The 67027-nt window shown below is 42.2% G+C and overlaps 2 protein-coding genes, 1 non-coding gene and 1 pseudogene across 3 annotated transcripts; 1 reads left to right on the forward strand and 3 right to left on the reverse strand.

Moving 5' to 3' along the window:
- Positions 1-33914: 33914 nt before the first annotated feature.
- LOC123463888 lies at positions 33915-34019 on the reverse strand. The gene has a single exon (XR_006639258.1). It is a non-coding gene; the product is annotated as a small nucleolar RNA U13 (small nucleolar RNA).
- Positions 34020-34339: 320 nt separating this feature from the next.
- On the forward strand, positions 34340-43042 carry Tti2 (TELO2 interacting protein 2). Its single transcript, XM_045159456.1, has 7 exons — positions 34340-35282; positions 36580-36766; positions 37669-37761; positions 39375-39562; positions 39637-39780; positions 41721-41883; positions 42861-43042. Exons 1-7 carry the CDS (start codon positions 34660-34662, stop codon positions 42963-42965), a joined length of 1503 nt encoding a protein of 500 aa, XP_045015391.1. The 5' UTR covers positions 34340-34659; the 3' UTR covers positions 42966-43042.
- A 689-nt stretch (positions 43043-43731) lies between these two features.
- Positions 43732-54536, reverse strand: Mak16 (MAK16 homolog). The gene is made up of 10 exons (XM_004663342.2): positions 54481-54536; positions 52087-52136; positions 51894-52003; positions 51732-51796; positions 51411-51562; positions 50098-50152; positions 46749-46823; positions 45143-45241; positions 44408-44473; positions 43732-44322 (listed from the first exon to the last, which is right to left on the reverse strand). The coding sequence occupies exons 1-10, from the start codon at positions 54493-54495 to the stop codon at positions 44131-44133; spliced, it is 879 nt and encodes a 292-aa protein (XP_004663399.1). The 5' UTR covers positions 54496-54536; the 3' UTR covers positions 43732-44130.
- A 2771-nt stretch (positions 54537-57307) lies between these two features.
- LOC101603613 lies at positions 57308-59009 on the reverse strand (annotated as a pseudogene).
- Between the last annotated feature and the right edge of the window lie 8018 nt (positions 59010-67027).

A 67027-nucleotide genomic window follows, 5' to 3' on the forward strand; every position in this document is an offset into this window, starting at 1 on the left:
GTGCTTCCATTCAGGCAGAACAGTAGGAGCCATCCACTGCAGAGAAGGGAAGATGTTAATTAGCTGTGAATTGGTAGCAGCTGAGCACACATGCAATTAGTTCTAAGTCCCAATTCACAGTCATTTGTATGGTCTTGGTACTTCATTCAGTGTTTCTAGAATACCTGCTACCTGGAGCAGCCACTGGAAGACTGGAAGCTTTGCCTTGGATAAGTAGTGTAAGCACTATCCTTTGGCTAGGTAAGCCCACATGAGAGAGACCCTTAGCTCAAAGTGGAGTAAAAGCAATATCAGGGGTGCATTAGGATATGGTCTTGAGTAATAGTGTAGCCAAATTCATGATGATTAGCCAGATTGTTTGAACATGCATGCAAATAATTCTGTATGCAGTTAAGGTGGGAAAGAAAGAAAAATGTTTTGTGGGGTCATGAATGTAGGTCAGGATTTGATACAGTAAGTACCCTGAAATGTAGATAAAGCTTTAAAAAAAAATCTAAGCACCATTTGGGAACTAAGCCAATTGTCTGTGTGCAACTATGTACTCATAGGCAGACACTGTACCTAGTTCTATGCAAATTAACAAAGAAGATTCATTCTGAACCTGTTTGTCAGGGAAAAGGACTAGAGGAAGTTTAGGTTGTAATACATACAGGTTTCAACTTAAGTGATCTTAGATTAGTCAAAAGATAATGAAGGGGCTTGAGGAAATGGCTCAGCAATTAAAGGCAAGCTTGTCAGCCCAAGTTCATTTCCCCAATACCCATGTAAAGCTGGACACAAAGTGGAGCATGCAACTAGTTCCACTGCACCTATGGTGATGGAATCCAGAAGCTCAGGGCCACACAATCTGGTGCACACAAAGCAGCAGAAACAAACACCCTGAGGCCTTCACATGTGTCCTGCAGCATGTGTGCACATGCATTCATTTCTAAAAGGGGTGGGTTGGGAGATGGCTCAATGGTAAAGCACTTGCCATGCAAGCATGAGTACCTGAGCAGATCCCCCAGATAAATGCCACCTGCCAGCACACGCCTGTGACCCCAACATTTGAGGTGAAGACAAGTGAGTTCCCCGAGGGTTTGCTGGCTAGCTAGACTGACTCGATCTGTTGACTGTGGTCCCAGCAAAGACCCTACTTCAGTAAATAAAGTGGAAAGTGGTTGAGGAAGACACTAGCTACTGGCCTCTGGTCATGTGTATATACAACAGTGTACATGTAGTACCCCACCCACATACATTTAAACACACACACATGCAGACCACACAGAGAAACACAAAGATAATGAGCAAGTGCTCACTGAGTTCTTTTATGAACGATTTCACTTCCTTTTCTGAATATACCTCTCTTGGATAAGGGAAAGAAAATTGAGAAAAGCAAATGGTACCTATAACTAATGAGCATCAGGGTTAAGACAAACCCAGGCAGCATGTATCTAAATTCTTTGTTACCTGCTCTGCTCCACATAGCAGAAAGGTATCTTTAGAAGCAGGTGATTCAAGACATTCACAGAGTGACAAGTGCTATTAACTCCCAGCCTAACAGGCAAGACATATCTCTGATAATTAAATGAAGTGTGCCATTCCTATTGTTTAGGGCCATGGATAATATTAGTATTTTTGGGTTTGGGAGTCTACAGTGAATGACTTCTTTTAGAGAACTCTTACATGGAACCAGGATTTACAAATGGATAATTGATGCAGAATTTAAAAATCTCTAACTAATTGGGACAATAGTTATCTTGAAAAATTATGCACCCCATCCCAATCCTGACAGGTGTTTCTCACTCTCCCTGGGGCCTTTTATTTTTCCTCAAAGTGGTCTTTATTCTTCTGCCTCTGCTTTTTTTAAAGTTATTATTTATTAGAGAGGGGCAGAGAGAGAGAGAAAGAGAATGGGTGTGCCAGGGCCTCTAGCCACTGCAAATGAACTCCATAAGCAAGCGCCATCATGTGCATCTGGCTTATGTGGGACCTGGAAAATCAAACCTGGGTCCCTAGGCTTCTCAGGCATGCATGCGCCTTAACCGCTAAGCCATCTCTCCAGCCCTTGCCTCTGCTTTTTATGGGGCCTTTTATACTTTTGTCATGCTGATCTCCCTGTGACCCAACCTCTGCCTTCCTTCCCACCATCTTTTGTTTCTTTGGGTATCAAACTACCATCTTGCCTGTCCCTGACAGGTCAGTCTTCTGAGGAAGCCATTAGTGAAAATTCGAGGGACAGATGTGATTAAAGTGGAGATGAGAACAAAGTAACTAGCTAGAGCTTGTACAAGTCACGAAAGACAAAGCAGTTTACCACTGAACCCAATAGCAGTGGCTTCCTATTGATCCCATTTGGAAACAAACAAAAGCCATGCCCATTTACTTCCTGTCTGAGAAACTGAAAGGTCTCACTCTAGCCCAAGCTGAGCTGGGTTCACTATGTAGTATCAGGGTGGCCTCAAACTCACTGTGATCCACCTATCTCTGCCTCCTGAGATCTGGGATTACAGGTGTGTGCCACCACACCTGGCTAGGAAGACATTTTGTGCTTTGGCGTGGCTTCTTATTCCCTATGTGACAGCAAGAAACCAGGATGTGCCCTCTGTAGAGGACGCCTAGGGCATCAGCAGGGCTAGAGTGCCAGAAGGCACAGGAAGACGTTTGAAGACTGTCTCAGCTGTCTCAGTCTACACCACTAATAAAGCAGCACTTCTTTCTTTTTTAAAACCTTTTTCCTTTTCATTCCAGTCTATTTTGTAAGGATACTGAGAGTACCAAAGCACTACAGAATCTTCCAGATGGGTCACACTACTGTCATAAATGGTTCAAAAACTACACAAATTTCTATGGATTAATATGGACATGATGTTGCAAGTCCTCATAGGAATGGGCTCTTGAGTTTCTAAATGTTTAGTATATAAGTGCTGTGCTTCAAGAAAGTGGCTGATACCCTCAAAGACAAATAAAAATTTTGTTATGACTGATTCATTAGAGAAGTGATGCAATGTGAAGTAAGATTAGAAGAAGGGAGAACTGTATTTCCTTAGTGGGTTTCAGGCTGGGCACAAGTCAGACAAAATTCAAAACCAATCCAAATTGTAATAGCCTGACTACAACATGCCAGGGAGTCATTTTTTCTGCCATCTTCAATGTTGAAATCTCTATTGGGTTATTTTACTCAGATTTTATGTCTACAGAAAAAACAGAAATGATATAAAAAGTCCCATGAAGGGGGGCTGGAGAGATGGCTTAGTGCTTAAGGCACTTGCCTGCAAAGCCAAAGGATCCTGGTTCAACTCTCTAGGACCCACATAAGCCAGATACACAAGGGGCACATGCATCTAAAGTTCATTTGCAGTGACTAGAGGCCCTGGCATGCCCATTCATTCTCTCTCTCTCTCTCTCTCTCTCTCTCTCTCTTTCTCTCTCTCTCAAATAAATAAAATATGTATTTTTAAAAAGTCGCCAGGCATGGTGGTGCATGCCTTGAATCCCAGCACTCGGGAGGCAAATGTAGGTGGATTGCCGTGAGTTCAAAGCCACCCTGAGACTACATAGTTCCAGGTGAGCCTGGACTAGAGTGTGACCCTCCCTACCTCGGAAAAAAAAAAAGTCCCATGAAAGACTGGAGGTGTAATCAGTAGAGGAGTGTTTACTTAGCATGGGGGAGGCCCCTGGGTCTATATCTCCAGCACCTACTCACCCCAAAAGAAACAAACACACCCCATGAAAAAGAAACTAAAATACTTTCAATCTGGAGCAGCAGAGGCCAAGGACCAGTACCAGTCAGCTTACTGGTGGTCTTCAATGCCAACTTGTAAAAATGAACCTCATCACAAATTCAGTCATTCTAGAAATTTTCTCTTTGAATTGCTTTTTATTGTAAGCAACCAACTTTTGGTGGTAATAGGAAATCTATACCCTGTCTTCATTGCTGTCATCCTGTATGTTACTTTTCTCATTGATAATACAAATACAAGAAGCATTTTAAAAGAAGGATTTATCCTGACTCACAGTCTGAGTGGATACAGAAGGCATGGTGGGAGAGGGCTCTGATGGTGGAACTATACGGTAACTGGTTCCACTGAGTCAGCAGTAAGCAAGCAGACCTGGATCAGGAAGCAGAGATGGGTGATAAAACCTCAAGGTTCATCATTCCAATAACCCAATTCCAGCCAAGTCGCCACCTCCTAAAAGTTCTACAACCACCCAAAATAGCACCTCTAGCTGGGATCCAAGTTTTCAAATACACAAGCCTATGGGAGATATTTCATAATTAAACTACAACATGCCCCTTCCAGAAATACCCACGAGTGTGTAAATCAACAGCCCCTTCTCCATCCTTCTGTGGCCATTATTTAACAACTGCCCCAAGGACCTCCCTATCACCTTGCTATCATCTGTGCCAGATTGGAGAGTAGGAAGTTTAATGAAATATTAAAGGCCTAGCACATCTAGCCCCACTCTGAACCACCTTTGTGGTGCTACTGGGATGTAAACTGAGTGTCCACTAATTACTGCACTTGCTGCCTTCAACATTTACAAGTAGACAGGTTGTAGAGTGGGCCTCAATTATTTCAAGAACATTTGCTACATCTACTTTACCATGTATGTATATCTACTTTACCACATATCTATTGTCAGCGTGTTTTTTATACTGTATTTCAAGGCACGTTTCCAGTACTGGAATACTTTCTATTTATTTGTTTAAGAGAGAGAGGCAGAGAGAAAGCATGCCCCAGGGCCTCCAGCCACTGAAAACAAACTCCAAACACATGTGCCACCTTGTGCATCTGGCTTATGTAGGTCCTGGAGAATTGAACGTTGGACCTTTGGCTTTGCAGGCAAGTGCCTTAACCACTAAGCATTCTATCCAGGCCAGGATCTTCTCTTTGTGCAATGTGAGTTGAAGATGACCAGAACAAAGCCTTCAACATCCACATGGTGGTGGTCCATGCCTGTAAATCTAACACTCCAGGAGGCCAAAGCAAGAGGACCAGGAATTTGAAGCCAGCTTGAGCTACAAAGTGAGACCCTGCTTAAAACCACAAGGGCTGGTATAACAGGCAGCTTCACATTGCTGAGATGAACTTCCAGACAAGGCACAGTTATGGAGGAGGGGATTTATTGAAACGTAGAGATACAGGGGAAGTTCCATAATGGCAGAAGAAGCTGGCCTGCTTTCACAGTTCAAGCAGAGAGAGAAAAAACCCCAGCCAAAAAACCCAAAAGCCACACCACACAGCACACTTAGGAGTTCCAGGCAGAACTTAGGCACTATGCATATCTTTAGACTGGAATTCCAAATCTACCACAACACCTTAGGGCTGGACCCTAAGACCTGCCCAGTGAGACCACCTTCAGCTAAGTGGCTGGAAATCCAAGAAGCTTTAATAAAACCTCTAAATCTATTGGAGGGTATCCATTCAAACTACCACAACTGGGAATGAAGTTCAGTGATAGCTGTTAGTCAGAATGGGTTTCCAAAATGGAGTCACCAAGGACAGCAGAATGGTGACATAAGGAATTATCCACATCCCTCAAAAAACCACCTAGCCATTATCCCTTCCTTGCTTAATAATACCCCCAGGTCATGGTTTCCTGCCCCCTTATCTCCTAAGTGCCTAGTCACTGTTCTTGTCTCACACCCTGGCAATCTTATTTTATTATTTATTTATTTGAGAGAGAGAGAGAGAGAGAGAGAAATGGGCACACCAGGGCTTTCAGCCACTGCAAACAAACTCCAGATGCATGCGCCTCCTTGTGCATCTGGCTTACATGGGGCCCGGAGAGTCAAACTGGGATCCTTTGGCTTTGCAAACAAACAACTTAACTGCTCAGCCATCTCTCCTGCCTCACCCTGGCTTTCTTAGATCTCCCCTAAAGAAACCTTTTTTATTCAACTTTCCGTTCCTCACTTCCCTCAACTGAAGAAGCCCAGTATCTGAAAACTCAGGCTGGGTGTTCTCTGCTCTTGTGAGACAGCCCTGGAAGCTTATGTTTTTCCTGAATAAAAGCATTCATCTTTGCCTCAGAGTGGTTTGTATGGTCTTGGCTACTCCCAAACCTTACAGTAGTGTGCTTGCCTAGCATGTCCAAGATAGGGTCTCACTCTAGCTCAGGCTGACCTATAAATCACTACATAGTCTCAGGGTGGCCTCAAATTCACAGTGATCCTCCTACCTCTGCCTCCCAAGGGCTGGGATTAAAGGTGTGTGCCACCATGCCTGGCTTGATTAATTATTTTTTTTAAAATAGCTCTGACTTCATGGTGGTTTTAAGAATAAGTCAGGGGCTGGAGAGATGGCTTAGCAATTAAGGTACTTGCCTGTGAAGCCTAAGGACCCAGGTTTGATTCCCCAGTTCCCATGTAAGCCAGATGCCTAAGGTGACATATACATCTGTAGTTTGTTTGCAGTGGCTAAATGCCCTGGCATGCCCATTCATTCTTTTTCTATATGCCTCTTCCTTCCTCCCTTCCTCCCCCCCCCCCCTCTGTAATCAAAGAATAAGTCAGGACTGGAGAGATAGCTTAGCAGTTAAAATGCTTACTTGCAAAGCCAAAGGATCCTGGTTGGATTCCCCAAGACCCATGTAAGCCAGATGCACATGGCAGTGCTTGCTTCTGGAGTTTGTTTGCAGTGGCTGAAAGCCCTGGTGTGCCCATTCCTTTCTCTATCTGCCTCTTTATCTCTCTTTCTCTCTCTCTCAAATAAATAAAGAATAAGTCAAATATGTAGTTATTTATTTTCTTATCCATTTATAATACTTGGAGTAGAACTCAACACCTTATACATGCTAAGCATGTACTCTACCACTAAGCCATATTTAGATTGAAAGGATCCCTTGCCCTAAGGATGTTCAGTTGGTAGAGGGCTTGCCTAGAATGCATGAAGACTTGGGCTAGAACCCCAACACTGTATAAGCCAAGTGTGATGGTGCAGACCTGTAATTCTAGTACCCGGGAGGTGGGTACAAGAGTTTAAGGTAATTGTTTAACAAATGCTTACTTACATAGGGATTTGACACCAGCCAGGTCTATATGAGACCCTGACTCAAAAAACAAAATGCCTCTCATATTTAAATTTAAAATGCATTGATGATGATAAAGAGCTTTTCTCCACCTCCGCTAATTTACAACCTTGTTAAATTATATACCAAAAAGAGTGGGGGGGAGAGGCATCAGAAGCATGGGGTACCTGTGTCTGGTGTGCATAGTAGCGTTTCTTGCACAATTACCTATAAATTATTCTCACTTTAGACTTTATCCACAATCTAAATTTAGCAAGCTAGAATTATCTTTTTAAAGGCCACTTTAAGCAAGCAACCTTTTTGAAAGGAAACATGGAGGAAATCTGTGTTTCCTCATAATTAGAATGCAATATCCTTCAACTGGGCAGCCAAGAGGGTGACACTACAGCAAGGACAGTACTCCAGGACATTCACCAGGGGCTAGTAAGGGGAAAACTGTATGCATGCAGAGGGAGAAACATGAGATGCACAGGCTCTGCTGCCAGGCAATATAGTCGTCCCTACTTTATGTGTTTGGGAAGTTGTGCACATTGAATTGAATAATGACCTATAATGTGCTGGGATCAATGTGGAAGGCAGGATTTATTACTTAAAAGAATTTTGTACTGAGTCTTTTAATGGCCAAAAGCATTATTTTTTTCCTTTTTTTGAAAAAAACATATTTTTTAATTTATTTGAGGAAGAAAGAGAAAGAATGGGCATGCCAGGGTCTCCAGCCACTGCACACAAACTCCAGATGCATGCACCACCTTATGCATCTGGCTTTACATGGGTACTTGGGAACAGAATCTAGGTCCTTAGGCTTTGTAGGCATGCACCTTAACCTCCTAACCATCTCAATAGCCCTCCTTTTTTGTGAGTGTTAGGAATCAAACTCAGAATCTAGCCCATACAAGGCCAAGTGCTATAACAGTGAGCACCACTCCCAGCTCTAGAGCATTCTTTAAAGTGAGATTTAAGGACATCATCTCCACTTTTTAGTCTATACTCCTTGAAGCTCAAAACTCTTATATTAAATAGTTTATTTTAAAGTGGAGCATGCCTATATAATAAAACAATTAGAAGTAACTTCTTTATAGTCTCTTACTTATGGAAAGTATGACAAGAGACCAGATGAAGAAAGAACAGAGTGAGCTTTGCTCAGTTATTAGTATTCAAAGGGCCCTCGGCCCTATTGCAAACCTTTCTTAGGGCTGCTCCCTTTCTCACCTATTGCATTCAGGTTTGCATTGCTGGCAGAAATCACAAGATCAAGAGAAGCTTGTGGGGACAAAGGGGTTTATTTTGGCTTGCAGACTCAAGGGGAAGCTCTATGAAGACAGGGAAAAATGATGGCAAGAGCAGAGGGTGGGCATCACCTTCTGGTCAACATCAGGTGGACAGCAGGAACAGGAGAGTGTGACAAACACTGGCATGGGGAAACTGGCTATAACACCCATAAGCCCGCCCCCAACAATATACTCCCTCCAGGAGGCATTAATTCCCAAATATCCATCAGCTGGGAATCTAGCATTCAGAATGCCTAATTTTATGGGAGACACCCGAATCAAACCACCACATTCTGTCCCTCGCCCCATAAACTGATAACCATACATGATATAAAATACAATGCATTCAGTACAACATTAAGAGTCCCCATAGTTTTTATCAATCCCAGTGATGTTCAAACATCCCCATAGTCCAAGATCTTCTAACTGAGCCATAATACCAAAAAACCCCTCCAAAACCCATAATGGCACAGAATAAACATTCACACTGCAAAAGATGGCATTGGGCATAGCAAAGAAATATTCAAGCAATACATGATTTCAACAGGGCAAACCCCAAACTCTGTAGCTCCAAGTCCAACAACTCTTTCCAGTGACAAATCTCAAAGTCCACTAATTCTAACCAGCAACTAGACTCTGGCATTCCAATTCTGCCCCTCCAGCTAGGCTACTCAGAGTCCTGGAAAACCTCATCAAATCTGACAGCTTTCTTTAGCAGCCATCTCGTGGTCCCAGCATCTCCACTGAGTCTCCACTGCAACCCACGGTTTATCCTCATGGTCCCATGAGGTCTCCATGCAGGCATCCAGCAAACCTGCCTCACACTGCCCATGGCCATTTCCAAAACACAAGGCCATGTTGCAAACTCAATGACCCTCCTTCCAACAATTCTTATACTCCACAATACGAGTTAGGGTGCCAATTTTTTAACCCGGGGGGAATAAAGCAGACTTTGAAGAACAGGACACTCCTTGAGCACTCAAGCCCCTTCAAAAGAGTCTACATTCTTCCTGTTGCCCCAGTGCTGGTCAACTGGCCCAATCTCAAAGGTTGTAATCTCTCAATTGTAGCTGAACGGGCTACAGTTCACCCCAAAATTTTTCTTTCTGTGCCATATCTCTCTACTTATATCAGTTCATTTCTATGCAAAGAAACACTGCATAACTTCTTAGGACATGGGCATAACAGCAAGCCTCACTCAAACTGTCTCTAGCCCAGTCCAAGCAAAGCTCTTTCTCACCCTCTTAAGCCAAAGCTCACCACAGTCCATAGTTCTTACTGCATTCAGACCTTTCAACTTTGGCAAGAAGAGTCCATCAAGGTGTACTTACAGCACTGCAAGTTATCTCTTAGGCCAAGGTTTCAAATTCCTCTTGAAAATCAGCTCCAAAAAGCCAAAGCCACACAGTCAGGTGTCTGGCAGCAATCCCACTCCTCAGTACCACTTTACTGTTGTAGTCAGGTTTTCATTGCTAGTAGAAATCACCTAATTAAAAGCAGATTCTGGGAAAAAGCGATTTATTTTGGCTTACAGGTTTGAGGGGAAGCATCATGATGGCAAGGGAAAATGATGGTATGAGCAGGGGATGGACATCACTCCCTGGCCAACATAAGGTGGACAATAGCAGGAGAGTGTTACGAACACTGGCATGGGAAAACTGGCTATAACACCCATAAACCCACCCCCAATACACTCCCTCCATGAGGTGTTAGTTCCCAAATCTTTGTCAGCTGGGAATCTAGCATTCAGAATGCTTAGGTTTATGGGGGACACCTGAATCAAACCACCACAGCTGGCAAGGGGAAACTGGCTATACCAATAAACTTGTCCCCAACAATACACTGCCTCCAGAAGGCATTAATTCCCAAATCTCCATGAACTGGGAACCTAGCATTCAGAATACCTAAGTTTATGGGGGACACCTGAATCAAACCACCACATTCTGGCCTTGGCCCCCATAAACTCATAACCATGCATGACATAAAATGCAAAGCATTCATGCCACTTTAAAAGTCTCCATAGTTTATAATCAATCCCAATTATGTCCCATAGTCTGAGGTCTTTTAACTGAGCCATAATGCCCAAAAAAAAAAATCCCCCCAAAACCTATAATGGCACAGAATAAACATTCACACTGCAAAAGGCAGCATTGGGCATAGCAAAGAAATATTCAACCAATACAAAATTTAAACAGGTCAAACATCAAAGTCTGTAGCTCTAAGTCCAACAACTCTAACCAGTGACAAATCTCCAATTCTGATAATTCTAACCAGCAACACGTCTCTGGAGTTCCAATTCCACCCTTCCAGCTAGGCTATTCACAGTCCTGAAAAACTTCATCTGGGGCCAGCAGCTTTCCTTAGCAGCCATCTCATGGTCCAGGCATCTATACTGAATCTCCACTGAAACCCATGGTCCATCCTCATGGCTGTGTCAGCTCACCATGCAGGCATCCAAAAAACCTGCTTCACACTGCCCATGGCCATTTCCAAACCACAAGGCCATGTTGCAAATTCAATGACCCTCTCTTTCCTGACTTTTTTATACTCCATAATACCAGGTAGGGTGCAAATTTGTTAATCCATGGGGGAATCAAACAGACTTTGAAGAAAGGACGCTCCTTGAGCATTCAGGCCCTTTCAAAAGAGTCTACATTCTTCCTATTGCCCCAGTGCAGGTCAGCTGGCCCAATCTCAAAGGTTGTAATCTCTCATAAAATTGCAGTTGAACAGAGAAGTTTCAGCCCAAAGACTGCAATTCTGTGCTATATCCCTCTGTTCATACCAGTCCATTTCTATGCAGTGTAACCCTGCACAAATTCTCAGGACCTGGGCATAACACAAGCCATCTCACACAAACTGCTTCAAGCCCAGTCCAAGCAAAGATCTTTCTCACCCTCATAAGCCAAACCTTACAGTTCATAGTTCTTACTGCATTCAGGTCTTTCAACTCTGACCAAAATAGTCCATCAAGCTATACTGATAGCACTGCAAGGAATCTCTTAGGCCAAGGTTCCAAATTCTTCCACATTACTCTCGAAAATCAGCTCCAACAGGCCAAACCCATACAGGTATCTAGTAGCAATCCCACTCTTGGTACCAACTTTACTGTTGCAGTCAGGCTCACATTTCTGGCAAAAATCACCCAACCAAGAGACACTTGTGGGACAAAAGGGTTTATTTTGGCTTACACACTTGAGGGGAAGCTCCATGATGATGAGAAAACAATGGCATGAGAAGAGGGGCCTCACCTTACCTCATGGCCAACATCAGGTGGACAACAGAATCAAGAGAGTATGCCCAACAATGGCAAGGGGAAACTGGCTGTAATACCAATAAGCCTGCCCCCAACAATACTCTGCCTCCAGGAGACATTAATTCCCAAATCTCCATCAGCTGGGAACCTAGCATTCTGAATACCTAAGTTTATGGGGGACACCTGAATCAAACCACACCACCCCACCCTAGCAAGGCTGTCATTTGAGCTTACCTTTAAACACTATGGCCCTGACATACTCCATGGGCATCATCTTCATGGTTGCCCCCTTCCCATGCCATGTCTATTGCTGGTGGTAGATGACTGAATTGTCACTCTAGTCCAGTTCTAGTTCCTCCTGGACTCCAGTCCTGGAGGGGCAGCAACCATCAGAAAATGGTCAATCCTATGTTGCTGTAGGTTCTTCTTGCCACACTAGGATCTTAAACTAAAATTTTGTTTGTTTTGAGACAGGGTCTCACTAGGTAGTCTAGGCTGCCCTTGAACTGGTGATTCTCCTGCCTTGGCTTCTCAAGTGCTAGAATTACAGGGTTACATTTTCACATTGGACTTGATGTTCCCTTTTTATACATCATTAAAAAGTAACAATACCAACCACAAGGGGAGGGAATGCTCAGCATTTGAGAAAAGTTCACTGCCAAAAATCAGTGATGGCATATGGCTGTGTTTTAGGAAAACATAGGTACTTTCCTCTTAATCTCCATTATGACATTAATTTATACAATGGAGTAAACAGCGCTAGTAATAGAATCCAAAGAATGAGTCTCAAGTTCAGCCTTGTCGACGAGGAAACCTCAAACCAGTTTTTTACTTCAATCCTCTGTCTCCCGCTCTGCCTTTCTGTTTTTTCTTTTTAAATATAGGATCATATGTAGCCCATGCTGCCCTCAAACCCACTAGGTAGCAAAGGCTAGTCTTAAAGTCCTGATCTTTCTCCCTATACCTACCAAGTGCTGGGATTACAGGTGTGAGCCACTATACCCAACTAGTTCCTCAATCTTTCAAAGCCTAATTTTCCCATTTTATAAAATGGACAGTAACCACCACCTCAGAGTGTGGTTAAGAACACATAAAAGAATGCACACATGACGGGCATGATGGAGGCAGCAGTAGGACGATTGCTGTGAGTTCGAAGCCACCCTGAGACTACATAGTGAATTCCAGGTCAGCCTGGGCCAGAGTGAGACCCTGCCTCAAAAAACCAAAAAAAAAAAAAAAAAAGAATTCACACAGAAAGGTCAATGTCATAATAATTATGGGCTATTTTTGCTTCTCAAGTCACAGGGAGTTATACAACCAAACAAAGAAACTAAATGAAAAGCTGGTAAGAAATACCAAGGCCTGGCTGGGCATGTAATCCCAGTGTGCAAGAAGCAAAGAAAGCAGGATTGCTCCAAGTTCAAGGCCAACATGATCTATGTAGGGAGTAGAGGCCAACTAATGTTACAGTTATGACCTAGTGTCAAAAAAAAAAAAGAAAGAAGCAAAGGAAGAAAGAAAGAGAGAGACTGTATAGATGGTTTAGTGGTTAAGGCACTTGCCTGCAAAGCCTAAAGGACCAGGTTTGATTTCCTAGAACCGAAATAAGCCAAATGCACATGGTGGCACGTGTGTCTGGAATTCGTTTACAGTGGCTAGGGGCCCTGGCACACCTATTCTCCTCTCTCTCTGTCTCTCTCTCTAATAAATAAATAAAAATAAAATATTTCAACAAAAAGAAATGAAAGAAAGCAAGAAAAAAAATAACAAAGCCTGTATATTGTGTGTCTTTTACTATCCAAATGAATCCACCTGCTCTTTATTGAGCATGTGCAACTATGGTACTGCATTCAAGATTTGCTCCACTTCATGGACCATGGCTGGCATCCATAAAATATTCTGTTTGTAGAGAAGTAGGCATGAGTCATCAACTCAGAGCCAAAATTTTCAACAACTAACACATATTGGGTGCCAGCCATGGTGGTGATAAACAAGCCTCAAATGACTCCTACTACAAATACATTTAAGACATTAAGCACACATAGGCATATACATGTACTACCATGGTAAGGTATGCAGTGTGCACTTATATTAAACTGAGATGTGGTACACAGGGAAGGTATTTGAACAAGAGGCATTGAAGCTGAGCTCAGAACAATGACAGGAGGTGAAGACCAAAGTGAAGAGCAGGCATAAGAAATTTGAGGCAGAATAGTGATCAGATAGTGCAGGAATGAATTCCATGTAAGTGAAGCTTCATAAGAGAGAGGGAAGTAAGGTACCAGAGGAGGTACAAGGGACACAGGGAAAGTCATGTAGGGCCTAGTAGCTATATTAAGGAGTTATGATGATTAGACCTCAATAGAGAAGTAATGTCATCTGAGTTTTTCAACATTTAAAATTCTTATTTATTTAATTTACTTGATTTATTTGTGTTTGTTCACATGTATGCATGCACACCATGGCACATGTGTGAAAGCCAGAGGACACCTTCATGGTGTCTGTTGTATCTTCTTTGAAACAGGGTCTATTGCCACTACAAACAAACTGCCAGACTGCAAACGTACATCAGCCTGACTGACCTATGAGCTCTAGAATCTCCTTGCTCTGCCTCCATCATCATAGGCACATTTGGGCCACAGATGCATGTGCTGCTTTGCATCCAACTTTATATGGGTGTAGAGTAATAGAACCTGGGCCACCAAGCTTTGAAAACAAGTGCCTTAACCACTAAACCATTTCTCCAGCTCTGAATTTTTAATATGAATGGAATTGTGGGCAGGAATGCAAGAAATCAATTAGAGGACTACAGAAGTGGTTCTGGTAGGAGGACTTGGAGAGACACAGCTTTAAAAAATGTGCTGGAGCTTTTAGCTCAGTGGTAGAACAGTTATGTAGCATAATGAAGGCCTGGGTTCAATTTCTAGCATTGAAGAAAGAAAATGGCGAGAAAGAAGAGGAAGAACAAAGAAGAGGAGAGTGGGAGAAAGTGAATTCAAAGGTCTGGAGAGAGAGTTCAGGGCTAAAGCATTTGCTTCCAAATCCCAATGGCCTGGATTCAATTCCCCAGTACCCATGTAAAGCCAGATGCACAAAGTTATCCATGCATCTGGAGTTCATTTGCAGGGGCTGGAGGCTCTGGCACACCCATGCCCTCTATCTGTCTCTCTCATATCTCTCACTGCTTGCAAATAGATAAATAAAAATATCAAAAAAAAAAAAAGAGGAAAGTGAGCCAGGTGTGGTGACACACACCTTTAATCTTAGCACTTGGGAGGCAGAGGTAGGAGGATCCCCATGAGTTAAGGGCACCCTTAGACATTGTGAATTCCAGGTCCGTCTGGGCTAGAGCAAGACCCTACCTCAAAAAAAATGAATTAAAGATACATTTTTGAGATAAAAAATGAATAAAATTTGCTGATAAATTGCATGTGGGAAGAGAAGGAATTATACTCAGTTTCCTGAGTGAAGTAAAAAAGATTACCTGGTAGGAATAGGAAGCTAAGAGAAGGATCACTTTATCAGAGAAGATTCAAATTTCAACTAAGAGATGTTAGATTTTCCCCTGTGGCATACAGGAGATAGAGGTAAGCTGTGTTCACAGGCTAAAGGTCTGCAGTAGGGGCTTAACATAAAAAGATAGCCTTGGCGGCTGTGGGAGGCATAAGATACCTCAGAGAAGACTGGGTGGTGAGAAGTGGAACCAGAACCGTCCTGAGGAACTGCCCCAGCAATATCACAGAAAGCAAGTATGTTGGTTTGATGCAGGTGTCCCCCATAAACTTAGGTGTTCTGAATGCCAGGTCTCCAACTGATGGAGATTTGGGAATTAGTGTTTCCTGAAGGCAGTGCATTGTTGGGGGTGGGTTCATGGGTGTTATAGCCAGCTCCCCATTGCCAGTGTTTGGCACACTCTCCTGTTGCTATTGTCCATCTGATGTTGGCCAGGAGGTGTTGTCCACCCTCTGCTCATGCCATCATTTTCCCTGTCATCATGGAGCTTCCCCTCGAGACTATAAGCCAAAATAAACCTTTTTCCCCCACAAGCTGCTCTTGGTCAGGTGTTTTCTGCCAGCAACGCAAACCTGACTGCGCCAGGAGGTGATGTGGAAGAACAAGGGAGACAAGGGGTGAAGAGCAACTGCAGGCAGTGCCTCCTCACAGGCAGGTCTAAGGAGGACAGGTAGGGGTCAGATGTCCCTTGGAGGCTGTGGGTATAGCTCAATGGTAGAGCACTTGCTAGTATGTGTCCACAGTCATGGCTCTTTAATAGAACACTTGTCTAGCTAGATGATGACGCTCTGGACTCAATCCCAAACATGGTGTTCATCAAGATTCTCCACAGAAATAGGACTAATAAAGTATGTAGAGAGTGAGTGTTGACTAAGTTACATAAACCTTTTGTTTGGGACTAGTTTCTACGTGGCCTTCAAATTGAAGATCAAAAATCACAATATGGGCTGAAGGGATGGCTTAGTGGTTAAGATGTTTGCCTGCAAAGCCAAAGGATCCAGGTTCAATTCGTCAGGACCCATGTTAGCCAGATGCACAAGAGGCACACATGTCTGGAGTTCATTTGCAGTGGCTGGAAGCCCTGGCATGCCCATTCTCTCTCTCTCTCTCTCTCTCTATCTATCTCTATCTCTATCTCTCTCTGTGTCATTCTCTGTTAAATAAGTAAAAATTAAAAAATCACAATAGAGTGACTAATGCTAAAGTTCTACATTACCCAGCTGAAACTAAACTACATATCATATTGAGAATTAAAATTGGAAGGATAATAGGCAAATCTCCCCAGTAGGCCAATTTACATTGGCATGAGATTAACATGCCCACTGCCTTGGACTTAAGGCCCATTCCATGGGAGGAAATTCCAGCTTGGTAATGAAAACATAATCAAAAACCTATGGCTGGGAGGTCATAAGCCCTAGCAGGAAAACTACTACTTTTGTCTGTAAATGGATGCATTATGCCCACCAAACTTCCCTTTAAATACTTTTATTTATGCCTATATATTAATGCTATTCTCACTTTTGGTTAGAGAAGCTTCTCTTTCCAGATGATGGTGACCCCTGAGATGACTCAAAACTCATCATAGGCTGAGAAGTGACAGTGGAGTGTTCATCACTGAGACATCTCTATCAGACCCTCCAAGGCTCAGAGTCCATGTGGAAGAGGTGGCAGAAAGAATGTAAGAGCCAGCCAGGTATGGTGGTGCACACCTTTAATTCCAGCACTCAGGAGGCAGAAGTAGGAGGACTGCTGTGAGTTTCAGGCCACCCTAAGACTACACAGTGAATTGTAGGTCAGCCTGGGCTAGAGTGAGACCCTACTTCAAAAAAACAAAAACAAAAAAAGCCCCAAAACAAAAAAAGAATGTAAGAGCCAAAAGAAGGAAAAGACTGCTTATAATACTGTCTTCCAGATACAATATGGCCTGGATATTTATGACCTCATAGTGGCTAATGCTACCTATACTAGCCTGCATAATAGGAGGGAAAAAATGATGGCAGCAAAATAAAAAAGAGGCTATTTGAAAAAAAGTGGATTCAGTGGAGGATAGGTTTGGGAAGTTTATGATCATGGTACATTATTTATATTTATGGAAGTTGTCAACAAAAAGTCTTAAAAGCTGGCATGGTGGCACATACCTTTAATCCCAGCACTTAGAAAGCAGAGGTAGGGGGCTGGAGAGATGGCTTAGCGGTTAAGTGCTTGCCTGTGAAGCCTAAGGATCCCGGTTCGAGGCTCGGTTCCCCAGGTCCCACGTTAGCCAGATGCACAAGGGGGCGCACGCATCTGGAGTTCGTTTGCAGAGGCTGGAGGCCCTGGCGCACCCATTCTCTCTCTCTCCCTCTATCTGTCTTTCTCTCTGTGTCTGTCGCTCTCAAATAAATAAAAATAAATAAATAAATAAATAAAATTAAAAAAAGAAAGCAGAGGTAGGAGGACTGCTGTGAGTTTAAGGCCAGCCTGAGACTACAAAGTAAATTCCAGATCAGCCTGGGCTAGAGGGAGACCCTACCTTGATAAACCAAAAAGAAAAATCCTTTCTTCCCCCTGCCCACCCAGGGTTTCACTCTAGCCCAGACTTGGAATGCACTATGCAATTTCAGGGTGGCCTCAAACCATGGCAAGCCTCCTACCTCTGCCTCCCAAGTGCTAGGATTATAGGTGTGTGCCACCACGCCCAGCTAAGAAAAAACTTTAAAAAAATAACTCACTCCCTTAATACTTACCAATATAACCTGATGTTACCAACAAATCACATTTCTATTGTCTGGCCTACCATACAAGGAAAATTACTTTAAAATGTCTAATCAAAGTCTAATTTGTGTTTCTTTCTTCCTCCTTTCTCTGTCTTTAAAACCAGTCTCTTCTTTCAGCCTATCAAAACATTCTCAGAATGCCCTTTTTGTTTTATGCAAGAAAAGTTTCCTCATTCTAGAAGTGAATAAGTCCATTGTGGGCTAGGGTGTAGCTCCATAGTGCAGTGTGTGCCTCACATTTGTGAGGACCTGGGTTTGATCCCAACAGAAAAAAAATTATTAAATTGCTATAATTCTTGACTTTGGCAGGAGACACATAGAGGGCTTTTGTTACAAGAACTGGCTCACAACAAAATACTAAATGGAGAAAACCTTGAAGCTTTTCCACTAAACACAGGAACAAGACAAGGATGTCCACTGTCCTCACTTTTATTTAATATAGTACTGGAAGTCTTAGCCATAGCAATAAGGCAAGAGACATACATAAAAGGGATTCAAATTGGAAAGGAAGAGATCAAGTTATCATTATTTGCAGATGACATGATTCTATACATAAAGGACCATAAAGACTCTACCAGCAAACTGTTGGATCTGATAAACACTGTAACAGACAGCTTCAGGTTCGCTGAGATGAACTTCCAGACCAGGCACAATTATGCAGGAAGAAATTTATTAAAGCTTACAGATCCAGGGGAAATTCCATAATGGCAGAAGAAGCTGGCCTGCCTTCACAGGTCCAAGCAGGGAAAGAGAAGCATAAACCTAAAAGCCAAAAGCCACATAGCATAGCACACTTCAGGAGCTCCAGCTAAGCACACTTTGCATATCTTTAGATTGAAATCTCAAATCCACCACCACACCTTAAGATCCACTCAGTGAAACTGCCTTCAGCCAGGTGGCTGCAGATTCAAACTACAAACTAATAAAATGCTGAATATACTGGGGGCCATCTATTCAAATACCACAGACACCTACAGCTATGTAGCAGGATACAAAATAAACACACAGAATGAGTAGCCTTCCTATTTGGTAAAAACACACACACAGAGAGGATGAAATCAGAAAATCACTCCCATTCACAATTGCATCAAAATAAATAAATAAATGAATAAACCTAACCAAGGAAGTGAAGGGTCTCTACAATGAAAACTTTAAAACACTCAAGCAAGAAATTTCAGAACACACTAGGAAATGGAAAGACCTCCCTTGTTCTTGGATTATAAAAATCAATATTGTGATATGGCAATCTTACCAAAAACAATCTACACATTTAATGCAATTCCCATCCAAATTCCAATGGCATTCCACATGGAAATAGTAAAACAATCCTAAAATTCAGTTGGAAGCACAAAAAACCTCTAATATCTAAAAAAAAAAAAAAAAAATGAACAAGAGAAGTAAGTCTGGTGGTATCACCATAACTAATTTTAACCTATATTACAGAGCTATAGTAACAAAAACAGCATGTTACTGTCACAAAAACAGAGGTGTAGATGAATGGAACAGAATAGAGGGCCGAGATGTAAGTATGGATAGCTATAGCCACTGGATCTTCTACAAAAATGCCAAAAATATTCACTGGAGAAAAGACAGTCTCTTCAGTGCTGGGAAAACTGGATATGTATCTGTAGAAAGATGAAAATAGATCCTTATCTCTCTCCATGCACAAGAATTAAGTCCAAATAAATCAAAGACTTTAATATCAGACCTGAAACTCTGAAACTGCTAGAGGAAAAAGCAGGGAAAACCCTTCAGCATGTTGGTCTTGGCAAAGACTTTCTAAATATAACCCCAGTTGCTCAGGAAATAAAACCACAGATCAACCACAGGGACCTCATGAAATACAAAACTTTTGTAAGGGAAAGGACACTGTGAATAGAGCAAAGAGGCAACCTACAGAATGGGAGAATATCTTTGCCAGATATACATCTGACAGAGGATTAATATCTAGGAGATACCAAAAAAAAAAAAAATAAACCCCAAAATTAAATAATAAGAAATCACACAACCCAATTAAAAAATGGGCTGTGGAACTAAATAGAGTTCTCAAAAGAAGAAATATAGATCTAAACATCTAAAACAAAGTTCTAAATCTTTTTCCATCAGGGAAATGCAGATTAAAACTATGTTGAAATTCCATCTCACTCCTGTCAGATTGGCTACCATGATGAAAACAAATGACCATAAATGCTGGCAAGGATATTGAAAAAGAAGAAACCTTCTACACTGTTGGTGGGAATACAATCAGCCCAAGCCATTGTGGAAATCAGTGTGGAGGTTCCTGAGACAGCTAAAAATAGATCTAACATAGGACCCAACTGTAGCACTCCTAGGCATACATCCTAAGGACTCGTGTCACTGCCATAGAGATACTTGCTCAACCATGTTTATTGCCACTCTATTCATAATAGCTAGGACATGGAACCAGCCTAAATGTCCCTAAACTGATGAGTGGATAATGAAGATGTTGCACATTTACACAATGAAGCTCTACTCAGCGGTAAAGAAAATTGAAGTTATGAAATTTGCAGGAAAATGGATGGATCTGAAAAGTATTATACTTAGTGAGGTAACCCAGGACCAGAAAATCAAACATCACATGTTCTCTCTCATATGGGGATCCTAACTACAAATGATTGGACTTTTACATAAGTAGGAATAAAACTCAGTATCAGAGGCCAGTAAGCTATAAAGAAGTTATAAAGGGAATATAAAGGGCGCAAGGGGGCCTTAATGGATGGTATTGTATATATGTAAGTAGAAGAACAGATTAATGGGGTGAAAAAGACCTAAGTGAGGTCATGGGAAGAGATGGAGTAAAGAGGGCTAATGAAAATCTAAGAGGACTTCCGGTTAAGATGGTGGCATAGGAACCACAACAAAGCAGCTCTGGGGAGAAAAAGTCAAAGAAAACCCAGCAAAATACACACTTTTACTAAAGAGTGAGGTGTATAAGAAATTAATATGGCAGCAGAGAAGTAGGAGAGATCCAGAGAATCCAGGGCCTGCACAGGCAGGCCAAAGCAGCTCTGGCAGCAGAAGTGGTGGTGGAAGCAGTGGCTCCAGCTCCGGCAGCAACATCAGTGGCTCCGGCACCAGCAACAGCAGCTCCAGCAGTGGTGGATCCAGCAGTGGCAGCAGCAGCTCCAGCAGCAGTGGTTTCAGCAGCAGCAGCTGCAGCAGAAGTGGTAGTTCCAACAACGGCAGCAGCAGCTCCAGCAGCAGCAGAAGTGGTAGCTATAACAGCAGCAGATCCAGCAGCAGCACTTCAGCAACAGCGGTGGTGGATCCAGCAGCAGCAGCTTCAGCAGCTCCAGCGGCAGATACAGCAGCAGCAGTGATGCCAGTCCACAGGGCCACAGTTGCCAGGCTCAGTTTGCCCCAAAGAAAAAGCCAGTGCCCAGCTCCAGAAAACAGAACAACAGTCCAGCGACCCAGCCAGACTACTTGACTGAGACCAAAATCATCCAAAAAGGTAACTGGGATTGCACCAGGGAAGGGTCTCAATTGGTCACAAGCTGATTTGGAACCCTCCACAGACCAGAAATCTTAACCTCTTTGTTGATAGAGGATCTATCTACTCTTGCATAAATACTCAGTACTGTTTTTCAATGAATGTGTACAGTGTTTACTTAAATTTTAGAATCTACCTGTATTTTGTTCCACTCAGCCTACTTGAATACTCCCATAGCAGGCAAACTCAAATCCCAGGAACACTTTTGTAGATACTCTGAGAGTATTAAGAGCCACACCTAACATCTTAATCTCCTACCCTGAAGATATATAATATCAGATCAATTGATACAGCTAAGAATACCCAGCTAAATAGAAAATCCAAGCATTAACTTAATCCAAGATGCAAAAATATATGCATTATAACACAAGAAACACCAAAATTCAAGACAATATAAATCCACCAAAAAATATTAATGCATCAGAAATGACTTGCAGTGAGGCAGAGTTAGAGGAATTGCCTGAGAAAGATTTCAAATGAATGATTGTAAATATGTTCAAGGAAGTCAAAGAGGAAATCAAAGGAAACAAAGAGAAAAATCAAAGGAATCAAAGAAGACACAGGACACCAATTTAACGAAATAAAGAAGTCAATACAAGACATAAATAAGGAAATAGAAATAATAAAGAAAAACCAGTCAGAATTACTAGCAATGAAGAACACAGTTGTTGCAGTCCGGTTCTCATTGCTGGTAGAAATCACCCAACAAGAATGGCTTCTGGGAAAAAGAGATTTATTTTGGCTTACAGGCTCGAGGGGAAGCTTCACAATGGCAGGGGAAAACGATGGCATGAGCAGAGGGTGGACATCACCCCCTGGCCAACATAAGATGGACCACAGCAACAGAAGGGTGTGCCAAACACTGGCATGGGGAAACTGGCTATAAAGCCCATAAGCCCGCCCCCAACAATACACTCCCTCCAGGAGGCCTTAATTCCCAAATCTCCATCAGCTGGGAACCTAGCATTCAGAACACCTAAGTTTATGGGGGACACCTGAATCAAACCACCACATTCTGCCTCTGGCCCCCATAAACTGATAATCATACATGATGTAAAATGCAATGCATTCATCTCACTTTAAAAGTCCCCATAGTTTTTAATCAATCCCAATGATGTTCATACATCCCCATAGTCCAGGATCTTTTAACTGAGCCATAATACCAAAAAATAACCTCAAAAAACCCATAATGGCACAGAATAAATATTCACACTGCAATAGATGGCATTGGGCATAGCAAAGAAACATTCAGCCAATACAAGATTTAAAACAACCAGGGCAAACATCAAACTCTGTAGCTTCAAGTACAGCAACACTAGCCAGTGACAAATCTTCAAGTTCAATCAACAAGTCTCTGGCATTCCAATTCCACCCCTCCAGCTAGGCTACTCACAGTCCTGGAAAACTTCATCCGGGCCAGCAGCTCCTCGGCAGCCATCTCATGGTCCCGGCATCTCCACTGGGTCTCCACTGCAAGCCACGGTTCATCCTCATGGCCCCATGGGTCTCTATGCAGGCAACCAGCAAACCCGCTTCACACTGCCCATGGCCATTTCCAAAACACAAGACTGTGTTGCAAACTCAATGACCCTCTTTCCAGCACTTCTTATACTCCACGATACCAGGTAGGGTGCCAATTTGTTAATCCAGGGGAGAATAAAACAGACTTTGAAGAACAGGGCACTCCTTGAGCATTCAGGCCCCTTCAAAAGAGTCTACATTCTTCTTGTTGCCCCAGCACAGGTCAGCTAGCCCAGTCTCAAAGGTGTAATCCCTCAGTTGCAGCTGAACAGGCAAGAGTTCACCCAAAGATTTTTCTTTCTGTGCCATATCCCTCTGTACACACCAGTTCATTTCTACACAAAGCAACCCTGCACAACTTCTCAGGACATGGGCACAAGAGCAAGCTTCTCACACAAACTGCTAGCCCAGTCCAGGCAAAAGCTCTTTCTCACCCTCATAAGCCAAACCTCACAGTCCATAGTTCTTACTGCCTTCAGGTCTTTCAGCTCTGACCAGGATAGACCATCAAGCTGTACTTACAGCACTGCAAAGCATCTCTTAGGCCAAGGTTTCAAATCCTCCCACAGTCCTCTTGAAAATCAGCTCCAAAAGGCCAAAGCCACACAGTCAGGTGTCTAGCAGCAATCCCACTCCTCAGTACCACTTTACTGTTGCAGTCGGTTCTCATTGCTGTTAGAAATCACCCAACAAGAGTAGCTTCTGGGAAAAAGAGATTTATTTTGGCTTACAGGCTCGAGGGGAAGCTTCACAATGGCAGGGAAAAATGATGGCATGAGCAGAGGGTGGACATCACCCCCTGGCCAACATAAGATGGACCACAGCAACAGAAGGGTGTGCCAAACACTGGTATGGGGAAACTGGCTATAAAGCCCATAAGCCTGCCCCCAACTATACACTCCCTCCAGGAGGCCTTAATTCCCAAATCTCCATCAGCTGGGAACCTAGCATTCAGAACACCTAAGTTTATGGGGGACACCTGAATCAAACCACCACAACAGTTAATGAAATTAAAACTCTGTAGAAAATCTCACCAGTAAAATGGATGAAGGAGAGGACAGGATATCTAAGCTAGAAGACCAGGTGGAAGATCTAATACAGTCCAACAAAGAGAAAGACAAACTTATAGAAAAGTATGAGTGGGAATTTCAAGATATTTCGGACACATGAAAAGATCAAACATAAGAATTCAGGGCATTGATTGATTGATTGCTATTGATTGTAGTTTGAAGGAGTAGAAGGAGAAGAATTTCATTCCAAAGGCATAGTAGGCATCCTCAACAAAATCATAGAAGAAAACTTCCCCCAAATTGAGAAAGAGGTGCCAATGCAGATACAGGAAGCCTTTAGAATACTAGCCAGACAAAACCTGGAAAGAACCTCTCCTTGCCATATTACAATCAAACTACCAAACACACAATCCAAAGAAAAAATATTGAAAGGAGTTGGAGAGAAAAATCAAACTACCTATAAAGGCAAGCCCATCAAGATTACAGCAAATTACTAAACACAAACTTTAAAAGCAAGAAGGGCTTGGAGTGATATATTCCAAATTCTGATAGACAACAATTGTCAACCAAGGTTACTTTAACCTGCAAAGCTATCCATTCAAATAGATGGAGAAATAAGGACATTCCATGACAAAAGCAGGCTAAAGGAGTATTTGAAGACAAAACTAGCTCTACAGAAAATACTTGAAAGAATCCTCCATGCTGAAGAGAAGGAAAAGTACACATATAAGGAACCTGGAAAAAATAAACAATACTCAAATAGTAGTTAACACAAGAGAGCAAAGGTAGAACAGGAACCACAAAAAAAAAATGGCAAACATAAATACACACCTTTCAATAATCTCTCTTTATATCAACGGCCTCAATGCCCCAACCAAAAGACATAGCCTTGGAGACTGGATTAAAAAGCAGGATCGTACAATTTGTTGTCTCCAAGAAACTCACCTTTCTACAAAGGATGGACATTATCTTAGAGTGAAAGGTTGGAAAATGGTGTTTCAAGCAAATGGGCCTAGAAAACAAGCAGGGGTTGCTATCCTAATATCTGATAAGGTAGACTTCAGTCCAACGTTAGTCAAGAAAGATAAGGAAGGTCAATTTATATTGATTAAGGGCACACTCCAACAGGAGGACATTACAATCCAAAACATATATGCACTCAGAGGTAAAGAAAAAATGAATTTATGAAATTTGCAGAACAACGGATGGACCTGGAAAGGATTATACTAAGTGAGGTAACCCAGGCCCAGAAAGCCAAGCACCACATGTTCTCCCTCATATGTGGATGCTAGCTACAGATGACTGGGCTTCTGTGTGAGAAGGAAGAAACTCAGCAGCAAAGGCCAGTAAGTTAAAAAGGAGATATAAAGGAAACAAATAAATACTTATCTTGCCTTTTGTGCACAAACTGTGTTCCACGATGATCAAATGACGAGTTGCTAAGGGAAAGATGCACTAAAAGAGTAGTGCAGGCAAAAAAAAAAAAAAAAAAAAAGCCAAAGAAAATAAAATTAGAAAATTGCTATTTTGTAACTTAAATGAAATAATAAAATTAAGCAATTATTAATGATGTCTCTGCAAAAGCAAGCAGGAAAAGACAGAGAAAGTTTTTTAAAGTTTTAAAGTTTTTTAAAGTTTTATTAACAACCATTCCATGTAGACAGTATATGTGATGATAATGACTTTCCACAATCCTCCCCTTTCCCTCTCCCGAATCCCGCCTCCGCTGGATCTCTTCTTCTTTCCAACTAGTCTCTCATATTTTGATGTCATAATTTTTTTTCTTATGCAGATCTATGTAGGTAGCATCAGCCTCTGCAAGGTGGTAAATCCCATGGTGACTTTGTGTCTGGAAGACAGTAAAGACAGTATGGAAAAGCACTCCTCCCCTTCTTTTGGCTCTTACATTCTTTCTGCCATCTCTTTTGTGATGGTCCTTGAGCCCTGGAGGGTGTGATAAAAGATGTCTCAGTGCTGAACACCCCACTGTCACTTTTCAGTACTTTAGTAAGTTTTGAGTCATCCCAGTGGTCACTACCATATGAAAACAGAAACTAGTCAGGTGTGGTGGTGCACACCTTTAATTTCAGCACTTGAGAGGCCGAGGTAGAAGTATTGCTGTGAGTCAGAGGTCAGCAAGAGACTACGTAGTGCGTTCCAGGTCAGCCTGGGCTAGAGTAAGACCCTGCCTAAAAAAGCCAAAAACAAGTGTGTGTGTGTGTGTGTGTGTGTGTGTGTGTGTGTGTGTGTGTGCAAAGCTTTTTTAACCCAAAGTGCGAGTAGCATTAGTACATGAGTATAAACATAAGCATTTAGAAGGCAGTTTGGTGGACATAATATATCCATTTAGCCAAGTTCCCCCCCCCCACCGCCCCTCCCCACGGCTTATGACCTCACAAACCGTAGGCTTTTGATCAGGTTTTCAATACCAGGCATGGTTTACTTCATTACAGACATGCCACCATTGTAGCAATTGGAACATTTAGCCTGACTGGCCAGCCATATAACTGTCAGGTTGCCTTGCTGGTCAGAATTTCAACATATCATAATGTATCAATAAAACTTGTCTGACTGATTTTTCCTTTTTACATGAAATGGAAACATAGAGAAATACATTAAGTGACATTCAGTGGGAGAAATTAAGTTGGGGATGGAGCTCAGTGGCTGAATGCCTGCTTATCATGTGTGAGGCCTGGGTTTGATCCTCATCACCAAAATAATAAGAATATCTTCCAAATGCAGTTTTGGACATTTTATAGGACAAATGGGAAATGGGGCCCTGTTTCTTCGACAAATAAACAAAATGGCTGTCTGTGTGTCTGCACGTGCACACATGCATGCATGCATGTGTTTGTGTGTACATACTAAGGACTGAAGCTAGAAACTAAGCATGGGCTCCACCATTGAGCTGAATCCCCTCAAAATGGAAAGAAAGAAACTGTTGGGCTGGAGAGATGGCTTAGCGGTTAAGCACTTTCCTGTGAAACCTAAGGACCCTGGTTTGAGGCTTGATTCCCCAGGACCCACGTTAGCCAGATGCACAAGGGGGCACACACATCTGGAATTCGTCTGCAGTGGCTGGAGGCCCTGGCATGCCCATTCTCTCTCTCTCTCTGCCTCTTTCTATGTCGGTTGCTCTCAAATAAATAAATAAAAATAACTAAAAATAAAAATAGAAAGAAACTATTGTATGGCTGGGGATGCAGCTAAGTGGTAAATTACTTACCTTGTATAGTGGTTTGATTCAGGTGTCCCCCATAAACTTAGGTGTTTTGCATGTTAGGTTCCCCAGCTGATGGCAATTGGAAATTAAAGCCTGCTGGACACAGTGTACTGTTGGAGGTGGGCTTATGGGTGTTATAGCCAGTTTTCCTATACCAGTGTTTGGCACATTCTCCTGTTACTATTGTCCACCTTATGTGGGCCAAGGGGTGATGTCCACCCACTGCTCATTCCATCATTTTCCCTGCCATCATGGAGCTTCCCCTCGAGCCTGTAGGCCAAAATAAACCTCTTTTTCCCACAAGCTGCTCTTGGTTGTGTGATTTCTACCAGCATGAGAACCTGACTGCAACAGTAAAGTAGTGCTGAGGAATGGGATTGCTGATAGACACCTGGCTATGTGGCTTTGGCCTTTTGGAGCTGATTTTCAAGAGAAATATGGAAGGATTTGAAACCTTCGCTTAAGAGATGCCCTGAGGTGCTGTAAGTACAGATTGATGGACTATTCTGGTCAGAGTTGAAAGACCTGAATGCAGTAAGAACTATGGACTGTAAGGGTTGCCTTACGAGGGTGAGAAAGAGCTTTGCTTGGACTGGGCTGGCAGTTTGTATAAAAAGCTTGTTGTTATGTCCATGTCCTAAGAAGTTGTGCAGGGTTGCTTTGCATAGAAATGAACTGGTGTGAGCAGAGGGATATGGCACAGAAAAAATGAAATCTTTGGGCCTAAATTGCTGCCCCTTCACCTGCAAATTGTTTGAGAGATTGATTACAACCTTTGAGATTGGGCCAGTTGACCTGCACTGGGGCAACAGAAAGAACGTAGATTCTTGAATGGACCTGCTTGCTTAAGAAGTGTCCTGTTCTTCAAAGTCTGCTTTATTTCCCCCTGGATTAACAAACTGGCACCTTATCTGGTATTGTGGAGTATAAGAAACATAGGAAAGAGAGGGTCATTGAGTTTGCAACACAGACTTGTATTTGGAAGTGGCCGTGAGAAGTGTGAAGCAGGTTTGCTGGATGCCTGCATGGAGACTCAATGGGGCCATGAGGATGAACTGTGGATTGCAGTGGAGACCCAGTGGAGATGCTGGGACCACTAGATGGCTGCTAAGGAAAGCTGCCAGCCCTGGTGAGGTTTTCCAGGACTGTGAGTAGCATAGCTGAATGCGGGGGGAATGCCAAGACTTGTTGCTGGTTAGAATTATTGGACTTGGAGATTTGTCACTGGCTAGAGTTGTTGGACTTGAGTTTGGTGTTTGCCCTGTTTAAATCATGTATTGCTCGAGTATTTCTTTGCTATGTCCAATGCCATCTTTTGCAGTATGAATGTTTATTCTGTGCTATGGATTTGGAGGGATTTGTTTGGTTTTTTTTTTTTTTTTTTTTTTTGGTATTATGGCTCAGTTAAAAGACCTTGGATTATGGAGATGATTGAACATCACTGGAATTAAAAATTATGGGGACTAGCCGGGTGTGGTGGTGCACATCTTTAATCCCAGCACTCGGGAGGCAGAGGTAGGAGGATTGCCATGAGTTCAAGGACACCCTGAGACTTCATAGTGAATTCCAGGTTAGCCTGGGCAACAGTGAGACCCTACCTCAGAAAACCAAAAAAAAAAAAAAATTATGGGGCCTGTGCTGGAGAGATGGCTTAGCAGTTAAGTGCTCGCCTGTGGAGCCTAAGGACCCTGGTTTGAGGCTTGATTCCCCAGGACCCACGTTAGCCAGATGCATAAGGGGGCGCATGTGTCTGGAGTTTGCAGTGGCTGGAGGCCCTGGCGCGCCCATTCTCTCTCTCTCTCTATCTGCCTCTTTCTCTCTCTGTCTCTCTCAAATAAAATAAATAAAAAGTTAACAAAAAATTTTTTAAAAAAGTAATTTTTTAACTAAAAAAATTATGGGCACTTTTAAAGTTGGATGAATGCACTGAATTTTACATCATGTATGGTTAACAGTTTATGGGGGTAATAGGCAGAAGGTGGTGGTTTGATTCAGGTGTCCTCCATAAACTTAGGTGTTCTGAATGCTAGATTCCCAGCTGATGGAGATTTGGGAATTAACACAGAGGTAGTGTATTGTTGGGGGTAGGCTTATGGGTGTTACAGCCAGTTTCCCCATGCCAGTGTTTGGCACACTCTCCTGTTGCTATTGTCTACCTTATGTTGGCCAGGGGTGATGTCCACCCTCTGCTCATGCCATCATTTTCCCCTGCCATTGTGGAGCTTCCCCTTGAGTCTGTAAGACAAAATAAACCTCTTTTTTTTCCCACAAGCTGCTCTTAGTGTGATTTCTACCAGCAATGCGAACCTGACTGCAACATCTTGCAGTGGGGCAAGGCTCTGGGTCCCAAACCCAGAACTATAAAAATAAATAAATAAATAATTTGTAAGCTGGGCATGGTGCACATGACTTTAATCCCAGTACTCAGGATGCTGAGGTAGGAGGAACGCTGTGAGTTTGAGGCCAGCCTGAGAACTACATAGTGAATTCCAGGTCAGCCTGGGCTAGAGCGAGACCCTATTTCAAAATAAAGAAGAGGAACAGAACAAGAAAAAGAAGAAGAAGAAGAAAATAAGGAGATTGCTCAGTATTAAATGTGCTTGTTTCAAAAATCTGCTGACCTGGGGTTCAGTTTCCCAACCACCCACATAAAGCTGGACAGGCATTTGATTATGGTGGTAAGAGGTGTGTGTGCGTGCGAGTTTGTCATATTAGTTTTTTGTTTTGTTTTACAACATTTTTCAAAGCAGAGAAGTAATGTGTATGCTGGAGAGGACTATGTCTCCAAGGCAAATGTTTTAGTAATGAAATTGAGCATTTTGGTACCATAAAGGGAATGACTAAGTAAACAGGATGAAAAGGGCATACAACTAGGGCTGGTGTTCTGTCAAATGCAGCCACTGCAGTGCAAGGAATAGCCTTCCACAAAAAAATTCTGTAAAATGTTCTTAGATCCTGTACTAGCTTAATAAAAGGTGCTTGCATTAAAACCAAACTGAAAGCCCACCATGCAAAGGAAGCCAAACAACCCTGGACTTCAGGAGGGAGCAAGGGACATTGGTGAGAAATAGATTTCCATCACACTGACAGCAGACATTTTATCAGATATTTAGCATAGGTGTACCTTTAGCAATTTTGATAGGTATTTCATGTTAACAGGATTTTTTTCCTGAGAGGTCTCTTTCCAATGTTTTTTTTTAATTAAAACATTTATTTATTTATTCATTTTAAGAGAGTGTAAGAGGTGGGGGGTGGGGAGAGGGAGAGAATGGTCAGGCCAGGGCCTCCAGCCACTGCAAACAAACTCCAGATGCATGTGCCCCCATCGTTCATCTGGCTTATGTCAGTCCTGGAGAATCGAACGGGGGTCCTTTGTCTTTGCAGGCAAATGCCTTAACCACTAACTAAGCCATCTCTCTAGTCCTCTTTCCGATGTTTTAAAAGATTTTTGTTTCATTTATATTCTTTGATACTCCTTCAAATTTTACAAATACAATTTAAAGCATTGTTATTATTATCATTTACAAAATTTTTGAAGTAGGGTAGCCCAGGATGACCTGGAATTCAGTCGGTAGCTCCAGGCTGGCCTTGAACTTAATTTTTATAATGAATTTTTTTTTGAAGCCTTGTATACAAAAGGATACAATGGTGGTTTCATCAGGTCACTGATCCAGGCTTGTCCTCTGTGGGCTGTAAGCATGTCAGTCATCGAAGTGAAGTTTACTCATGAGGTTGCCAAAAAGGAGGGGACAAGAGAGCCATCTCAAATCTGCCTCCTTGATAATAGGCTTTGGGATACTTATATAGCATAAAGAAGCAGGGTGGCCCGAAGTGTGGAGAAACCACGTAAGCAGCACACAGGAGCCATGGTCTGCACATGCTTAATCAAATCATGGTTCTTCACTAGCCACATGTTCAGAAGACTGGAAGCCTTTGAGATCGCCCACTTGCCTGGGCACAAGGGCTCCTGACTCCAGCTTGTTACCTCGAGTTTCTTGAAAAACACCTTGGGAACTTTGATGACCCATATCAGAGGTGCTCACAACAAAGCAAAGGAGAGCACACTGCTTAACTGTGGAACTCTAAAAGTGGACATGGAAGCAAGCAACCAAAAACACGAGGCTGGAGGGTTTATTCAGGCTTTCCTGGGTTAGGGTCTTCACATGCATTCCTGGATTGTAAATATTGTGCTATTACTCTTGCGTTTGCCTGGTCATCACACAGGAAACTGATAATCTTAAGTATTTGTTAGAGTAATGCAAAGACACCATTTCCTAAACAGAGCCAGCCTTAGGGACCAGGTCTATGACACATGGTCCTTGGGAGTCATTTAACATGTAAACTATAGCATTTATCTATTCAGCTAATGAACTTTAAATTATTTTGTTGCCTGTTAAGAATAATGTAGGGGGCTGGAGGGATGGCTTTGTGATTAAGGCATTTGCCTGCAAAGCCAAAGGACTCATGTTTGATTCCCCAGGACCCACATTAGCCAGATGCACAAGGGGGCGCAAGCATCTGGGGTTCCTTTGTAGTGGCTGGAGGCCTGGCACGCCCATTCATATTCTCTCTCTCTCTCTGTCTGTCTCCCTCTTTCTTTGTCAAATAAATAAATAAAAATATTTTAAAACAAAGAATAATGTAGGGCCGGAGAGATGACTTGGTGGTTAATGCACTTGCCTGCAAAGCCAAAGGACCCAGGTTCGATTCCCCAGGACCACAGAAGCCAGATGCACACATCTGGAATTTGGTTGCAGTGGCTAGAGTCCCTGGTGTGGCAACTGTTCTTTTTAAAAATATTTTTACTTATTTATTTCCAAGGAGAGGGAGAGGGAGAGAGAGAGGGAGAGAGGTGAAAGGGAGTGAGAGAGAAATGGGCATGCCAGGGCTTCTTGTCACTGCAAAGAACTCCAGATACATGTGCCACTTTGTGCATCTGGCTTTATATGGGGTACTGGGGAATCGAACCCAGGCTGTCAGGCTTTATAATCAAGTTGTTTAAACGCTGAGCCATCTCTCCAGCCCTGTTAATTCAGATGGGGGTGACCACTGGGTTGACTCAAAACTCAATAAAGTGCTGGGAAGAAGTGACAGAGGAATGTTCAGCATTGAGACCTTTCTATCACACCTCCAAGGCTCCAGGGACAAGGCAGAGAAGGGGTAGTGGAAAGAAGTTCCAAAGGAAAATGAAGAGTATCTGTCTACAATACTGTCTTCCAGACACAAAAGTGGCCTTGAAATCCATGACCTCACAGTGGCTGATGCTGCTGATGACATAGAAAGGAAGATAAGTTGGGAAGAAGAAGCGACTCAGTGGAGAGGGTACTGGGAAGGGGAAAGTGGGGGTGGGAAGGGATTGTGATGTTATATAGTTTGTATTCATGGAAGTTGTCAATAAAAAGTAAAAAAAAAAAAAAAAAGGCATTTACATGATTTCCAAGTCAAAACTGTGAAACAGAATATAACAAATTATGCTTCTGTTCCTATTTTTTCTACACTGCTTTTACTTTTAAATAAGATTCCTTTACTTTTTTTTCAAATGCAAGCTTTAAATTTTTTTTTCTTTTCAAATTTTTTATTAACAACATCCATGATTATAAAAAATATCTCATGGTAATACCCTCTCTCCCCCAACGTTCCCCGTTGAAACTCCATTCTCCATCATATTTCTTCCCCATCTCAGTCTCTCTTTTATTTTGATGTCATGATCTTTTCCTCCTATTATGATGGTCTTGTGTAGTGTCAGGCACTGTGCGGTCATAGATATCCAGGCCCTTTTGTGTCTGGGGGAACACGTTGTAAGGAATCCTACCCTTCCTTTGGCTCTTACATTCTTTCTGCCACCTCTTCTGCAATGGACCCTGAGCCTTGGAAGTTGTGATAGAGATATTGCAGTAGGGAGCACTCCTGTCACTTCTTTTCCGCACCATGATGTGTTTTGAGTCATCCTAAGGTCACTGCCATTTGAAAAGATTCTCTACCAAAAGTGAGAGTAACATTAATACAAGGGTATGAACATTAAGAGAAGTGCTTCCTGGCTATACTATATACATTTAGCCAGACAGCAGCAGATGTTACACCCCTAGGGCTCATGACTACCTCTATTTTAGGTTTTCAGTATCAGGGATGTATTCCCTCCCATAGAGCGGGCCTCCAGTCCAATTAGAGGGCAGTTGGTTTTCACCATGACAGACATGCCACTATTGCCACCATTGGCTCATGTGGCCTGGCTGTCCAAATATAAGGCTTGTAGTGCTCACTGTTGAGTATCTTCACTGGTGATTTCTTTCTCCCATGGAACTTCATGCAGAATGGCTTCTTCCAGCTTTCTGTCAGCTGGTCTACATGGATGAGGTTATCAGCTCAGTTCCAGCAGGACTTCTCAGTGTCCTTGCAGCACAAGTCTTCAGCAATAGGGTCTTACCATCTATTTCTGGTGGGAAACCAAGGGCCTTGGCAATGACCTATGTTTTGGGGACATCAGGTACCCTCCCTGACCAACAACTCACTGGAAGTTATCCCATCCCTGGCACTGAAATTTTTCTAGCGACAATCTATGGTTCATGAATGTTCCATCGTCCAAAAAATTACTTTAAAAAATTATCTGAGAGGGAGGAGGAGGTGTCCTGAGGAATCAAACCTGGGTCCTTTGGTTTTGCAAGCAACCACCTTAATCGTTGAACTAACATGGTATATATACACACCATAAATCCTTCTGACTTTGCACAGAAACAGGGGAATGAACTAGCAAGCTCTTTGAATTGAACCGCTGACTCACATCCTCAACCACAGCCACTTAAGCCTTCATAAAAAAAACCTTTAAGGATCCTCTCAGTTCACGTCAGACGGGTTATGTGCCAGAGCGTAACAAGGTTCAGTGGGAGGCACACGTCACGCAAGAGCGTAAACACCCAATCATCACGCTTATGAACCAATAAAAGGATCGCAGAACGTTTTTGCTGTGAGTTCCTAAGTAGATCCCATCCAGTTTTAAGCAAGGGTGACTATCATGAAGCAGATAAATTGAGTCTGTATATATGAAATCCTGTACAGTTAAAAACTATATAAGGTTTTGTGATAATTTCTTTGTTTCTGCCCCCAAACTGGAAACAGGAAGAAAATCAGTGAGCAAAGCTTCTTTATGCAAATATGCTCTTCAGAGCTCCGCCTTTTATGCCTCCATTCCTTGGCCTGAATTGCTTTACGGTAAGACGTGAAATGAAGCGTTGCGGCAGTGCTGGCGGAAGTTGTGCTTTGCGGCAGCAGCCGTAGCTACCGCTGGTTAGGACTTGGTTCGCGGCATGTGCTGGGAAAAGGTAGAGGTCCCGATGGTAACGTTGGCGTCCAGGCTCAGCAGCTTATGTTTTTAAATTCTTTTTTTTCTTTTTGAATCTTCAGGACGACTAGTCTCTCCACGGCTTACACATTCGAGATCATGTTACTACAGAACCTCCCTTTTCGCACACACCCGCTCCCGCAGACGGCCGCCGTTTCCTTTACTGGGTTTTAGTTCTGTTGGCTGGGAACGTGGCAGCCTGCGAGCTGCCCCTCTGTCGGCCACTCTCCCCGTCCTCGGAGGGGCCGATGGAGCTGGGCTCGGCCGGGGGCTCGGGGGCCGAGACGTCTCCCGCGGCCCTCCAGCACGCCCTCTCCCAGACCCTGCACCGCCTCGCTGGCCTCGAGGCGCGGCCCGGGAAGGCGTGGCGGGCGATCCTTAAAGACGTCGCTGCTCTCGTGGAGGCCGCGGCGTGGCAGCAGCTGCTGGACGGGAGCGCCGAGGCGCCGCGCGCGCTGCCCGAGCTCCTGGGGCAGCTGGCCAGGGCGCTGGAGAAGGACGCTGCCCCACCCACGGAGGAGGCCCCTGGAGGTCAGCGGCGCCCCGAAGTGGCAGAGAAAGCGGCCGAAGTTGGGTCACTGTTTCTTAAGCTGCTGGGAAAGCTTGAAGCTGTCAAGAATTCTCAGGCCTGCCCTGCGTGGGAAACAGCCCTGCGCCACTTGGCAGGCCCCTTTTATATTTTTGCCATCACACACAGATTGGAGCAGCCGTGGACCAGCCCAAGATCTCAGGCTGTTGCTGAAGAGGTGCTGTCCTTACTGCTGCGAGTTTCTGGATGCAGCTCTGTGGCAGAATTCCTGTGCGGAGAGAATGAAGGTGCGAGGGGGAGATTTACGGCGGTAATGGGGCTTCTCAAACCCCATTTAAATAAGTAAGTACCACCCTCTTTCTTCTCTAACTTAACCCTCAGGAAAAGTAAGTCCCGGAAAGGTTGTGATTTGCTGTAAATGAAGTAGATGGATAGAAGTATAATTGATACTAGACTCGATTCCCCAACACTGAACAACTGCTGCGGAAAATTGGAGATTCTATCCTTTTTATTTATTTATTTGATAGAGGGGGGAAAAATGGGCTCTCCAGGACCTCTTGCTTTGCCAGTGAACTGCAGAAGTATGCACCACCTGGTGCGTCTGGCTCTACATGAATACTGGGGAATGGACCCTAGGTCAGCAGGCTTGCCAAATTTGCACCTTTTACCGCTGCACCATCCCCCCAGCCCATATTCTACTTATTTGAAATAATTGTTCCTTAAGCTAGGTGCAGATGAGGTTTTGGAGATTTTAATTTTCAATTTTAACTTAAATGTAGGAATCTTTAACCTCTGTCATTGTTCATAACTAAGATGTAAGCCAGATGTATAAACTTACTTCATAGGTTATAAAGTGATAAATTGGTGCTTTTGTACTAGTTGATTTGTTCCCTTGTAGTTGTAATATTAAGGCGTCTCCTTTAACTTCCTCCCTTCGGCAAATTTCACTGCCACCACCCACACACACCCTTACTATCCTCGCTGGTCCTTTACTTACGTGTGGTTATAAATGGCAGCTCATTGGATAGTTTTTCATGTTGTCCTACCAGAGTCCTGGGTGATGTTATGTAAATTATTTTATGAGATTGACATGCAGTCTACTGCTCTAAAGGAGGCGTCTTTGTCAATTATTTTAATTCTTATTTTTTTTTGGTTTTTCGAGAGAGGGTTTCACCCTAGCCCAGGCTGACCTGGAATTCACTATGGAGTCTCAGGGTGGCCTCGAACTCACGGCGATCCTCCTACCTCTGCCTCCCGAGTGTTGGGATTAAAGGCGTGCGCCACCACGCCCAATTATTTTAATTCTTATCATAAGATGTGAGAGAAATCAAGAGTTACATCAAGTGTATGGCTTATTTTTTAAAATATTTATTTATGAGAATGTGTGCACCAGGGCCTCCTGCCACTGCAAACAAACCCTTGTGCATCAGGCTTTACGGGCACTGGGGAATTAAAACCATGTGCTTAGATTTTGTAGGGAACTGCCTTAACCACTGAGCCATTTGCCCGGCCCAGGTATGTTTTTCAGAACATGAAGATATTCTATTGGAAGAAAAAGAATACTGCTTAGCCTGAAACTGGCAAATTTCCTTTGCTAATACCCTCTCACGACTTGGTACGGTTTCATGTGTCCTTTTAGGGAATCTTGGAAGATAAACCCTGCTATGAAACATATTTTTTCATGGACTCTGCAACAGGTTACTCAACCCTGGCTGACTCAACATCTGGAAAGGATACTTCCCCCATCTTTGTTCATTTCAGATGATTATCAGACTGAGAACAAAGTCCTGGGTGTACACTGTCTCCATCATATTGTGGCTAATGTGGTAAGAACTCCACTATCCCCTGCAGACTGAGTTATTCAGGAATGAGCTTCAGTCCTCATCTAGTTTTTGCTTATATTTGTCTTTTACCAAGCAGTCTTCTAGTAAGGTTAAATCATTAAAGCCACTCATTTATATTTTTTTTTCTCTTCCAACCAGACAGAAACAGTAATATAACAAAGATAATTAAAAGAATAGTTATGATGGGCTGGAGAGATGGCTTAGTGGTTAAGCGCCTGCCTGTGAAGCCTAAGGACCCTGGTTCGAGGCTTGACTCCCCAGGACCCACGTTAGCTAGATGCACAAGGGAACACACGTGTCTGGAGTGAGTTTGCAGTGACTGGAGGCTCTGGTATACCCATTCTCTCTTTCTGCCTGTCACTCTTAAATAAACAAATGAAAATAAAAAAAGAACAGTTATGATGTGTAAAGGTATGTGCATATAAAAGGGTAGTTACATAAGAAACAGAAAGACACGGTTCATTTAAAAAACTGAAAGGTCAGACTTGTAGTAAATAACTTCCAAAAAGTTAAAAACAAAACTCAAAAGTGGGTCATACTCTAATGTGCACATCATCACTAAAGGAGACAAAATGTTTATATTTTGGAGCTTAAAAAAAACACAGTAGAGATTGGCATATTGAATCTCCATGTGCTTATAATGCAATTTCAAAAATTATTAAATGTTTTGTCACTTTTGGGAAACTGGTTTTTTTTGTTTTGTCTTTTCAAGGTAGGGTCTCACTCCAACCCAGGATGACCGGGAATTCACTAGTTAGTCTCATGGTGGCCGCAGACTCACAGTGATCCTCATACCTAATCCACCCGAGTGCTGTGGGTGAAAGCATGCACAACCACACCTGGGTGAAACTTTGTTTTTAACTGGATAATGTTTCTGACTTCAGCCAGCTGCTGACTTGCTCCAGTATAACAGAGCCCAGGTCCTATACCAGGCCCTTTTCAATCACCTGTACATGCCAGAGCACCACCTCATTCAGGTAATTATAAAATTTTATTTGTAATTGGGTTCTACTTTGACTGGAAGGTACCATTATGTGTGTAGAAACAGTTAAGAGAAAATGAGGACATCCAAAAGTAGTTATCCAGATTAAAGAAGTATCTCAACATCAAACAAACATCCACATTCCTTGAGTCTCTGTAGAACAGCTAGTGTTTTCTGTTGATATGGGTCAACTATGTTACTCAAGGGCAGGCAGTTTTTCAATGTAAATATTCGGTGTTGATTTACATGTACTTGAAACTCCTTGTATGTAGACACCTAGTTACTCAGTGCCATTTATCCTGCCATCCAACAGACATTAACTGATAATACTATGTACCAGTAGCTAATATAAGATCTAAGAATAAGTGACTCAAATAGCCTGGAAACCTTTTAGAGAGACATTTGTGGGTTTATTTTCTTTTTGAAATATTTTTAATTTTTTTAGATAAGAATTTCACTCAAGCCCAGGCTGACCTGGAAATCAATTCTGTAGCTCCAGGCTAGCCTTGGACTCATGTTGATCATCCTCGATAACCATTTTATTTACAAGCAGACAGGGAACAAAGACACAGAATGGGCATGCCAGGGCCTCCAGCCCTGCAAATGAACTCTAGATACATGCGTCACTGTGCATCTGGCTTTATGTGAGTGTACTGGACAAACCCAGCTCATTAGGAGGCATTGAAGGCAAGCGCCTTAACCACTGAGCCATCTCTCCAGCCCTGTTTTGACCTTCTTTTGTGGGGGGAGGAGGGTTCGAGGTAGGTCTCACTCTAGCCCAGGCTCACCTGGAATCCACCATGTAGTCTCAGGGTGGCCTTGAACTCACAGCAACCCTCCTCCCTCAACTTGCCAAGTGCTGGGATTAGAGGTGTGCACCACCAAGCCCAGCTTGTTTTGATTTTTTAAAGACATGGTCTGACTCTGTACCCTAGGCTGGCCTCCACCTTCCAAGTATTATGATTATAGATGTACAACACCATGCCCCTGAATCCTTCCTTGATTCTTTTACTGTCCTTTCCCTGCCTCTGGCTTGCTACCACTACCATTTTTCCCCCTTTTCATTTTTTTTTTTCCTTTTCCTATAAAAGTAGTATTTTGGGGTAGTGAGAATCCAGTTACAATTGGTCAGCTAAAAGTTTAAGGTTCCAAAATTTTAAGAAAGCCAGATCTCTGGAGAGCTAAAAGGGACTATCTAGACAACATAACTCCAGATAGGGCTTGAATCATCTCAGATATCATGTATGAGGAATTTCATCAAAGGTATATAAATGTATTCTATGCCACTAAGTCACTTAGTGACTTAATGATAATAGTTTCAGATTTCTATGGTCTGAAATTAAAGTCCAAGCTCTGCCAGTCTCCCCAGTTCACAAATTAGTAAAGAATAGCCCCAAAGAGAAAGACAGTAGGAACTTTGTCAGATGCAGATGAAAAATGTGAAGAGTGGACACTTGAAGTAACATGTATCTCATGTTGGAACTCCTGGTCTTTTAGAATCCTATGACATGTACCCCAAGGATGGTGGATTCATGTAGATCTTGGAATACTCAGGAGGGTTGCAAATGCATACGAAGAACTGAGTTTCTTCCCACTCTATCCTCCTAGGCTGTGCTTCTGTGTTTGCTGGATTTATTCCCAGTCCTGGAGAAAGGCCAGCATTGGAGCGGAGATGCAGCTCGAGCCAGTATGCACTGTCATGAGGTGCTCCAGCTGGTCCTCACCCACATGGAGCCAGAGCATCGCCTTCTGTTACGGAGGACTTATGCCAGACACTTACCAGCTTTTGTAAAAAGGTGAGTTCATAGGCTGCTGCTCTTAGCATACACCCCAACTTCAACTTCTTGGCTTCAATTTCTTTTATTTTTAGGTTGGGAATCTTAACCGTTTGGCACTTGAAGAGGCTGGAGCGAGTTATTGTTGATTATCTGGAGGTTTATGATGGACCAGAAGAGGAGGCTAGATTGAAAATACTGGAAACCCTAAAACTTGTCATACAGCATACATGGCCCAGGTATAGCATCTAAGATCATAGGATACACATTTGAGCCACACTTCATGAGCTTGTCTGGATTCTCTGTCCAGCATCATTTCTGCATTGTTGCATGTTCTTTATCTTGTAAATATGTTTCCTAAGTGGCTTAAACGGATGTTAGGAAGACTATCCACCCAGGTACTTTTTGATACCCCACGGGGGAAGGGATTTTATACTTAGAGAACTGGGAAACCTTATACATCTTTCCAGATTTATAATTAGAATTTTATTAGATTATTAAAGGCTGTTTAGGATTGGTGATGTAAATTAGTGTTAAGCCCTTTTAACTCTAGTTCTGCTAACTGCCTTTCCACCTACCCCCCCAAAAAAGCCAGGCTATTTAGGGTGCTGTAATAATAGACATGCTTAACTGTCTTCATCCTAAAGATCCTAAATCTAATTGAGAATGAATGGAGTGCTTCATTTAACATATGCAGAGAAGTTACCAGACAAAGCATTCTATAAAGTAAATAATGTGTCAAGAATAAACTGGAACCCAAACTGTTTAGTCAGAAAAAGCTTTCTTGCATGAATTGAAAGTTGAGTTCAGTAGAAAATCCAGTGCTCCAGCATCTTTTATTTCTTCTGGAATTCATTCTCTTGCTCATGAATATATAGGGAATTAAGCAACTTCCTCCAGGACCATAAGTTACATTTGTAACTAGACTGCAATCATTTATTATCTTTGCTAGTAGTAAATTCCAGAATAGAAGACCATATCTTACATCTAAAGTACTCAGTACATGTTATGAGGTGCATATTTAGAGAATGGACTGAAATATAATGATTAGATGGGTAAATGAAAGTGAATTATACACATATATAATTAATATATATAATACATGTATATATATATAATCCATGGGCTGGGGAAATGGCTTAGCAGTTAAGCACTTGCCTGTGAAGCCTAAGGACCCTGGTTTGAGGCTCCATTCCCCAGGACCCACGTTAGCCAGATGCACAAGGGGGTGCATGCATCTGGAGTTCCTTTGCAGTGGCTGGAGGCCCTGGCACATCCATTCTCTCTCTCTGCTTCTTCCTCTGTTGCTCTCAAATAAAAATAAATATGTACTTAAAAAAAATTAATAAAATCCATGTTTCTAAGTAGAAGGGAGGTAAGGAAATGTGGGGATAGGAAAGTATCTGAGGAGGCCAAGGCTGGGAAGTGGTAATGGAGCATGTACTGAATGTTAAGAGGCATAGACCAAAGAAGCATACTGGCTGAGGATTTCTATGGTGATAACTTTTTTCTCCCAGCCACATTTCTGTCCAAAAACATGGTTTACTATATGTTTTCAGACTGCAAGTTAAATCATTTTCCACCTTTCATTTAAAAAAAAAAAACACATAGAACTAGCCATGTTAAAATATACAACTCAGTCATACTAAATACAATGTTAACTACCATTCCTGCCCATTTCTAGAGCTTTTTTCCAGTTATGAAGATGATACTTAGAGTAAGTCGGGCCATAAATGGCTAAAAATTCAAAATTGACACAAGTACCAGAGATCAGCTACATTTCCTTTTTACATATATGTAACATATTTTGATCACATCTGCCTCCCATTACCTTCCCACTTGGCCCCTTCTTCCTAGGGTTTGTAAAGACTGGATCTTGCTATGTAGATCCTCCTGCCTCTGCATCCTAAGTTCTGAGACCTGTCCCACCATGTGCAGCTTCTGTGATTGTGGGACCAGAACAGAACCAAGCTTTTAGTTTTGAGCAGAATAGACTTGGTGTGCTTAAATGTGCATATAAGCAGTCCATTGTAGAAATAATAGGAAATCTGAGGTGGAGAAAACTTGTCTGGTCTTATATCCTTTGACTTGTTTCTTCATTTTTGAAATCAGGATTTCCAGACAGCCTTTAAAGTTCTAACTTTAATGTCCCAGTTACAGTTTTTCTTCTTGGTTCCAGAATTTCATGCAGACTTGTAGTCTTACTAAAGGTTCTCTTGAAACTACTGTGTGATATAGCAAGGGATACTAGCCTGACACCTGAGTCCACTAAGAAAGCCCTGCTGCAGGAGGCCACACACTGCTTGATTCTCCTGGACCACTGTTCGCAAGGACAGGTAAAGGTAAGGCAGTTTCAGTCAGGCTTCATTGTCCTGAGCTACTTTTTAACATAAAAATATATTATTTACTCCTGCTGGGCCTGGCCAAGCTTCGAAGTGGACACAGAGTTCCGAGTTTCCTTCTCTGCCTACTAGTCTTCCGTAGCATGTATTCTACTACTCATCTAACCCCTAACTCTCAAAGCTAGTTAGAACAGTAAAATAGAACCAGATTATATGTTATTGGAGGTAGGGACAACAATGAGCAAAAGCCCTATGATGAAATTTGGTAAATTTCTGTTCTAGTCTTTTGGATTATATACAAAGTGCAGAGAATTAATGAGCTAGCTGTAAACTACCAAGGAATAGCAATGTAATTGAAATTAAAAGAAATGTTCCCAAAGGGTTATCTCCATGTTTGCCCATATGGGAGTTCTTCCTTTGGTTTCATACTCCATGTTAAGTCAGCAGTTCTAAGAGCTGTGTGTACAATCACAAGTATAAAACCAGTCTCACTTTTTTTTGTTTTTCCCTAAGGTAGGGTTTCACTCTAGCCCAGGCTGACCTGGAATTGACTATGTAGTTTCAGAGTGGCCTCAAACGGCGATCTGCCTCCCAAATGCTGGGTTTAAAGGCATGTGCCACCATGCCCGGCCCAGTCTCACTTCTTACCCCACTTAGAAGTCTTTAGCTGAAAGACTGAAGGAGCATGAGAAGAAATTCATATCCTAAAATATTTTAGTGTGTGGATTGTTGTTTTGAAGTTTATTCAAACAATTTAATTTTAGCCCTTTAAGCTCAGGGTTACAGCCCTAAACTCAACATGATTCATCTTGGCTAGAATTACGATACTGCTTCTTAGCTACTAAGACTGACAAGCATTGCCAACAATTTTTAGGTAACACCTCTTCTGTCAGGATTCTCTCCTTTTAGTGTATGAAAAATTAAAGGGGGAAATATAACAGTTTTTACAAAAAACAGTGTCTGTTTTCTTATTTTAGGGTCTTCTGGCCAAAATTGTTCTAACATGCGAAGACAGCACGGTGGTGAGCTGTATCAGACAAGTGCAGCAGGATTCTGCAGCTGCTCCGTGCCATGTCACATGAGATTAATTTTCCAAGAGCTAAATTTCATTCCTGTGCCAGATTGTATGGATAGTTATAAAAGGTATTTTCATAGGAAACATTGTCATTTGAGCTGCTTTTTCCTTGGCTCATTCATTTCTCCCAGAATACAGAAAAGAGAATAAGAAAAATGTGAGGTTCTGCCATTTCTAAATGGAATTGGGGTGGGAGGTGTAGCTGTTAAAACTTAATTAGAAATATTTTTGCCCGTATTATTCCAACTTCAGAACTCACCTGTTAAATTTCTTGGGCTTGTACTAAATGTACACAGTGAGACCTTGTCTCAAAAAACAAAACTAGAGCTGGTCATGGTGGCACGTGCCTTTAATCCCAGCACTCTGGAGGCCAAGGTAGTATTGCCATGGGTTTGAGGACAGCCTGAGACTACATAAGGAATTCCAAGTTGGCCTGGGTGAGAGCAAGACCCTACCTGGAAAACAAAACAAAAACCTAGAAAGTTATATGGTGCCAGGTGTGGTGGTGATACAAGCCTGTAATCCTGTACTAGTAGATGGAAGCAAGAGGATCAAAAGTTCAGAGTTAGTGGGGTGTGGTGTCACATGCCTGTAACCCCAGCACTTGGGAAAGGTAGGAGGCTTGCTGTGAATTCAAGGCCAGCCTGAGACTAGTGAATTCCAGGTCAGACTAGGCTAGAGAGAGACACTACCTCACAAAAACAAGAGGGCTGGAGAGATGGCTTAGTGCCACTTGCCTGCAAAGCCAAAGGACCCAGATTCAATTCCCCAGGACCTACCTAAGAGATGCACAAGGGGGTGCATGCATCTGGAGTTTGTTTGCACCAGCTGGAGACACTGGCACACCCATTCTCTATCTGACTTTTCTCTCTCTCAAATAAAAATGAAACAAAATCCAAAGTCATCTTTGACTATGTAGGAAGTTTGAGGCCAGTCTGGACTAAATGTCTCAGAAAACAACAAACAATATACAAGTAAATTTCTTGGGCTTAAGCTGTTGCTTGAACATGTAAGCTACAAAAATATTCCACAAATTAAGGCTTTCTTCCACTTACTTCAGATTTCTTGTTCCACTGAAATAACGAATATGAGCAAGACAAAAGAGCAAAGATTGGAGGTGTGACTGTTTAAGGTAGAAATTCTCAATGTCCACTACTATGTCTGAAGGTTGATCATGTGGCTTTGGTTTTGCCCATGGGCTCTGTCTCCTGCTCGTACTCAATTTCTACATAGGCTCGTTTTCTCTGCTGTTGTCCTTTCAAGGGTGCTTTGCCTTTGTGTTTTGTATTAAGAGCCTGTTCCTCTTCACTGGAGGACTTGTCTTCCTGGTCTTCATCACTGCTGGCGTCCAAATTATCCATATCCTTATACACAAAGAGAAGAAATGAGATCTCTCAAGATAAAACTAGAGAATGTATCTGCTTGCCTATGTTTATACTCAGAACTCACCTCAAAATCACTTAGGTCACTTTCATCTACCTCATCATCTTCCACAAATTCTCTTTTTCCTACATTCTAAAATAAAACATAAGTTACTAGTTTTTAAGATACATAATAAAGATCTACTTAGCTATCCAGTTAACATTTTGATATGTAAGTGCATAATTAACAGAATCAGCCTACATAGTATGTCTGGGCACTGAAGTCTAATTATAATTAGTCCCAAATGTTTTAGAAAATCTTTTTATTTAGGAGAGAGAAAGAATGAATGAGAATGGGTGCACCTGTAAACAAATTGCAGATGCATGTACCACTTTATGTATCTGGCTTTACTTGGGTACTAGGGAATCAAACCTGGGCAAGCAGGTTTTGCTAGTGCCTTTAATTGCTAAGCCACCTCCCCAGCCCCCCCCCCCCCAAGTTTAATACTGAGAATATAATAATGAAGTTTTTAAAAGTTAGGGACATTAAGCCAGCTGTGGTGCTGCATACCTTTAATCCTACTATTTGAGAGGCAGAAATAGGACTGTTGTGATTTCCTGGCCAGGCTTGAGACCTACATAGTTAACTGCAGATCAGCTTGGGCTACAGTGAGACCCTGCCTTGTGGGGGGAGGGGGGTATACGGCCATAAAGAATAAAAGTTCATTTAGAGTTTATAACATGACATTATCTCTCAATTCCATGAAAATGTGTATGGTTCTGTAGGTTACTGCTTGTTATAACAAAAACAAACTAAACTTACCTCTTCATCTTCTTCATCCTCTGAAGAGTCACTCTCTGCCTCCTGTTGCTCCAGGGCCTTGTCGAAGGCATGGATAGGGAAGTTGTAGATGTCGCCATACTGAGGAACAACAGACTGCTTTTAACTACATTTAATTATTACATGTAAGGTCCTGTCTTACAGGCCTGGAACCAGCACATTAGCTCATTTCTAACATTTAAATAACAAGTGGTTAATATAAAATAAGCAACTTCCACAGAGGACAGAACAAGGTCATTTCAGATTTACGTGATGAAACCACATGCGTTGGGACAAATATAGTTTTGTTTACAAGGGAAAATAATAACAAAAAGTATTCATATCTGTGTAACATTAAGTTTTATATTTTACCTTAGCCTAAAGCCTGAGAACCAGTAGCAGTATTGCTTTTGGTATGTGTCCATGGTGTATGTACATGTGTGCAGATGCATGTGCCCTGTGTGCACACATGCAGAGGCCATAGAAAGAAATTTGGTGTTCTCTTTTCTTCCAGATTATTTCTCTGACAGTTTCTCATTGAACCTGGAGCTCTTTGTTTTTTGGTTATACTGCTGACCAGTAAGCCCCACAATCCTATCTCAGCCCTCTTCAGTGCATATGCCACCACGCCCAACTTTGTGTGTGGGTGCCAGGGATAGAACACAGGTCCTCATGCTTGTGCAGCAAAGAACTTTTACTTGCTGAGTCATCTTTCCAGCCTCTTGACATTTAAAAAGAAAAAAAAAATTTTTTTTTTGTTTTTTGAGATAGGGTCTTGCTCTACACCAGGCAGACCTAGAGTTCGTTATGTAGTGTCAGGATGACCGCTCACATTGGTCCTTCTATTACTTCTGTCGCCCAAGTGCTGGGATTAAAGGTGTGCACCACCACACCTGGCTTGATATTAATTTTGTTTTGTTTTGTAAGGTAGGGTCTTGCTCTAGGCCAGGCTGAGCTGGAATTCACTATGTAGTCTCAGGATGGCCTTGAACTTGGCTATTTTCCTACCACTGCCTCGTGGGTACAGGAATTAAAGGTGTGTGCCACCACGCCTGGCTTTGACATTAATTTTTTTTTAAATATATTTTATTTCTTCATTTATTTGATACAGAGGAGAAGGCAGAGAGGGAGCGCCAGGGCCTTTGGCCTCTAAACGAACTCCTGATGCATGTGCCCCCTTGTGCACATCTGGCTTATGTGGGTCCTGGAGAATCGAACAAGGGTCCTTTGACTTTGCAGGCAAACACCTTAACCGCTATGCCATCTCTCCAGCCTGACGTTAATTTTTTTAAAGAGATTTTAAAATTCACTTTAAAGAACTTAAAAGGTTTGGGTAACATAGCAAAAACTCTTTTATAAAGTGTTCAACAGATCTGGAACTGTTGAGCTTGGGAATAAAAATTTGAAACAATGGCAAATAGTCAACGGATTATCAAGGGTAACCAAAGCATCAGAAAACCAGGACTGCGTGAACTTACTTTACTCCAAGGATAAAGTAAGGGTGGGAGGGTCTTTCTAACTTGTTTAAATAGGATACATGTTCTAATGTTTCCTAGCATAGTACCAACTTAAAATACAGCACATGCCCCAGAACAACTAGCTTACTCACCGTATCCTGTTTCAGTCTCTCCAGTAACTCCTTCTCAATAGCATTGTCCAGCTGAGCAGCTATCAGTGCTTTTTCCTGTAAGAAAAAGGCCAGATCTGTTCCTCACTAGTACTTATTTCCAGCTTGAGAACTACCAAGGTTTTAAGACCTCATGCTGACTAGTGTTTCTGACTTGAATGTATGATTTGTATAAAAGATTTAAAAAGTAAATTAAAAAATTCTTACGTCTACATACATTTAAGAATTTCAGAAAATGGAAGCCAGAAAGTCAATTTTTTTTTTTTTTTTTTTTTTTGAGGTACGGTCTCTCCAGCCCAGGCTGACCTAGAATTCACTATGCATTATCAGGCTGGTCGTGAACTCACAGTGATCCTCCTAATTGCTAGGATTAAAGGCATGTGCCACCACACACAACAAAGCTGTACTTTATAAAAGCAGGGAAAAGGAAACACGTTGTCCAAAAAGATGCTAGATTCTATGTAAAACAATAAAAAATCTCTTCCAATCATTTGTCATGACACACAGGATACCAACCTGTGTCATCCAGCAGCCTGCCCCTTCCCAGAAACCTTAATTCCAATTTACCTCTCTAGCCCGAAAGTTTGCATTCATTTGCTAGTCAAAGTCTTACAGAATTTTAAAGTGGTATACACAGAAGCTGTGTTACAGTAATAAATTGAGTGCGATGTCACAAGGCTAGAAGCCTGGGGCTCAGCTTAAAGGATACATTAGGGGACTGAGGATGCAGCTCTATGGTAGATCACTTTTGTAGCATGCTCCAGGCCCTAAGTTCAAACCCCAGAAACACAAAAAGCAGATGCACAGAAAACATTTATGTTTCACATTGTTCTCTCAAGTAGTATGAATTATCCACTTTTTTTTTTTAAGCAAATGAAGCATTACTAGTGTTTTTCATATATCCACATTGGTGCCCTGGCATAGCCACAAAGAATTCAGTCACGTGTCAGAGATAAAAGGTATCTCCAGGGTACAATATAGCACAATTTGGAGGTCGCTGTCTGAATTCTGTATTCAGACTAATACAGCATGTCGCTATCATGTTTGGCTGGTTAACTGGACTTGTAGATGACACTGAATATTTTACAAAAGATAAACTCAGTAGCTGATGCTACCTACACAAGAACTGCAAAATAGGAAGGGGGAAAATCATATCAAAATAGAGTACCCTGGTCCTGGTTTCCTGCACCAGACAGAGTGGAGTGAGTAGGCCAGATGCCCATTCCCTGACTCCTCCCAGCCCCCTAGTCCTGGTAGCTCCCACTGTGTCTTGCTTGGGGAGGCCTGGTCCCTGTGTGGGCTGTGGAATTAGGCCTTTTCCCTAGTATCCTGACTGGCCATTGGGTACCAACATCCCTGTTCACCTGCGTCAGAGGATACAGGGACCAAAGGACTAGCTTTCTTCTCAAAAAAAGTCTCCCTAAAATGGGTAAACCACAATGAAAGTCAGAAAAGTGAGAGCTCTCCACCAAGGATGCCTACTCCTACAATGGAGAGAAAGTGTGGTGGTTTGATTCAGGTGTCCCCCATAAACTTAGGTGTTTTGAATGCTAGATTCCCAGCTGATGGGGAGACTTGGGAATTAATGCTTCTGGTGGGAGTGTATTGTTGGGGGCACGCATATGGGTATTATAGCCAGTTTCCCCTTGCCAGTGTTTGGCACACTGCCCTGTTGCTATTGTCCACCTTATGTTGTCCAGGGGGTGATGTCCCCCCTCTGCCCATGCCATAGTTTTTCCTTGCCATCGTGGAGCTTCCCCTCAAGTCTGTAAGCCAAAATAAACATCTTTTTCTCATAAGCTGCTCTTGGTTGGGTGATTTCTACCAGCAGTGTGAACCTGACTGCAACAGAAAGCAACAAAAATTCAATTTTGAAAAGAACACACAACAACCAATGAGACCCTGATCAAAAGAATCGCTGAGGGATGGCTTAGCAGTTAAGGCATTTGCCTGCAAAGCCAAAGGACCCAGGTTTGATTTCCCCTTGACCCATGTTAGCCAGATGTACAAGGTGGTACTTGCATCTGGAGTTATTTGCAATGGCTGGAGGCCCTGGCGCACCCATTGTCTCTCAAAAAAAAAAAAAAAAAAAAAAAAATCGCTGAACTAGAAGCAAACCATCAACCAACAATCATATCAATGAAATTGAACAAAATGGTCTCTTAAGAGCATTCAGCTTTTGACAGTAGGCTTAATTTGAAGAAAACATTAGAACCTTCAAAGAGATAATGAAGTGAAGGTAAGTCAAGAAATGGAAGATCGTAACCAACTGATTCAGCTTAATGAAGTCTTGATCAAATATAAGAACAAAAGGACCAAAAGATAATTATTATTTTGGTTTTTTGAGATAGGCCAGGCTGACCTGGAATTCACAAACTCAGTGATCCTCCAACCTCTGCCTCCCAAGTGCTGGGATTAAAGGCATGTGCCACCACACCTAGCAGACCAAAAGATTATTAAAGCCATTTCTTAAAATGACAGAACAAATAGAAGATATAAAAGTAATGCCGAGAGTGAGAAGTTGAACCGATCACGAAGAGCTGGCTCCTAGGATGTCTTCAAGTCTTAGGAAATTCTGGTTGAATTTCAGCTATCAGCAACATGGACAGGACAGTACCATCACTGTTCTCTAGTATCACAACTGCCCTATTGATCTCAAATTAGTTCACACCCAGATCAAAGCAGTATTAGCAGTTTTTGGTTTTTACTGGCAATTTCATAATCAGACTCAATTTAGCAACTAAATGTGACCAGGATAGACATGCAGCTACTTAAAGACAATGCTCACACTCTGCTGGCAGTCATGTTATACACAAGACAAGCATTATCAACACAAGTATGAAACATTTGACTTCAAGAATGTCATGTATGGAGTTGTGGATCTGTAAGACATCTTAGGTTCTCCATCACAAATACATCTCCATGCACCTATTTTTTTTTAAAAAAGTATGTATTTTTTAAATTTATTAGAGACAAAGGCAAAGAGGCAGACACAGGATGGGTGTGTCAGGGTCTCCTGCCACTGTAAATGAAACACTTCGTGCATCTGGTGTTAATGTGAGTACTGGGGAATCGAACCTGGACCATCCAGGGCTTGCAAGTACCTTTAACCACAGAGCTATCTCCAGCTACCACTCCCCCAAGTATCTTTAGCCTGTATTGGATGTCATAATCTTAAGCTACAAAGCATCACGTTACAGACAAGTGAACTATTGCTGATTAGTGACTTATCCAGGGTTGTTCAGTTTACACAGGTGGTTACTGAATCTCTTACCCTACCCTTCCACATGAAAATACTAAAGCTATGCAAATACCAGAATACTGTTATTACCTCTCTCCTTTTCTCCCTTCTTTCAACCTTCTTACTCAAAGGAACAAGTTTCCTCCTAGGGGAAATAAAATACGTTAGAAAATTCAGATTCACATGCTATGCGTTCCTTTTAAAAGAGATTGATTTTGTGATACTCAGCTCAATATAGCAAAATGGACTAAAGTTTCTAGAAATTCAGGCTGATGGGACACTCAGTGACAGAGCCTATGTCTAGCATGAAAGGCCCTAGTTTTGATCTTTAGCAAACACATACACACAATTTCATGCTATGAAGGCAGTAATAGGTTGATGGCTCAAGTCTATAATCTCATCACTCAGACTAAGGCAGGAGAATTACTATACATTGGAGGCCAGACTAGACTATACAGCTTGAGCCAGAGTGATAAAAGTACTTTGTCTCATAAAACAAGAAAGTCAGATATTTTAATATGCATTTTTATGTGGCTGTTTTGACTTTCTTTAGGCTCAGTACACTAAGTTTACCTAAAGAAATGCATGTTCTCATACTTCATGTGTCTATGAGCCACATTAGCATAGCACATGTTCACAATTTGTTCTATTTATGAAATACTGAAATTTTGACAAGAACAGTGATGATGCAAACTGAGTATGTTAGAGATGCTCTGAGCAACAGAATATTGTATCAGGCATCTGGTTGATAAAATAATAGTGTATTCTGCAATGCAAGGTGTTGTTTCCAAGTGTATGTACTTCTAGAAAAGTATTAAATGCCTTCTTGTTTTCTGAAAAAAAAGAAATGCATGTTCTAAAAAAGGCTCACACCATCATTTGTAGAACTTGCTGACAGAGCATAACCTAACACCGGCCAGGCATTCCATTAGTCCTGTGGATTTCATGTCACTTTTTTGATCATTCACAAATCTTTTCCCCAGGGAATTATACAGAAAGCACTCAGGCTGGGAAGAGAATAATAAGTTGTATTCTGCTTTAAAACTCCTGTAATGCCACAAGGCACACCTTTACCCTAAATTTCATTTTCTTGGCATATTATAAAAAATTAGTCACAATGATTGAGATGGGGAGGTAATATGATGAATATGATGGAGAATGGAATTTCAAAGGGGAAAGTGGGGGGGGGTGGTATTACCATGGGATATTTTTTTCTAATCATGGAAAATGTTAATAAAAATTTAAAAAAAGAAAAAATAAATAAATAAAATTGTACACCACCAAAAAAAAAAAAAAGTCAAAGTTGAATTTAACAGTAATCATTTCATTACACTTCAGCCTTCATAACATGGTCCATGGTAAGACAGATTTAAAATAAATAAATGAATGACTCAAATCCTTACCGTCGCTTTAGTGTAAGCTTTCTAATTCGAATTAGATACTGTGTTATCTTGGTAAATCTCTGCTTACATTTGTGTCGAATAAAGCGGGGCCAATAAATTAAATTTTCATCTATTTGTTCCAGTGCTTTCTCATAGTTTTTACTAAGTCGCACCTACAAAATGGAAAAGGGAAGATTGATGGGCTGAGTCAAATGCTTTGTTGGGTTTTCACCGTCAGTACCTACAAGGCCTAATGAGGATGGCCTCATAAGTCTAGAGGTGGTCAACAGAGGGAAAAGCATGTGATATCTTTGCTGTTTATCAGTGGTCACTGAGTCTTACCCGTTCCCAGAGACGCCTAGGAAAAGCTGCTCGTTCTATGACCTTCATGTACAGGTAACATTGTCCTGAAGGATAAAGGTAAATTCCCTTAATATTACACAGAGACTAAAGAACATCCTGTGAAAAGCTGGCATTCTTACAGAAGTCAGAACGGGGAGTTACCTTTCTCTTCTTTGATTGTGGCATACTGACTGTTTGCCAGGGGACAGGATGACCGATTACACAGGCCAGTCAGGCTGTATTCATTCCTGCAAAAGCCCTGAGTCTTGGTTCTAAGATGCGAGGAAAGAAACAAAGCTTATAACCAAAAAGGCAACTAAAATAATTCCAATCTAGGTTGCAAATCTGCACTCACCTTATTTTGAAGGAACAGAATTGCTTGTTTCCTAGCGTATTCCAGATAACCTGCAAGACAAAAATGAAAGCTTCTTTGCTTTAGCCCAAAAGATGCTTTATTAATTTAAAATAACAATGCTCTAGGGCTGAGAAGTAGTTTAGCAGCAGAGTTCTTCCTCAGCATGTGCAAGTCCTTCAGTTGAGACTGCAGCACATCACATACACACATACCCAGACTACATGGGTAGTAGTGCCTAGAGCCTGCTCTGGGAGGAACAAAGTCTTTAGAATGAGGAAGTACTTTTTTTTTTAAAGGCCTGACATGTTTTCACAAGTAACAGCTTCTTGTAGAAAAACACAAATTAGTGATAACCATAAAATTATTACTGAGAATTTTATAATGCTCTATAAACATTTTAACACCTGTAGTATGCCTTCTGTGGATTTTCTAAAAGTGATATTACATATACTCTCCTGTTTTCCTTGTGTTCATTATACATTATCAAGTACTTGATAATGTATGATGTAACAGTACTTGATACTTAAGACATACATTCCACATCTTTACCTCATTACCTGCTGCTTTCACTAAATCATATGCTCTCTATTTGGCATTTATTACTCAACATAAAAGCTCTGACACCTCCAAGCCTAGACAATTGTAGTTACGCAAGAATTTGTTGAAAGAAAGTATATTCCTTAAGCTTGTTTATCTCATTAGGGATATGCGCTTAAGTGATGCATCATTTAGTGTAGTCCGCCTAAGAACATAAAGGAGTATGTCCCTGAAAGAACCTTCTCAAGGTACTGGGACAAGCTTTATCACAGTTAAAGGATGAAGAAGGGTCAAAGAATAAACCATGTGCTGGGAACTGTGTAGATGTGTCTGGTAGGGGGTGGTAAAATAGCTCAGAAATGATTCAGACTTCCTTCTTAATTCTTAACCACAATTTCATGTGCCCAGCTGTCCACTTGGAATATCTAAAGGACATTGTGGACACCTTTTCAAATGGAACCCTAATTCTACTCCCCTGAAGATTTTATTCCCTCCCATTCAAAAAATAAAATTGATAATTTGTTTAGGTCAAGCCATCCTTGTTATCCAGTTCGTCCATTTCATTTCTACCACCATTACCTAGTTCCCTTACTTTCATTCTTTTTCTCCTAAGTCGTTCACACAGCAGTGGAGAACTGTTCACAAAGGGGCATCTGATGTCATTTTCAATTTTTTAAACACTTTTTTTTAACATTTGAGAGAGAGAAAGAGAGAGAGAGAGAGAAGAAGGGAGGGAGGGATATTTTTCCCTCTTTTGGTTTTTCGAGGTATAGTCCAGGCTGACCAGGAATTCACTCTGGAGTCTCAGGGTGTTCTTGAATTCATGACAATCCTCCTACCTTTGCCTCCCAAGTGCTGGGATTAAAGGCATGCGCCACCACACCCGGCTGAAAATGCACATTTAAAAAAAAAATCTTACTTAAGAGAAAGGGGCAGATAGAGAATGGGAATCCCAGGGCCGCCATCCCCTGCAAATGAACTCCAGGTGGTTTATGTAGGCCCTGGGGAATCGAACCTAGGTCCTTTGGCTTTGCAGGCAAGCATGTTAACAGCTAAGCCACCTCTCCAGCCCTCATTCCCATTTTAAAAACATTTTCACTACATTCTGCCTGACAAGCATATCCAATCGTCATTACCCATCTCATGCCCTTCAGTGCTAACAAGCCACACCAATGCCTTCTATATATGCTTTGTCCTAGCTCCAGATCTTTGTACCTTTCCTACTTCTAGGACTCGCTGTGCTTCCTCCCTCACAGGCTGGCTCGTTCTTTACTTTTTGGTCTTTGTCCAACCTCTGTTTAGAGAAACCTTGGTGGACCAGCTCTATCTGAAGTCTCTAGTCAGATAACACGAGTTACTCCTGGACTCTGTTACAGCACTGTGAAACACGCACGTTTTCTTCACTGTCCCCTTCAGCAGAGTGCGCAGGGGAGCAGATGTCTGCCTTGTTAGCGATAGCCCCGTAATAACCATAATGCCTGGCAGACTGGAAAAACAACAAGCGCTCACAAACTGAATGAACGTAGGTCGCTTCAGGAATGATGAACTTGGGCAGACAGAAGAGGTACAGAAGATCTCAGCAAAGCAAACTGAAAACTAGCATGAGCACGGACACGAAAGGTCCTTAACTGGTAAGTCTGCACGTGGCCTCCAGCCTTGCCCAGCCCGGGACCGCGCGGCGCCCGAAGGCACAAGGACCCTCGGTGCTAGGCATCAGGCCTAGGCGAGAGGAGCCCGCGGTGGGAAGCCTGGCGTGCCGGATGACGCAGGCCAAAGCGCCGGCTCCGTTCGCGATTCCAGAGACTTAAAGAGAGCCTAGACCCCGCGCGCGCCCCGCCGCCCACCAGGGGAACTCACATCATCTGACTGCATGGTGCCCAGGTCGGCGCGCAGCTGGAGGCCGGATCAGGAAAGCAGGCATGCTCCGGGAGCAACTTCCGGAAAGCCTGCCTAACCTATCGCGAGCGGAGCTCTAGGAGCACGTGACGTCGCTGGCGGACCGACTTCCTGCCGTGAGGGAGCTGGGGCGGGGCGGGGCGGGGGCTGATGCTGGGCCTGGCGGCTGCTATGGGCAACGGTGCTTGGAGAGGCGTTTGGTGGTTGGTGTGGTCCCAGATGTTTGTGATAATCAGACCAGCAAGCCGAAAGTGTGGTCTGAAAGGGAAGGAAGCAAGCAGAGAGAGCAAAGGATACCAGAGGGGAAACCAGCCCCAAATGTACTCAACTTGTACTCAACCTGCAACAGTAAACATCTGGAGGCCTTTAGAGAATCTTGGTGTTCTTAGCTCAATTATAGAAGGTAGCTGAATAAGTGATTGTATACTGCTGTGCAGCCAATAGACAAATCCGGCTGCCTTGTAGAGTGTGTAAGAACAAGACTGAAAGAAGGGAGACAGTTTAAGAGACTGGCAGGCGGAGTGCGATGGCACACATCTTTAATCCCAGTATTCCTGAAGCAAACCACCACATTCCGCCCCAGCCCCCATAAAACTCATAACCATACATGATGTAAAATGCGATGAATTCGTCCAACTTTAAAGGTTCCCATAGTTTGTAAACAATCCCAATGATGTTCAAACACTGGCTAGAGTTGTGGGACTTGGAGCTAGCTACATAGTTTGATGTTTGCCTTGGTTGTTTTAAATCTTGTATTGCTTGAATATTCTTTGCTATGCCTCATGCCATCTTTTGCAGTGTGAATGTTTATTCTGTGCCATTATGGGTTTGGGGTGAGGTTTTTTTTTTGGTATTGTGGCTTAGTTAAAAGACCTTGGATGGGCTGGAGAGATGGCTTAGCGGTTAAGCGCTTGCCTGTGAAGCCTAAGGACCCCGGTTCGAGGCTCGGTTCCCCAGGTCCAACGTTAGCCAGATGCACAAGGGGGCGCACACGTCTGGAGTTTGTTTGCAGAGGCTGAAAGCCCTGGCGCGCCCATTCTCTCTCTCTCTCCCTCTATCTGTCTTTCTCTCTGTGTCTGTCGCTCTCAAATAAATAAATAATAAAAAAATTATTAAAAAAAAAGACCTTGGATTATGGGGGTGTTTGAACATCATTGGGATTGATAAAAAATGTGGGAACTTTGAAAGTTTGACTGAATGCATTGTATTTTCTATCATGGATGTGTGTCAACTTATGACAGAATGGGGCAGAATGTGGTGGTTTGACTCAGGTGACCCCCATGAACTTAGGTGTTCTGAATGTTAGGTTCCCAGCTGATGGAGATTTGGGAATTAATGCGTCTTGGAGGCAGTGTATCCTTGGGGTCAGGCTTATAGGCGTTAGAGCCAGTTTCTCCATGCCAGTATTTGGCACACTCTCCTGGTCCTATTGTCCACCTGATGTTGGCCAGGGAGTAATGGCCACCGTCTGCTCATGCCATCATTTTCCCCTGCCATCATGAGGCTTCCACCTTAAGCCTGTAAGCCAAAATAAACCTCTTTTTTCCCCACAAGCTGCTCTTGGTTGGGTGATTTCTACCAGCAATGAGAACCTGACTGCAACAGAGGTCAAACTTTCCTATTATAATTATTTGCAAGTAATTAACTAATATCTTCGTAGATTAAGTACTGTTGTCTAATCTTAAGTTTTTGTTTCACCAGAAACACAATGGTGTTGCATAATAACTCAGAACTACCAAGTGTTTTTCCTTTTATTTTTTAAATTTTACTTATTTGAGAGAGAGAGAGAGAGAATGGGCATGCCAGGGCCTTTAGCCACTGCAGATCAACTCCGGAAACATGTGCCACCTTGTGCATCTGGCTTATGTGGGTCCTGGGGAATCAAACCTGGGTCCTTTGGCTTTGCAGGCAAGTGCCTTAACCACTAAGTTATCCTTCCAGTCCTCCATTTTTTTTTTAACAAAAGAAGTTACACCAAACTAAACCAAACTTTTCTTTTTTGTTGAGTTATACTTCTTAAGTTTTTTACATCTCTGACAGAATAACCAGATAATTTTGCAATAGCTGGTTTACTACAATTAAATATCTCTCAAAAACAATCGAAATTCTTGGCCTGACAAAGTGAATAATCTATACAGAAAACCATTAGTAATGGCTTGAGTTAAGCCAGATTGAAACCTGATTTGATGAAAAAAGCTCACACCACTTAGCCGAGAATGTGCATTTCCTGGTTCTGTGGAAAGCAGCATCCAAAGCAAAAGAGAGGAAGCAGTCACATGCTTAGAAAGTTAGGCAGACTGCTCCCTGGGGATGCTTCCCTGACACATCATCTTCGGATGCTACTAGTCATTTTTGGTAGGGCTAGGTAGTAATACTGACCAGTTTAGCTTTCCTGACTGTTAATGAACTATTCCACAATGAACCTGCTCTCACACTGCATGCAGTGTAGTGATCCTTTATCATACACATTTTCTAAGATATATGCTGAAAGTAAAAAGATCCAAATTTGCAAGAATATGAAACACTTATAAAAATCATGCATCTAATCAAATTTAGTAACAAAGATACGAACAATACTTGCTCTAAACATTTAATACAAACCTTCAGTGGGGCATGGTGGCGCATGCCTTTAATCCCAGCACTGAGGAGGCAGAGGTAGGAGAATTGCCATGAGTTCAAGGCTACCCTGAGACTACATAGTGAATTCCAGGTCAGCCTGGGCTAGAGCGAGACCCTACCTCGAAAAAGAAAGAAAAAGAAACCTTCAGCTCCCATAGGGTTTTGGGCCTCAGTTATCTTTTTCTGTTTGTAGCGAGGTGACAGCCAGGGATACAGTTCTGACTGGCTGGGCAATTCCATGGAGCTGCATCTTTGCAAGTTTCTTTTGTTCACATTCTGTGACCAGACGGTTTAGTTCTGCTGCACTGTACCTGTGGTGGTTTGCTTCAGGTGTCCCCCACCTGGGTGTTCTGGATTTTAGGTTTCCCAGCTGATGGCAATCGGAAATTAAAGCCTCCTGGAAGCGGTGTATTGTTGGGGGTGTGCTTATGGGTGTTATAGCCAGTGTCCCCATGCCAGTGTTTGGCATTCTCTACTGTTACTATTGTCCACCTTATGTGGGCCAGGGGGTGATGTCCACCGTCTGGTTATGCCATCATTTTCCCCTGCCATTGTGGAGCTTCCCCACAAGCCTATAAGCCAAAATAAACTTTTTCCACGAGCTGCTCTTGGTTGGGTGATTTCTACCAGCAATGCGAACCTGACTGTAACAGTACCCAGTAAGAGTCTTTAACTCACAACCAAACTTGTATACAAATCTCTTGTCTTGAACGTTACAAATAATGTCCCCATCATAATAATACCGTAATGCATGAATGAGTTTCTCATAGTTCATTGTAGGCTTGTTTTTAAGTTGGTCCCGATTTTGTGCAACCAGTTCAGGCTGGTTAAGCTTAAACTCTCCTTCATCACCAACCCAAGAAATAGTCTCGAGCACCCTTGTCAGTGAGAAGTTCAGCAAAAATTACGACAGCTGTTTTTGACCATTGTTTCCTGTTTTGTTCCCTGGTGAACTTCAAGCTTCACCAGAAATCCTTGGAGCTCTCTGTACCTTAGCTGCCTTTGCTCTACTTTTATAACTTTAATGGTGGTTGGGGTAGCAGACTGTATTGAGGCTGGGATAATCCACGCAGGTTGATCAGTTGTAATGATCTCATTCATTTGCTGTTCTTGGCTTGCCAAGACATGTTTTTTGAAGAAGCTCTAGATGACTCCAGAGAGTTTCTCCCTGAGGGACCCGCTGAAAAAAAATCTTCTTGGTTGATACTACATAATTCTCTTCCTGAAATTGCTGAGTGTGGTGAGGTTTATATCAGTCATGCTGAACTCCTTCATTACCCAAACTATCAAATGCAGGACTTGGTCTGTGGACCACTGTACAGAATTATAGGCTATCCCAAGGCCTCCTGTTCTTTCCTATATCCTTCCAGAGCAGCAGCCCATCTTGTCACTTGCTCTGAGGTTTCATCTGAAATGGTCATAATATGTTTTGTGCCATCAAGAGTTATCACTCAGGTTTCTTCAACAAGATGTGCTTCTGCTTCAGTATGGTGGGCATCAGGATTGATTACCACTTCAACAGTTTTTTGCAGTCTTCACAATTTCAAGAATGTTTAGCTTTGGCTCAATTCCTTGGTAAGAAATGATCTGTACACCAAGCTGTACAGTCCCATCTGTTTTCACTTCCTGGTCAAACAAGCTTTGTTCTGGATCCAGCTGGATATCTTGCAGACAAATCTCATGAGCATCCAGAGAACACTGAAGTCTTATTCTAGCAGTTTCTTTAAATTGCCATTGATGTCTATATAGGCCCGACTTACACATTCAGCTGGGGTGTAGGTCTGTTCCATAATACTCTTCTCTGTTCACTCTGGCTTCTCAGTTCCATCAATCTCAATTTCCAGCAGCTCTTTGGCTTCTCTTTCAGTCATGGCTAAAGTATTTCAGAAGCTCAGTCCAGCTTGGGTTCGGCCCTGCAGTTCCTGAGATTATAGAGTGTGAGGCCCTGGGGCCCCTCCTACAGAGTAGGCTCAAGAAATTCCAGCCCCTTAAAGCTGGAGGACCCACATTAGCCAGTTGTACAAGGTGGTGCATGTGTCTAGAGTTCATTTGCAGCAGCTGTAGGCCCTGGCATGCTCATTCTCTCTCTCTCTACCTGTCTCTTTTTCTTGAATAAATACATAAATAAATTAAAATAAATCTGGGCATGGTGGCACACACCTTTAATCCTAGCACTCAGGAGGCAGAGGTAGGATTGATATGAGTTCGAGGCCACCCTGACACTGCAGAGTAAGTTCCAGGTCAGCCTGGGCTAGAGGGAGACCTTACCTCAAAAAACCAAAACCAAAACCCAAAAAACAAAAACCAAACACCAAAAAAAAAAAAAGTCATGTTTGTTTAGGTTGCTATAATAATAAGAGAGTGATCAGAGCTGCAAAAGAAAAAGAATGAAAACTATTGGAATTGTATGATCCTGAGTTGAGTGTAGCCTGGGATGCAGAAGACCCTATCTTAAACAAAAACTGCCTGGCCTGGTGGTGCATGCCTTAATCCCAGCACTTTGGAGGCAGTGGTTGGAGGATTGCTGTGAGTTCGGGGCCAGCCTGATACTACAGAGTAAATTCCAGGACAGCCTGGACTAGAGTGAGGCCCTACCTCAAAAACAAAACAAACAAAACAAAACAGCTTTGCATGGAAGAAATATTTTCTATTTGCTTTACTTTTTTCTGTTATTGTTGGTTGTTTTATAAGACAAAGTTCCCCATGTCCCCTGCTCTGGATGCAAATTCCTGCTCCTGCTGCCTTGGCCTCCTGAGCATGCATCACATGTCTGGCAGTGCCTTCCAGCTCATATATAACAGAAGAAATGACAAGAACCCTGAGACAGAAGATATGGCAAGAAGACCTAAAGACCCTGGCATGGAATACGTTTGTGATTCCTTTGTCATCAAAATGCATGCTTATCATGGATTGTAGACCTGGGTGAGGGAGACCTTAGCACTTTACACAGAACACCCTCATTTACCTTCACCACTGACATTTATCTCTTAAGGTACCTTATTAGCATATATTCTCTTCCAAAAGGCTGCATAGCTCCTACCTACCAGCACCATGACAGCTAGCTATAGGGAAGAGGCTTCCAGCTCAGCTCCAGATTGAATTTTCAGTGACCAGCAGCCCAAGCATGTGACATACTCAGCAATAAGGTCTTACCATCCAGTTTTGGTGAACAACCAAGAGCCTTGGCAATAGCCTGTAATGTTTTGAGGCATCTGGGACCTTCCTGGCCAATAACTCACTGGAAGGTATCCTGCCCCTGGCACTGAAAGTTTTCTAATAATAATCTGTGGCTTTTGTGTAGAATGGAATATTTTTCAAGGTAGGGTCTCACTCTAGCTGAGGATGACCTGGAACTTACTCTGTAGTGTCAGGGTGGCCTTGAACTTACAGTGATTCTCCTAAACTTTGCCTCCTGAGTGCTGGAATTAAAGGCCTGCACCACCATGCCTAGCTTTTTAAAATATACAAACTTATTTGCAAGCACAGAGAAACAGAAGAGAGTGTTCAGGGTTATTATGTAAAGATGTGTATTGAGCACTTCATTTTGTAGTGTTGGGTGTTTTCTTAGTCTTTAATTGCTTAATAATAATCCAAGCATCATTTTACCCCTCTACCTTCTTGAATGGGCTTATCATTCTCTTCCCTTTGAATTTTCCTTCCCAAATTCTTTGTGGAGCTGGCTCAGTGCTCATAAATTCCTTTAGCCTGCTGCCAGGGTTCTTTGTTGCCCACCAGAACTAGATGGCAAGACCCTACTGCTGAAGATACCACATGCTTGGGCTTCAGGACACTGGAAAAATCAAGCTGGAGTTCAGCTGTTGACAAGATGTCATGTGTTAGAAAGTGCTATGTAGCATGCTGGGGGGGAAAAGTCATTAACAGTGTTGACCAGCAGTGACCCTGCAAGCTGCATGGCTGGCCAGCCAGGCAACATGTGCCAACTGGTGCAATAGTAGCATGTCTGTTATGGAAGAAACCAACTATTCTTTGATTGGGTTTGAGACCCACTCAATGGGAGGGTACTGACAACCCAACCAAAAGCTTATGGCTGGAGAGGTCATAAGCCATAGAGGGGAAGCTATGACTGTTGTTTCGCTATATAGATATAGTATGCCCACTACATTACCTATTAAATACTCATGTTTATACCCATTTATTAATGCTACTCCCAATTTGGTCAGAGAAGCTTCTTTTTACAGTGGACAGCAACTGCTGAGGAGATGCAAAAGTCATCAAAGTGCTGAGAAGTGACAGTGGAGTGTTCAGCACTGAGAGACATCTCATACCCTCCAAGGTTCAGGGATCATTGCAGAAGCAGTGGCAGAAAGAATGTAAGAGCCAAAGGCAGGGGAGGAGTGGTTTCAAATACTGTCTTCTAGAAATTAAGTGGGGTTCAGTGGATGGGGGTAGGGGAGAAGTGTTGGTAAGGGATTATGATCGGGATACATTGTGTATATGAATGTCAAAAAAAAGTTAAAAATATTCCTTTAGCCTACCTTTATCATGAAAGATTTTCTTTCTCCTTTAGTTATGACTTGTAGTTTCACTTGATATTATAGTCTGGCTGGCAATTGCAGTCTTTTAGGACTTGAAGTACATCATTCTAAGTCCTTCTCACTCTTAAAGTTTCCATTGAAAAGTCCCCTGTTACTCTACTGGGTTTGCCATTATGGTGACCTGGAGTTTCTCTCCTGTAGCTCTCAATATTCTTCCTTCTGGGGCTGGAGAGGTGACTTAGCTGTTAAGACACTTGCCTGTGAAGCCTAAGGACCCAGGTTTGATTCCCTACTACCTACATTATCCAGATGCACAAGGTGGTGCATGCATCTGGAGTTCATTTGCAGTGGGTAAATGCTCTGGTGCTCCCCTTCTCTATCTGTCCCCCTCTCTCTCACTTCTCTCAAAATTAATAAATAAAATAAAAATACTCTTCTGGGTATATATTGTTTTTTTCATTTTTTGTAATTTTTGTATGAGTGTGTGTGTGAGAGTGAAAGAGAGAGAGAGAGAGAATTGGTGCTCCAGGGCCTCCAGTCACTGTGATTGAACTTCAGACACGTGTGCAACTTTGTGTGTATGTGTGACCTTGTGCACTTGCATGATCTTGTGCATCTGGTTTATGTGGGATTGGGAGAGTTGAATCTGAGTCCTTGGGCTTCACAGGCAAATGCCTTAACTGTGAAGCCATTTCTCCAGCCCTAGACATTTAGGGTTTTAACTATGATTTCATGTGAGGAGTTTATGTTCCTGTCTATTTGGTATTCTAAATGTTTTTTTTTTTTAATTAAAAAAAATCCCTGAATGGGATCTTTTTAATCAGATTTGGGGAAATTTCTGCTATGATTGTGTTGAAAATATTTTCTCTATTTCTTTGGCATAGTGTTCTTCTCCTCCTATGTCCATGATTCATAGATTTGGTATATTTGTGATGTCCCAAAGATCTTGTATTGTTTGTCCATATACATATATATTGTACATATATTTTTAAATGTTTACCATGTTCTTTGACTGAACATATCAATTTCTAAACCTTGCCATCAAGCCCTGATAATATGTTCTGTCTAAGATTCTATTGATGAGGCTTTCCACTGAAATTTTATTTCACTTACTGTATTTTTCATTTTCAGCACCATTTCAGTTTGATTTTCTTCAATATTTCTATGTATTTATTTTTTATACTTTTATTTACTTAATTGCAAGCAGAGAGAGATAGAAGAGACAGACAGAATGGGTGAACCAGGGCCTCTAGCTGCTGCAAACAAACTCCAGATGCATACACCACTTTGTGCATCTGTCTGTACATAGTCACTTGGGAATCAAATCATGTCATTAGGTTTTGCAGGCAGGTGCCTTAACCACTGAGAAATCCCTCCAGCCCCTGCCCTCCACACATTATTTTTGAGGTAGGGTCTTAGCTTTAGCCCAGGTTGACCTGGAATTCATTATGTAGTCCCAGGCTGTCCTCAAACTCACAGATATCTTCCTACCTCTGCCTCCTGAGTGACGGGATAAAAGGCATAAGCACCACATCTTTATTGAATTCTATTTTCATCACTGACTCTTTCATTTCATTCAGCTGATTGTGTTCTCCTCTCTCTCTCTCTCTCTCTCTCTCTCTCTCTCTCTCTCTTTTTGGTTTTTAGATTTTTCAAGGTAGGGTCTTGCTGTAGCCCAGGCTGGCCTCAAACTCATGGCGATCCTCCTTACCTCTGTTTCTCAAGTGCTGGAATTAAAGGTACGTGCCACCATACCTGGCCATTTTTTTTTTAATTTCTTTGTGCATATTTATAATTTTTTTGAATATTTTGTTTGGAAACTTATCTAAGTCTCTGTCATGAGGAGCAGCACTCTGGGGTTGGTAAATTTTGGAGGGGACATGCTGTCTTTACTTTTCATATTATTACTTTTGTGTTTTTGAGTTAGGGTCTTACTTTAGCGCAGGCCGACCTAGAATTCATTATGAAGTCTCAGGGTGGTCTTGAACTCACTGTGATCCTCCTACAACTGCCTTCCAAGTACTGGGATTAAAGGTGTGCACCACTATGCCTGATGGGTGCTAGAGATTTAAACTCTGGTTCTCATTCTCCTACAGCAAGCACTTTTTCTACTAGGCCATATCCCCAACCCCTATTTTTTTTTTTTTTATAATTTTCTTGTTTCTGCTTTAAAACAGAGTCTGTTCTTTCAGATTGACCTCTTGGGAGGATTTTAAGGAACAAAACTGGAGGAACATTTGCTTTGGAATTTCAGCACTTGTGCCAAAGCAAGGAGATAGCAGAGCTGGGATGCTAACTAGAGCTTCATTTTAAGTGGTGATCCTGAGTATTTTCCATTTATTTCTTTAGACTTAGACTAGAAAAGTCTTAGATGAGAGGTCTTGAATTTACTTAACTATGTTGTAGACAATTGAGCCTGAGAGCCCTCAGCCAGCGGTGCGTGGCTTTGAAGAAGCAGGGCTGACTGAGAGCCCTCATCAACTGACAGTTTCCTCTTGTCCAGGGTCTCATCCTGTAAGAGTGTCTCCAACAGCCCTTTTGAAGTGGAAACCTTCCTCAATGCTCATGCGTTTAAAAGCAGGCTCAAAGAGAGGTTTAGGGTGTATGTGTGTTTTGGATTTTATTGTAATGCTGAGGATCAAACTGGGGCCTTGTACATGCTATGCAAAGGTTCTTCCACAGAGCTACATCTCCAGTCTAAAAGGCTATATATTTAAAAATTCCAATTAAAAGCACTTTAATAATTAATGTACTATATGATTACATGTATATCCATTATATTGGTATGATATTATCCATTAGCTATTACATGCTTTTTAGTGTTTCAGTTAGCTAACATAGGATGAACTTTTAAAATTTGTATGAATAATGAAAATACACTTTTTTCATTTTTCCCTCAGGAAACTTAACAGTCTGATGGGAAAGACAGATACACTAACAACCACTATGTCAGGTTGCATGAGTACAATGAAAAACCAAAACTGGCCACGGACTAGAGGGTGTTGGAGGCTGTTTCAAATGGGTATAAGTCTCTCAGGAGGTGACATTTAACAGAGCCGTGCAAGAAGAGTGATTCGTGCAATTATCCTGAGAAACAATCACTCCACACACCTGGCAGTAAGGATCCCAAGGGAGTGTGCTTGATGTACTTCAGGAACAGCCAGGCTGCTGGTGTGGCTGGTGCTCTGGGAAATGAAGGTGAGGAAATATCCAACAGCATGATCTTGTTCCACATGGGTGTTGTTGAGTGGAATATTGGTATGATGTTTTATAACTTAAAAGGCTCACTCTGCTTGTTGTGTGGAGAGATGTGTGGTGTCAGAGAGCCGTTAGGAGGGCATTACTTAGTCAAAATGACACAGTTTCAGAGTTGTGATGCTGTAAGTTGTGAGAGGTGACATAATTTTGGAAATATTTTGAGTATGGAGCTAGCATTCACCAATCTATTTATAAGGTTATTAGAGGGGAAAAGTGAGAGCAAGAGACTAATCAAAGCATACTCCAAGGTTGAGTGTGGTGGTGCACACCTTTAATCCTAGCATTTGAGAGGCCAAGGTAGGAGGATTTCTGTGAATTTGAGGCCACCCTGAGACTACAGAGTGAATTCCAGGTCAGCTTAGGCAGACCCTACATTGAAAAAGCCCAAAAAATAAAAAAAAAAAAAAAAAAAAAAAAGAGTATACTCCAAGGCTGGAGAGATGACTCAATAGATAGAGTGCTTGCCACTCCAGCATGAGTACATTTGTTCAGTTCATATCCCCAGGACCCATGTAAAATTCACTAACAGTGTCAGGAAGATGACTCAGTAGTTAAAAGCTCTTGGTTACAAAGCCTGACAGTCTGGTTCAATTCCCCAGTATCCACGTAAAGTCAGATGTGCAAAGTGGTGCATGCATCTGTAGTTCATATGCAGTGGTAAAAGGCCCTGGTGAGCCTATTCTCACAAACTCTCTCTGCTTGTAAATAAATAAAAGTTTATGGACACTTGACATTTTTCTGTGATCTTGAAACATGAGTGCTCACACATATATAAATGAATATAATAATAAAATACAACTGGCATTTTATTTTTTTACAACCCCTGACTTTTTTTTTTTTTTTTTTTGAGGTAGGGTCTCACTGTAGCCCAGGCTGACTTGGAATTCATTATGTTGTCTCTGGTTGGCCTCAAATTCACAGTGATTCTCCTACCTTGGCCTCCTGAGTGCTGGGATTAAAGGTGTGTGCCCCCACGACTGGCTCTCTCTGGCATTAAAATTTTTTTTTATTATTTTTATTTATTTATTTGAGAGTGGCAGACAGTGAGAGAAAGAGGCAGATAGAGAGAGAGAGAGAGAATGGGTGTGCCAGGGCCTCCAGCCACTGCAGATGAACTCCAGATGTGTGCGCTCCCTTGTTCATCTGGCTAACGTGGGTCCTGGGGAATTGAGCCTCGAACCATGGTCCTTAGGCTTCACAAGCAAGCACTTAACCACTAAGCCATCTCTCCAGCCCTCTCTCTGGCATTAAAAAAAAAAAAGAATACTCCAAGGATTTTGGCCTGAGCCAGTGAGTAAAATTCACCTAGAGGATCATTTACTGTTGGAAGAAGTATAGCATCTTATTAAGAAAGGGATGGCGGACACCTCCCATATGGTCTAACTGTTAGGATTACTGGTTTTCACCCAGCAGCCCAGGTTTGACTCCCGGTATGGGAAGCAGCTGTCTTTTCTATTTGCCAGGTGTGGTGGTGCACACCTTTAATCCCAGCACTTGGGAGGCAGAGGTAGGAGGATCATCGTGAGTTCGAGGCCACCCTGAGACTACATAGTGAATTCCAGGTCAGCCTAGGCCAGAGTGACACCCTACCTCGAAAAACCAAAAAATAAAAATAAAAAAAAAAAGAAATGGATGGCGGTTTGTAGTGGCTAGGGGCCCTAGTGCACCTATTCTCTTTTACTTTCTGCCCCCCCTCTCAAATAAGTAAATAAATAAGTAAAATCTATAAAAAAGTAAGATCAAGAGTGATTGAAGAAGATACCTGATGTCAGCCTCTAGCCTGTCACACATAAGCATGTGTGCACACATATATGTGAGCATGCATGTACATACCACACATACAACAAAATAAAAGCAATTGCCTTTTAATTAATTAATTTTCCTTTTTTGGTTTTTCGAGGTAAGTTTTCACTCTAGTCCAGGCTGACCTGGAATTCACTCTGCATTCTCAGGATGGCCTTGAACTCACGGTGATCCTCCTTCCTCTGCCTTCTGAGTGCTGGGATTAAAGGTGTGTGCCACTACCCCCAGCTCAATTACCATTTTTTTTTTTAAAGAAAGGGATGGTTAAAATCAAGTAATTGTCAAGGAATTGAGAGCTGAGTTTTGGGCATATTAATTTTTTAAAAAAATTA

The sequence above is a fragment of the Jaculus jaculus genome, chromosome 9 (assembly GCF_020740685.1).
Source record: "Jaculus jaculus isolate mJacJac1 chromosome 9, mJacJac1.mat.Y.cur, whole genome shotgun sequence".
NCBI lineage: Eukaryota > Metazoa > Chordata > Mammalia > Rodentia > Dipodidae > Jaculus > Jaculus jaculus.

Excerpts from the sequence above, each read along its gene's own strand:
- Mak16 (XM_004663342.2), bottom strand. Across the intron at positions 46,824-50,097 it reads GAAGGGAGAAAAGGAGAGAG|GAAAAAGCACTGATAGCTGC; the intron begins GTAATAACAGTA and ends TTTTTCTTACAG. Across the intron at positions 44,474-45,142 it reads AGGATGAAGAAGATGAAGAG|AATGTAGGAAAAAGAGAATT; the intron begins GTAAGTTTAGTT and ends GTTTTATTTTAG.
- Tti2 (XM_045159456.1), top strand. The coding sequence starts at position 34,660 with ATGGAGCTGGGCTCGGCCGGGGGCTCGGGGGCCGAGACGTCTCCCGCG. Across the intron at positions 35,283-36,579 it reads CTCAAACCCCATTTAAATAA|GGAATCTTGGAAGATAAACC; the intron begins GTAAGTACCACC and ends GTGTCCTTTTAG. Across the intron at positions 39,781-41,720 it reads ATACAGCATACATGGCCCAG|AATTTCATGCAGACTTGTAG; the intron begins GTATAGCATCTA and ends TCTTGGTTCCAG.